The sequence below is a fragment of the Aquarana catesbeiana genome, linkage group LG01 (assembly GCF_042186555.1).
Source record: "Aquarana catesbeiana isolate 2022-GZ linkage group LG01, ASM4218655v1, whole genome shotgun sequence".
Classification (NCBI taxonomy): domain Eukaryota; kingdom Metazoa; phylum Chordata; class Amphibia; order Anura; family Ranidae; genus Aquarana; species Aquarana catesbeiana.
In genome coordinates, this window is record NC_133324.1 from 851,455,561 (window position 1) to 851,527,649 (window position 72,089).

Genomic DNA, 72,089 nt, shown 5'->3' on the forward strand with positions numbered 1-72,089 from the left:
ATGCATATAAAAGCAAAGGAGAAGGCCTTCAAAAAATACAAGGTTGAGGGATCATCCTCAGCATTCAGACTTTATGAAGAATGCAACAAGAAATGTAAGGGTGCATTTCGGAGGAGAGCAAAAAAAATCCCAAGAAATTCTTTAAGTATGTAAACAGTAAAAAAGGGAGGACAGACCATATTGGCCCCATAAAAGAATGAGGAAGGACATCTGGTTACAAAGGATGGGGAGATGGTGAAGGTATTGAATTTATTCTTCTCCTCAGTCTTCACAAGGGAATCAGGGGGGGCTTCAGTAATCAAAACTGCAGTGTTTATCTTCATGATACATCACAGGAAGCACCTCCATGGTTAACAGAGGACAGAATTAAAATTAGACTTGGGAAACTTAACATTAATAAATCACCGGGATCAGATGGCTTGCACCCAAGGGTACTTAGGGAACTCAGTCAAGTAATTGCCAGACCATTGTTCCAAATTTTTACTGACAGTCTACTAACTGGAATGGTACCAGCTGATTGGAGAAAAGCCAATATTTAAAAAGGGCCCAAAATACATCCCTGGGAATTACAGACCAGTTAGCCTAACATCAATAGTATGTAAACTCTTGGAGGGGATGATAAGGGACTATATACAAGATTTTAGTAATGAGAACAGTATCATTAGCAGTAATCAGCATGGATTTATGAAGAATCGTTCTTGCCAAACCAATCTATTAACCTTCTATGAGGAGGTGAGTTGCCATCTAGATAAAGGAAGGCCCGTAGACGTGGTGTATCTGGATTTTGCAAAAGCGTTTGACACAGTTCCCTATAAACCTTTACTGTACAAAATAAGGTCCATTGGCATGGACCATAGGGTGAGTACATGGATTGAACACTGGCTACAAGGGTGAGTTCAGAGGGTGGAGATAAATGGGGAGTATTCGGAATGGTCAGGGGTGGGTAGTGGGGTTCTGTGCTGGGACCAATCCTCTTTAATTTGTTCATAAACAACCTGGAGGATGGGGTAAACAGTTCAATCTCTGTATTTGTGGATGATACTAAGCTAAGCAGGGCAATAACTTCTCCGCAGGATGTGGAAACCTTGCAAAAACATCTGAACAAATTAATGGGGTGGGTAACTACATGGCAAATGAGGTTCAATGTAGAAAAATGTAAAATAATGCATTTGGGTGGCAAAAATATGAATGCAATCTATACACTGGTGGGAGAACCTCTGGGGGAATCTAGGATGGAAAAGGACCTGGGGGTCCTAGTAGATGATAGGCTCAGCAATGGCTCAATGCCAAGGTGCTGCTAACAAAGCAAACAGAATATTGGCATGCATTAAAAAAAAGGATGTACTGCATATGGAGCGAGTACAAAGAAGGGAAACAAAGCTAATAAAGGGTCTGGAGGATATTAGTTATGAGGAAAGGTTGCGAGCACTGAACTTATTCTCTCTGGAGAAGAGACACTTGAGAGGGAATATGATTTCAATATACAAATACCATACTGGTGTTTAGAATTCTTTACTGTAATGCCGCGTACACACGGTCGGACTTTCTATCCTACTTGGTCCGGCACACTTTCCGACGGACTTTGTCCACCAGGTGCGCCGGACTTTAAAACGGACGGACTTGCCCACACACGCCCGGACTTTCCGGCGGGCTAAGTCCGCCCGTCTTTCCGACGGACTTTCGCCGGAATTCCGGCGGACTTTCAGAATGAACGGACTTGCCCACACACGGACAAGTCCGTTCATTTTGAACGTGACTCAGGTGCGACGGGACTAGAAAAGGATGTCAATCTTGCCGCTTTTATCGGCGAGATTGACACCTTGCGAGCCCCGTCGCGGGGCATACCAGGCCCTTAGGTCTGATATGGATTATAAAGGGAACCCCCTACGCCTAAAAAACGGCGTGGGGTCCCCCCTAAAATCCATACCAGACCCCGATCCGAGCACGCAGCCTGGCCGGTCAGGAAAGGGGGTGGGGACGAGCGAGCACCCCCCCTCCTGAACCGTACCAGGCCACATGCCCTCAACATGGGGGGTGGGTGCTTTGGGGGAGGGGGGCCGCCCTGCGGGCCCCCCCCACCCCAAAGCACCTTGTCCCCATGTTGATGAGGACAAGGGCCTCTTCCCGACAACCCTGGCCGTTGGTTGTCGGGGTCTGCGGGCGGGGGCTTATCGGAATCTGGGAGCCCCTTTAATAAGGGGACCCCCAGATCCCAGCCCCCCACCCTATGTGAATGAGTATGGGGTACATGGTACCCCTACCCATTCACCTAGGGAAAAAGTGTAAGTAATAAAACACACTACACAGGTTTTTAAAATATTTTATTAAACAGCTCCGGGGGGGATCTTCCTCCAGCTTTGGGGGTCTTCTTCCGGCTTCGGGGGTCCCTCCGCTTCATCTTCTCCCGGCGTCCGGTTGGTTCTTCTCCGCTCTCTTCTCTCCAGTTCTTCGGCCGGCTCCTCTGCTGTCTTCAGGTAGCTCTCTTGCCAGCAGAGGTCTGGACTTCTTGTCTTCTTCTCTTCTCCAGATGTTGACACGACGCTCTCTCCGGCTGGACTGCTCTCCGAGGGCTGCGTTGTGACTTATATAGGCGGAGACCCCGCCCCCTTTTGATGTCACAGTCCCTGGGCATGCTGGGACTGTGACGTTTTAGGGGGCGTGGTCACTGGGTGATGTTGACCACGCCCCCTAAAACATCACAGTCCCAGCATGCCCAGGGACTGTGACATCAAAAGGGGGCGGGGTCTCCGCCTATATAAGTCACAACGCAGCCCTCGGAGAGCAGTCCAGCCGGAGAGAGCGTCGTGTCAACATCTGGAGAAGAGAAGAAGACAAGAAGTCCGGACCTCTGCTGGCAAGAGAGCTACCTGAAGACAGCAGAGGAGCCGGCCGAAAAACTGGAGAGAAGAGAGCGGAGAAGAACCAACCGGACGCCGGGAGAAGATAAAGCGGAGGGACCCCCGAAGCCGGAAGAAGACCCCCAAAGCCGGAGGAAGATCCCCCCCGGAGCTGTTTAATAAAATATTTTAAAAACCTGTGTAGTGTGTTTTATTACTTACACTTTTTCCCTAGGTGAATGGGTAGGGGTACCATGTACCCCATACTCATTCACATAGGGTGGGGGGCCGGGATCTGGGGGTCCCCTTATTAAAGGGGCTCCCAGATTCCAATAAGCCCCCGCCCGCAGACCCCGACAACCAATGGCCAGGGTTGTCGGGAAGAGGCCCTTGTCCTCATCAACATGGGGACAAGGTGCTTTGGGGTGGGGGGGGCCCGCAGGGCGGCCCCCCTCCCCCAAAGCACCCACCCCCCATGTTGAGGGCATGTGGCCTGGTACGGTTCAGGGGGGGGGGGCGCTCGCTCGTCCCCACCCCCTTTCCTGACCGGCCAGGCTGCGTGCTCGGATCGGGGTCTGGTATGGATTTTAGGGGGGACCCCACGCCGTTTTTTCGGCGTAGGGGGTTCCCTTTATAATCCATACCAGACCTAAGGGCCTAGTATGCCCCGCGCTCGCCGCAATAGGAAAATTTGTTTTTCCTATTGCAGCGAGCGCGAGATGCAATACCCTGCCCTCGTGTCGCATCTGGTCCGTCGGACCAGCATACACACGAGCGGGCTTTCCGTCGGACCAGCACACACACGAGCGGACTTTCCGCCCGAAACTGAGTCCGGTGGAAAGATTTAAAACTTTCTTCAAATCTAGGTCCGGCGGGCTTTTGGGAAAAAGTCCGCCGGAAAAGTCCGCCGGCGCCCACACACGGGCGGATTGTCCGGCACACTCTGGTCCGCCGGACCAAGTATGCCGGAAAGTCCGACCGTGTGTACGCGGCATAAGAGCGGCAATAATGGGGAATTCCCTTCCACAGGTGGTGGTATCAGCGGGGAGCATCGATAGTTTCAAGTAGACATGTGCATTCGTTTTCGTCCGCATGCATTTTCGTCCGAATTTCAGGTATTTTCGTTATCGTTTTAACAAACGATAACGAAAGTGCAGAGTCCGAAAAACGAAAGATCCGACATAAACAAATGCTTTATTTTAGTTTTCGTTGCTACAACAGTTCGATATAGATAGGAGATTCGACATGATGATGACAATAACAATCTGTGTCCATCAAACCTGTGGCCGAATGTGCCTAACCTTAGCTCTGTTAGTCCAAGATTATTCTACATAGAGAGAAAAGATTCGACGTAGAGAGAAAAGATTCGAAGTAGGGGAGGAAAGATTCGACGTAGGGGAGGAAAGATAAATAAAAATAATGATGATGATGAATGTTATTGGCTGATTGTAACCAAAGAGGTGGAGCAGTAAAATAGCTAGAACTAAGTACACACGTACTTTGGCTTATGGTGTCTGTTGAAAGTTCTAAGAAGATTCGACGGAGCAGGTAAACTATACAGCATTGTACAGTTTAGCTGCTCCGTCGAATCTTCTTTGAACATTCGACAGACACCATAAGCCTTCATGACAGATTCGACCTTAATTTGGATTTTTGGACGAATGCAATTTTTAACGAAAAACGAAATAAATAAAAACTAATTTCGGGAGTAACTAAATAAATTTATTTTTCAGACGAAAACGAAATTCCAAAACGAAATATTTCATGTGCACATGTCTAGTTTCAAGAAACTATTAGATAAGCACCTGAACAACCGCAACATACTGGGATATACAATGTAATACTGACATATAATCACACACATAGGTTGGACTTGATGGACTTGTGTCTTTTTTCAACCTCACCTATTATGTAACTATGTAACTATGTTCTGAAAATGCTAGGTGCATACAAGTCCAACTGATTCTTTGTCTTCCATAGTTTATGATTCATTGACCCAGAATAAGAATTCAGCATGTGAATTCAGCATGAAACCAAATTTCCCTACTTGTTCTGGGTCAGTGAAATGACACTGTGTCATAAACTAACTCATGACATGGCCCTGTAACTTGCCCAAACTTTAATAGCATCATATGACAGTTCTTATGGTTATCACATTTAGATAACTGTCATCTGGACTAGGTACTTTTTCAGTTATAATTAGGGATGAGCCGAACACCCCCTGGTTCGGTTTGCAGCAGAACATGCGAACAGGTAAAAAATTTGTGTGAACACCATTAAAGTCTATGGGATACGAGAGTGAAAAATCAAAAGTGCTTATTTTAAAGGCTTATATGCAAGTTATTGTCATAAAAAGTGTTTGGGGACCCGGGTCCTGCCCCAGGGGAAAAAAAAAAGTTTTATAAAACTGACGTTTTTTCGGGAGCAGTGATTTTAATAGTGCTTAAAGTGAAACAATAACAATGAAATATTCCTTTAACCACTTCAGAAAACACAAGTGATGGCAGCCCTACTTTTTGGAATGTAGAAACCTCGAGCTATTTGCTGAGAGGCATGTTGAGTATTTAGTAGATCTCGCTTTTTGTCACAAAGTTTTGAAAATTGAAAAAGAAAAAAAACATTTTTCTTTTCTTTCTTCATTTTCAAAAATAAATGAGAGCTACATAATACTCAACTGCCTCTTAGAAAATACCTTGGGGTGTCTACTTTCCAAAATGGGGTCATTTAGGGGGGGGGGTGTGCTATCTGGACATTTCAGGGCCTCCGTAACTATGATAGGTAGTGAGGAAGTGAAATCACCATTTTTTGCGCTTAGAAAGCCTAAAGGCGGTGATTGGATTTCGGGGTCCTGCACACGGCTAGGCTTCCAAAAAGTCTCACACATGTGGTATCCCCATACTCAGGAAAAGCAGCAGAATGTATTTTGGGGTGTAATTCCACATATGCCCATGGCATGTTTGAACAATTTATCAATTAGTGGCAACTTTGTGCAAAAAATAAAAAATAAAAAAAGTTTGTCATTTTCCTGAAACTTGTGGCAAAATATAAAATATTCCATGGACTCAACATGCCTATCAGCAAATAGCTTGGGGTGTCTACTTTCCAAAAAGGGTTCATTTGGGGGGGGTTTGAACTGTTTTGGCATTTTATGCACAACATTTAGAAGCTTATGTCACATATCACCCACTCTTCTAACCACTTGAAGACAAAGCCCTTTCTGACACTTTTTGTTCACATAAAATTTTTTTTATTTTTTTTTGCTAGAAAATTGCTTTGACCCCCCAAACATCATATATTTTTTAAAGCAAAGGCCCTACAGATTAAAATGGTGGGTGTTGCAACTTTTTTTTTCTCACAGTATTTGCGCAGGTATTTTTCAAACACTTTTTTAAATTTTAATGCACTAAAACACACTATATTGCCCAAATGTTCGATGAAATAAAAAAGATGATCTTATGCCAAGTACAAACACGACATGCTTTAAAATTGCGCACAAACATGCAGCGGCGACAAACTACATGCATTTTTAAGAGCCTTTAAAAACCTTTACAGGTTACCACTTTAGATTTACAGAGGAGGTCTACTGCTAAAATTACTGCCCTCGATCTGACCTTTGCGGTGATACCTCACATGCATGGTGCAATTGCTGTTGACATATGACACCAGACCGATGCTTGAGTTCGCCTTTGCACGTGAGCACGGGAGGACAGGGGTGCTTTTTTTTTAATCATCATTTATGTTGCTTTTTTGTTTTATTTTCAAACTGTTCCTTTCATTTTTTTATCATTTTTATTGTTGACTCAGGGAATGTAAATATCCCCTATGATAGCAATAGGTAGTGGCAGGTACTCTTTTTTGAAAAATATGGGGTCTATTAGAACCTAGATCTCTCCGCTGCCCTCAAAGCATCTGATCAAACCAAGATCAGTGTGATTAAATGCTTTCCCAATTTCCCAATGGCGCTGTTTATATTGTGAAATGATCGTAGCTTCCGGGTTTCTTAGGCCATAGAGCTGATCGGAGCCGTTCTGGTCTCCGATCAGCTCTATGGTCAGCTGGCGGAACCACCGGCTGCATTCTCGGGTTCCCTGTTGGGACAGGAGAGCCTGAAAAAACCATGGAAGACGGTGGGGGGGGTTGTCCCTTCCCACTGCTTGTAAAAGCAGTCTAAAGGCTAATTAGCCACTACGATTGCATTTAAGCCGACCACTGGCTTAAAAGAATGATACCAAGATGATCATTCTGGCATAACCACTCAAAGTCCAGCAACATTCCACTACGTTGCTGATCCTTGTTGGGCATATATTGTAATGTTCTTTTTTTCATGCAGCCTGTGGGCTGAACAAAAATAAGAGATTGATCGGTGGTTATGCCCACCATTAGAATACCACCCTTCATCCACCCACTTCTAATGATGGGCATACATGCACCATTTTCTTTTAACGGTGGTGGTGAAATCACCTCCTACAGCACTGGAGTCGCTGATTTACGTATTGTGGGAGCAAACGCTGTTGCTGTCAAGATAAATAAATCAGTGCTGCAGCTGAATGGCGTACCTGCTAAGCAAATGATGTTTAACAATAAAACAAAGTAACATTACAGTATAACAGTAATGCCCTGTACACACGGTCAGATTTTCAGATGGAAAATGTGTGATAGGACCTTGTTGTCGGAAATTCCGATTGTGTGTGGGCTCCATCACACATTTTCCATCAGAATTTCCGACACACAAAGTTTGAGAGCTTGCTATAAAATTTTACGACAACAAAATCCGTTGTCGGAAATTTCGATCATGTGTACACAAATCCGACGCACAAAGTGCCACGTCACCGCATTTAGAACGATCGGATTTTCCGACAACTTTGTGTGACTGTGTGTATGCAGACAAGTTTGAGCCAACATCCGTCTGAAAAAATCCATGGATTTTGTTGTCGGATTGTCCGATCAATGTCCGACCGTGTGTACAGGGCATAAGACTTACCATACCTGCAAAGCAAATACAATAAAACATAGTCAAAATTAAAAAAAATTAACGCAATCTGTGCCTAAAAAATATATGCTGAAGCATGGGGGCAATCCGCCCCTAATGTTAGGAGCAAATTGCTCCTCCACCCCTGCCCCCATGCTTCAGCATATATGCTCTTTTTTTAACTGTGGTGGTGAAATCACCTCCGACAGCTCTGGAGTCACGGCTTTATGCATCGTGGGAGCAAACGCTGTTGCTGTCAGAACAAATAAACCCGTGCTGTAGCTGAATAGTGTACCTGCTAAGCAAATTATGGTTAACAATAACAGTAGAACAGTAAGACTTACCATACCTGTAAAGCAAATACAATAAAACATAGTAAAAATAAAACATTACAGTTATAAAATAAAAGAGAGAGAACAATAGAGCAGACAATAGAGAGCGAACGTAAGAGAGATAACAGAGAAGAAAAATAAAACCACAACTATTTTGGCTTTTTTTGTGTTTTTGAGTGTTTTTTATTTATTTAATTTTTTTTGCACTTATATGCCATGTACACACGAGTGGACTTTTCGACCGGACTGGTCCGACGGACCGATTCTGCAGACAATTCGACCGTGTGTGGGGTTCATCGGACCTGCAGAGGACTTTTTCGGTCGAAAATCTGACAGACTTTCGATTTGGAACATGTTTCAAATCTTTCTGACGGACTCGAGTCCGGTCGAAAAGTCCACTCGTCTGTATGCTAGTCCGATGGACGAAAAGCTGATGCTAGGGCAGCTTTTGGCTACTGGCTATCAACTTCCTTATTTTAGTCCGGTCGTACGTCATCACATATGAATCCGTTGGACTTTAGTGTGATCGTGTGTAGGCAAGTCCGTTTGTTCGGAAAGTCCGTCAGAATTCTGCTGAAAATTCTGTGGTAAGTGGTCTGGAGGTGTCCATAAACATATATTTGCCATTAGCGATGATATCATTGCTAATGGCAAATATATGTTTATGGACACCTCCAGACCACTTACCACATTAGCTCCTGCAGTCCTTGCCGTGCTTCCTGGTCTATCCTGCAGCGGTTGTTGGTTGCCACTCCCCCTCAGCCCCCGTACCGGCATTGCTCATTGCCGCCATCTTGAGACCTGATTTTTTGGTGACCTTATCCAGTCAAGTGACATACAAATTACGCATCAGCCCCTGATGAGCGAGAGGAGACTCGCGAAACGCGTAGGGCACTATCAATGCCACATGCACGCCCATTTTGTTGGGTACTTGAAGTTGGTCATCATATGGTCACATACTGCTGCTATCCATGCATGTGTATTATGTATTTTACTAATTCAGATGATGTATGTGTATTTTTAGCTTTCTAGCGATTCACTATGTATAATACCTCTTATGGATGTATAAATCAAGTGTAATGAATTGTATTTGTTTTTTACTTATGCTTTAAACTAGGCCACTATGCCGGGTAACGCACACTTATTGCTGATCCCATTTATGTATTTAGCACTTTGTGATCAATAAAACATTTTTTGCACTGATTGTGGAAGTGTTCCGAATCTCTCCCACCTCACTCAAAGTCCCAAGGCCGTCCTCCCCTTCTTTTTGCTGTATTTAGGGATGGAGGTGGCAGAGCGGTTTCTTCAGACCACAATTCTCCCTTCTCGCAATGCATTATGGGGCATTACGCGGCGCTCAAATTTTCCCGCAAATGCCCCATAATGTTCGCTGTTCAGCGAATGGGCGAACACCCAATGTTCGAGTCGAACTTATGTTTGACCCGAACAACAAGCTCATTTCTACTTATAATCTTGTTCAAATGTACATTATCAGGTAACGTGCTTGATATTTTATGGCTTACATGATTATTTATCCCAAATTTACTAGCAGTTTTCTTCTTTTGCCTAAAAAAACAAAATGAACATCTGAAACTGCGTTTTATGTTCTGCAGTTGCCTAACTTGCAAACTTACAGTCTAGTGACCCATTGTAGTCTTGTTTTAGGTCACTGCTTTCTTTTGAACTTTTCAATTATTTAACAGTTTAGGAGATTTAATCTCAGCTCTAAAGCAGGATTCTCTAACTTGTTAAATATACAGTTTAAAAAGCATAATCAGCAGCACTTTGTGAATAGTTAATAAACTTTAATTGCAGAGATAAGATTAGTAGAGAAAGATAAAGTGATGCATGAGTTGTTGAATCTATTGGGTATTAATCAATTGAGAACCCGAAACATTCTGCAAAATGTCAAATAAGCCAAACTACAGTATATGTGTAGGTCACCCTCTACAATGCACACTCTTGTACATATTCCTGCCAGGATGGGCTGTCATTTTGACGGTGGAATCATAAAAGAAAAAAAATTGCGCTGAACTAAATATATAAGCAAGCAGCCAGCAAAGTTCATTGATAACAAACAAAAAGTCACTTAAAAATTATATTGCGGCGCTAAAAAACAGTCTCAATCTTTGAAGGACATCCATATTCTTCTACCATCAGTTGTCCCTGTCCCAGCGCACATAAGAAAATGAATCCCAGCACTGCAATTCAAAGAACTCAAGCATTGATTAAATTCCAGGGAGCTGGATTTGCTGGATGCTATTGAGAAATATCTGTACATGCTTGATCCGTATTACCTTCTGGTAAGCAGACTACATTATCACATGGTGACGAGTGCCCTTTTTACATCTACACTGTATCTGGTGGTTTGACTTCTCCCATTCTTCAGACCTTTTTGGACTGTTTTTTAGCGCCGCAATATAATTTTTATCTGTCGTTTTGACAGCCAAATTCTTGGTCTACAAATATGTATCCATAAAAGTAGCTCATACTTCATTAATTACTGTAAATAATTACTCAATGCAACTTTGTAAAATGGTTCAGCTTTACTGCAAAGGATCATTTGATAGTTGTACAAAATGGAGCTTTATTAAAGATCTTTCCTATTTAAAGTACATCTTAAAGTGGTAGCAAACTTAATAAATAAATGTCCTCCTGCAGATTAATGCATATGCATTAAGATAAAAAGCCTTCTGTGTGCAGCAGCCTGCCTCAGCCTCCCTAACACTTACCTGAGGTCCCTCTCTGTCCAGTGATGTCCACGAGTGTCTCAGCAGCCCAAGATTCTACCTCCTAATTTGCTGAGACACTTCAGCGGCACCATTGGCTCCCGCTGCTGTCAATCAAATTCAGATAGCCAATCAGGATAGAGAAGCAGTGGGGCTGGGTCAGGGCTTCGTGTCTGAATGGACACAGGAAGCTATGACTCGGCTTGGGTGCCCCCATAGCAAGCTGCACTTGACAGTAGGGAGGGGCCAGGATCACAGAAGAGGGACCCAAGCAGAGAAGGATCTGGGCTGCTCTGTGCAAATTCACTGCAACAGGGCAGGTAAGTATACCATGTTTATTATTTTTATAGGAAAAAAACAAGACTTTACAATCACTTTAATGGTTTTTCTCAACTTCTACATTTGCAGGATCACCAGATGAAAATAAAAGAAAGAAAGAATATTATAATTATTATTATCATTATACAGGATTTATATAGCACAAACACAGCACTTTGCAATATATACAATATAGGGAAACAATACAGAAACAATACAATTCAATACAAGAGGGTTAGGAGGGCCCTGCTCCTGTGAGCTTACAGTCTAATAGGGAGGGGCTGGTGTAACAAAAGGTAGTAACTGTGAGGGAAGAACTGAGCACAGAAGAAGATTTGGTATTTAGCTGAAGGCAGGATAGACCTCCCTGAAGAGATGGGTTTTCAGGGATCGCCTAAAAGTGCAAAGTGTAGGAAATAACTGGAAATGTTGTGGTAGAGCGTTCCAGGGGATGGGAGAGGCTCTGGAGAATTCCTGGAGACGAGCACGGGCGGAGAAGACAAGGGAGCTAGAGAGCAAGAGGTCTTAGGAGGAGTGTAGAGAACAGTTTGCGGGATATTTGGAGATAAGATTGGTAAAGTAGCTCAGGGCAGAGTCATAAATGGCTTTGTATGTTATTGTTATTGTTTTAAATTGTATTCATTGGGCAATGGGAAGCCAGTGAAGGGATTTGTAGAGAGGGGTGGTGGACACTGAACAGTTAGTAAGGTGGATGAGCCTGGCAGCAGCATTTATGATAGACTGAAGAATAGGGATGGGCCAAACACCCCCCTGGTCAGTTTGCACCAGAACATGCGAACAGGCAAAAAATTTGTGCGAACATGCAAACCCTATTAAAGTCTAAGGGACACGAACATGAAAAATCAAAAGTGCTAATTTTAAAGGCTTATATGCAAGTTATTGCCATTAAAAGTGTATGGGGACCCGAGTACTGCCCCAGAGGACCAGTATCAATTCAATAAAAAGTTTTTAAAACCGTTTTTTCAGGAGCAGTGATTTTAATAATGCTTAAAATGAAACAATAAAAATGAAATATTCCTTTAAATACCGTGCCTGGGGGTCCCCTTAGTCTGCCTGTAAAGTGACGCATCTGTGTGATGTATATTACAGTGCCGCAGCAAAATGACATTTCTAAAGGAAAAAAATTAATTTTAAAAATTGCTCGCGGCTGTAATGTATTGCCAGCTTCCGGCAATATAGATTAAAGAATCAAGCAAAAAATCATTGTGGGTTCCCCCCCTGTCCATACCAGGCCCTTCGGTCTGGTATGGGTTTTAAGGGGAACGTTATGCCAAAATTAAAAAAAAATTGGCATGGAGCCTCCCTAAAAACCATACCAGACCCTTATCTGAGCATGCAGCCTGGAGGACAGGATGGGGGGGCGAGCGAGCGCCCCCCCTCCTGAACCATACCAGGATACATGCCCTCAACATGGGGAGGGTACTTTGGGGTCCCCAAAAGCACCATATGTCCATATTGATGGGGACAAGGGCCTTGTCCCAACAACCCTGGCTATTGGTTGTTGGGGTCTGCGGGTGGGGGGCTTATCGGAATAAGGAAGCCCCCTTTAACAAGGGGGACCCCAGGTCCCAGCCCCCCCTTATGTGAATGGGTATCAGGTACATTTTACCCCTACTCATTCACAAAAAAAGTGTGAAAAAGTAAAAACCACAAAAGACAGTTTTTGACAATTCCCTTATTAAAAAAGAAAAAAAGTGTCAAGTGATGATGTACATCCATCGTTAATCATGCCGCCCAACGGACCCGAAAAATAGAAAAAATAAAAAAGGAAAATACTACGCCTCTATGGGAGGGTACCCGCCGACTGCTGTTTGTTCGCTGTGACAGCTGTTGCATGGGCAAGGGTGGGCCACCCGCTGATGTATCCGGATGACCCCACCCCCCTGATGTCAGTTGACATCAACTTGGTTACATTACCGGGTGGCCCCACCCTTGCCTATATAATAAGGAGCACCTTTTTTAATCTATTTTTCAGGTCCATCAGGCGGCGTGATTGAAGATGGATTTACATCGCGGGATACTTTTTTTTTCTTTTTTAATAAAGGAATTGTCAAAAACTGTCTTTTGTGGTTTTTACTTTTTGACACTTTTTTGGTGAATGGGTAGGAGCACAATGTAACCAATACCATTTACATAGGGGGAGGGATCTGGGGGCCCCCTTGTTAAAGGGGGCTTCAAGATTCTGATAAGCCCCCCCGCCCACAGACCCCAACAACCAAAGGCCAAGGTTGTAGGGACGAGTTCAGGAGGGGGGCACTTGCTTGTCCTCCCCTTACCTGGCCTGCCAGGCTGTTTGCTTGAATAAGGGTCTGGTATGGATTTTTGGGGGACCCCATGCCAATTTTTTGTGGAGTTCCCCTTAAAATCTTTGCCACACAAAAAGGGCCTGGTATGGATTTTGGGGGGGACCCCAAGCTGTTTTTTTTTTAATTTTGCCGTGGACTTCCCCTAAAAATCTATAGATATCTATATATACTAAACTGCCTGCACACCACTAACTAACCTGCCTCTAGCTAATGTTCTCTCAATCATAACACTATATATGGCTGCCATGTAAGCAGCCTTATATAGTGTGGGGCATGGACTTAGCCCCCTGAGCCATGATTGGCTAAAGGCACCCTGCCTTTGGCCAGTCATGGCTCTCACAGCAGAGTGCACTGTGATTGGCCAAAGCATGCAGGTCAGGTGCATGCTTTGGCAACTCAGCATTAATGCATTACGATCTCACGGTGCATTATGGGACGCTCTGCAGCGCTCTAATTTTCCGCGAACGCCCCATATGTTTGGTTTGTTTGCGAACAAACACCCGATGTTCGAATCGAACTTATGTTCGACTTGACCATCTGGACCATCCCTACAGAAGAGGGCATAGCTTGCGAAGAGGTAGGCCAATGAGGAGGAAGTTACAATAGTCAAGGTGAGAGATACCAAGGGAGTTAAAATGCTGCTTAGTGGTTTCAACGGTTAAAAAGGGGCATATTTTGTAGATGTTACAGAGGTGCTGATCAGCATGATGTCAGTTGATCAGCTGATCAGCATGATGTCAGTTAATAAGTTAGTAATGCAAGAGGAGACTAAAGGAGTGAGCTGAGGAGTAGATAGATAGATTTGTGTCTCATCAGCATAGAGGTGGCATTGGAAGCCATGGGAGTACCTTGGGTTACCCCTACAGAAAGAGGAAGTAGAGAGGAAGGAACAGAGTTGTAAGTAACACTGAAGGAATGCTGTGATAGGTAGGAGGAGAACCAGGAGAGAGCAGAGTCTTGAAGGCCAAGAGTGATGTTTTTTTTTGAGGAGGCGGACAATCCGATCATGTGTGGGCTTCACCGGACCTTCAGCGGACTTTTCCAGTCGCAAATCTGACGGACTTTAGATTTGGAACATGCTTCAAATATTTACGTCGTAACTCCACCAGACCCAGAAATCCGCTCGTCTGTATGCTAGTCCGACTGACAAAAACCCACGCTAGGGCCGCTATTGGCTACTGGCTATCAACTTCCTTATTTTAGTCCAGTGTACGTCATCACGTACGAATCCGTCGAACTTTTGTGTGATCGTGTGTAGGCAAGTCCGGTCGTTAGAAAGTCTGTTGAAAGTCCGCCAAAAGTCCGTCGAAAGTCTGTTGAAAGTCCGTCGGACGGGCTGTCGGACTTTTGTAGCTGAAAAGTCCGACTGTGTGTACACGGCATAAGGGGTCAAGAAGGTTGTTGTCAGTGAGGTAGGAGCTCAGACGGTTGTAGACTAAGCTTTCTAAAAGTTTTGATGCAAACTGGAGCAAGGAGATGGATCCAGCGAGGGCTTTTTATGTATGGGAGTAATTAGTGCATGTTTTAGAGGGGTGGGTGCCAGTTCAGAGGAAGAGATTGAAGATGTGAGTGAGGGAGCATAGGATAGAAGAAGAGGGTGGCCATAGTAGTTATGAGGGAGCAGAATCGAGGAGAGAGGTGGTAAGGCAGGCTTCTGAGAAAACCTTAGCAACTTCTTTGGTAATAGCAAGGTCAAAAGAGGAGAGTGTTGAGAGTGGTTTTGTACAGGGTATTTTAAGTGTGGGATAGATGTCTGTGCAGTAAAGATGCACCCGCAAATTGCATCAGTCTTGTTTTTGACGTGATTGGCAATCTCATGAGCAGTGAGCGAGTTATTGGATGGAGATGATGGTGGAGAAAGTAGAGAGTTAAAAGTAGAGAAGAGACGATGAGGACTAGAGGACAGAGTATTAGTAAGCATGATCAAGGAGGCTTGTTTGGCAGCATGGAGGGAGTAATTTTATTTTAAAAAGGCAGATTTATATAGGGCGAATACATGCTGGGATTTGGTTTTACACCACAAACACTTCCGTGCACAGCTATATCTCTTAAGATTTCTGGTGTTGTCAGTCTGCCAAGGTTTTAATGGCCGGGGCCTGATACTTCATGTAGTGAGAAGAGCAAGAAAATCCAGTGTGGATGAAAGTGAACTGCTGTAGACTGACATGGTCAGGTCAGGGCAAGACAGGGGTGAGATTTTGTCAGGGAGGGGGTCAGTTGACAAGAGAAGGATTAAAGTGGTGAAGGTTTCTGCAGGAAAATAGTTTTCTACAGGGAGGGACAGGTGGTTGGAGACAAGGACATTGTGAAAGTGATGAGGTTGTGAGCAGAGAGAGGAAAGGGGGTGTTGGTGGCATTGTAGGGAGTGCAAAGATGGGAGAAAACAAGGTCAAGGGTATTACCATCAGAGTGGGTTGGGGAACTCGGTCCATTGTGTTAGGTCAAAGGATGAGGTTAAGTTGAAAATTTGAGAGGTAGCTGGGCTAGTAAAATTAGTGGGAATGTTAAAGTCACCAAGAATGATGGTGGTTATAGAAGAGAGAAAGTAGGGTAGCCAGGCAGAGAAGTCATCTACAGTGCCTTGAAAAATTATTCATACCCCTTGAAATGTTCTACATTTTGTCATGTTACAATCAAAAAAGTAAATGTATTTTATTGGGATTTTATGTGATAGACCAACACAAAGTGGCACATAATTGTGAAGAGGAAGGAAAATGATAAATGGTTTTCAACACTTTTTATAACAAAATATGTGAAAAGTGTGGCTTGCATTTGTGTTCTACTTTGTAGAACCACCTTTCGCTGCAATTACAGCTGTAAGTCTTTTTGGGGCTATCTCTACCAGCTTTGCATATCTAGATAGTGAACTGTATGCCCATTCTTCTTTGCAAAATAGCTCAAGCTCTGTCAGATTGAATGGAAAGCATCTGTGAATAGCAATTTTCAAGTTTTGCCACAGATTTTCAATTGGATTTATGCCTGGACTTTGACTGGGTCATTCTAACACATGAATATGCTTTGATCTAATCCATTCCATTGTAGCTCTGGTTGTATGTTTAGGGTCTTTGTCCTGCTGAAAGGTGAACCTCCGCCCCAGTGTCAAGTCTTTTGCAGACTCTAACAGGTTTTCTTCTAAGGTTGCCCTGTATTTGGCTCCATCCATATTCCTATCAACTCTGACCAGCTTCCCTTCTCCCTGCTGAAGAAAAGCATTACCACAATATGATGCTGCCCCTACCATGTTTCACGGTGGGGATGGTGTGTTCAGGGTGATGTGCAGTGTTAGTTTTCTGCCACACATAGAGTTTTGCTTTTAGGCCAAAAAGTTAAATTTTTGTCTCATCTGACCAGAACACCTTCTTCCACATGTTGCTGTGTCCCCCACGTGGCTTCTCACAAACTGCAATTGGAACTTCTTATGGCTTTCTTTCAACAATGTTTTTTTCTTGCCACTCTTGCCATAAAGGCCAGATTTGTGGAGGCCACAACTAATAGTTGTCCTGTGGACATATTCTCCCACCTGATATGTGGATCTCTGCAGTAGGGATGAGCTCCAGCGTGTTTGCACACTCCATATGCCGAGCCCGCCAGGAAGTCGGGCCCGCCAGCAGTGAGACATTTTCCCTATGTGCGGATGCAGAGATCGGGAAATGTCTCACTGCCTGTGATTAGCGCAGCGACTTGCCGACTTCCTGGCAGGCTCAGCATGCAGAGTGTGCAAACACGCTGGAGCTCGTCCTAATGCCCCATACACACGGTCGGATTTTCTGATGGAAATGTCCTATCGGAGCGTGTTGTCGGAAATTCCGACCATGTGTGGGCTCCATCGGACATTTTCCATTGGATTTTCCGACACACAAAGTTTGAGAGCAGGCTATAAAATTTTCTGACAACAAAATCCGATCGCGTCAATTCCGACCGTGTGTGCCCAGTTCCGACGCACAAAGTGCCACGCATGCTCAGAAGAAATTCCGAGACGGAACAGCTCGGTCTGGTAAAATTAGCGTTCGGAATGGATACAGCACTTTCGTCACGCTGCAATGTCAAAAATTGTTTAATACAGCGCACTCTCTTCTTCTTTATAATGTGAAAAGAATGAAGTAGTTTTGCTGCTCATATTCACACAGACTTCTCACAAACTTATTTCTTTATTATTTATTGGGAGTCCCTCAATATATTTAGATTTGTCACATCTGACCAAATTAGTTTTTGATTGTTTGTAATTTTTTTTTGTTTTCTTCCTGGCTGGTTTTGTCTTTTTGGGGGTTTGTTTTGTTTTTCAAGGCTGTGTTTTTATTGTTGTTTTTGTTGTGTTTTACTCTATAATATTTTTGTGTGTGTTTTGTGTGTCAAGTTACCACAACACCATTGATATCTTGTATTATTTATAATCTGTAGGAGATTGCTTGGTGTTGGTGTCCCTTGTTAATTTCACATTGTATTTTGAAATGTACCTGCCTCCTCACAAACAAACTGTCCTTTTTGAATGCAAACACACATAGGAGAGTATAACTGAACAAAAATTTCATTTATTAAGGGCTCACAACTAAACAAAGAGGGAGGCAACACTGGAGAAACAGCAGACATGGGTGAAGCCTCTGGCCCCCAGGGCACACATCAACTATTTTCAAGCAAAATTGGTGGCCTGAGGAGTCCATATCTAAGGGAGTGCAGTCTGGTCCAGAAGTCCCAGAGATCCGGAAAGCAGCAGATGACATCTGTGTCCCCAGGCTGTGGTCATACAAGAGACTGCATCTTTTGTCAGACCAGACTGAACCCAGGGCCATCACTCTCTGGTCTTCCTTCCACGCTTCCTTCCACGCTGTGGCTCTGGTGGTGGAGTTGGGGCAGGAGGAGGAGGGGCCAACTCACTCAGGTGGGTATTGGGTGTCAGTTCACCACTCCCCCTTACTTAGGACTTTATAAAGAAGGTCCTCACATAGTTTACGTTGACCCTCCTGCATGCCCTGCAGTTTTGTGACAGCCATGCAGGCAAAGGCCTCTTCAGGAGTGGGTAAGGCTCTGAGGGATGCAGAAGCCTTCTGAATGAGCCTGAGCACTGAATCCTGCATGTGAGTTGCCTTCCTCGCTCTTTTGTATGGAAGGCGGAGGGGAGGAACCTGCGATTCGGTCAGGCTTCGACTTGTCCCAGGCTTCTCCTGGCTGACACTTAGCCCCACCTCCTCCTGGCTGCAACTTAGCCTCGCCTCCTCCTGGCTGCCACATTCCACAGCCTCCTCCTGGCTGAGGTCTTCCTGTGTATGAAAAAGGGACATAGTTTTAGTTTTTAATTCATCAATCACACACAATTTTCATCCCCTGACTGTTGCAAATTGAATGTTTACAAATATAACAGACTATCCTTCTGAGCCCAGCATTTTTCATTCTTGTCCCAATTTTTGTGCCCACTATTGATATGTAAAACACTTTTTTCAATCAGCAATTAGTGATCAATAATAACATCTAGTAAACATAATTTCTTTATTGACCAGAAATCTGTAGAAGAATGCTATATCTGGCTCAAGCTGGGCTCCTCCATTTCTTCCTGGCTGGAAGGCCCAGGTTGGACATCGGAAGCCTCAGCTGGGGTGGAAGGAAGAGTGGAAGGAAGAGTATAGAGGGATTCCCTGACTTCAGTGTGGTCTGACAGAAATCGCAGTCTCTCATAGTACCACAGCCTGGGGACATAAACGTCATCTGCTCCAGCTCCTGATCTCCGGGAATCCGTGACCTTCTTGCGCTCCCTAAGATAAGTGCTCCTCAGGCCACCAATTTTGGTTTTTAAATAGAGGATGGTTGCCGTGGGGACCACCGGCTTCACCAACTCCAGCAGTTTGTCCAGCGCTGCCTGCCTCTTTTGTTTATTGTTTTAATGGGCGTGTCTCACCTGCCACAGAGAGGGCAGCTCCCTGTATTTGTCTATGAACAGGGGGAGGAAATTGTGGTCATTGAAGCCATCCATTTTCTCTGCAAGACACAACACAAGACAAACCCTAATGTCAGGCCAAACTCTCCTAATCTTGTTACAATATAGGCTTCAATTTAGAAGCAGTATAGGCCCAAGTTTAGATCTTACCTTCCTTCTCACGATCGGCGCCTCCAATGCTCCTTCCTCCGCTCACAGATCGTACGTACTACGCACGCGTGTTACGCTTTATACACACTGCGCATGCATGTAACTCCGCCCACCACTGACGTTCTTTCTAGTCTATTCCCCGCCCCTTTTTGTTCAGCGCAGTGGGGGGAGAGCACATGGCGGAGACACAGCAGTTGTGTGCTAATTATAGCAACGAGGAGGAGGAGGAAAGCCCGGATCCAGAAACGTCCCGATCCAGAAGGAGACGATTTAAGGCCTCAAATATGTCCTTTGGGGAGATGTTGGAGATGGTCGACATCCTGAAGAAGGCCGACTATGATGGGAAGTATGGACCTTACCCCAACCCCAATGTCCGAAAGGCCAAGATCATGGTGAAAGTGGTGAAAAGTCTGCACCAGAATTTCGGGGTACGTCGATCGAAAGATCAGCTCAGGAAGCGGTGGTCGGACCTGAAATTACGAGAACATGAGCAGTACAGAAAGATCCGGAGAGTGCTGCAAAAAAAGTAAGTAGTTGTGCTGTGTTCCTATTCTTTTTGTCTTTATTACGTTCATGCTGCTCCATGTGCTTTTCTTAAGTGTTGTACAGTTTAAAATGGCAACTTTCATGTTCATGGGTACATTATTCGTTCGTATCAAACATTTTTCTTTCGGCCTATAAAACACCATTGTTTTGCCCATATGCATTTGCCCACATTTTTTAGGGCCTACTTGTATGAAAATAATTTGGTTGTGTAGATGGGTTTGTTACTAGAATGAAATGCAAACTAGATTCTGTGTAAGGAGAGGACACTCAGCAGCTGTTTTCACATCTGGACGCTGGAGCACTAGTTACATAGTTACATAGTAGGTGAGGTTGAAAAAAGACACAAGTCCATCAAGTCCAACCTATGTGTGTGATTATGTGTCAGTATTACATTACATATCCCTGTATATTGCGGTCATTCAGGTGATTATCTAATAGTTTCTTGAAGCTATCAATGCTCCCCGCTGAGACCACCGCCTGTGGAAGGGAATTCCACATCCTTGCCGCTCTTACAGTAAAGAACCCTCTACATAGTTTAAGGTTAAACCTCTTTTCTTCTAATTGTAATGAGTGGCCACGAGTCTTATTAAACTCTCTTCTGCGAAAAAGTTTTATCCCTATTGTGGGGTCACCAGTACAGTATTTGTAAATTGAAATCATATCCCCTCTCAAGCGTCTCTTCTCCAGAGAGAATAAGTTCAGTGCTCGCAACCTTTCCTCATAACTAAGATCCTCCAGACCCTTTATTAGCTTTGTTGCCCTTCTTTGTACTCGCTCCATTTCCAGTACGTCCCTCCTGAGGACTGGTGCCCAGAACTGGAGAGCATACTCCAGGTGCGGCCGGACCAGAGTCTTGTAGAGCAGGAGAATTATCGTTTTATCTCTGCATTTGATCCCCCTTTTAATGCATGCCAATATTCTGTTTGCTTTATTAGCAGCAGCTTGGCATTGCATGCCATTGCTGAGCCTATCATCTACTAGGACCCCCAGGTCCTTTTCCATCCTAGATTCCCCCAGAGGTTCTCCCCCCAGTGTATAGATTGCATTCATATTTTTGCCACCCAAATGCATTATTTTACATTTTTCTACATTGAACCTCATTTGCCATGTAGTCGCCCACCCCATTAATTTGTTCAGGTCTTTTTGCAAGATTTCCACATCCTGCGGAGAAGTTATTGCCCTGCTTAGCTTAGTATCGTCTGCAAATACAGAGATTGAACTGTTTATCCCATCCTCCAGGTCGTTTATGAACAAATTAAATAGGATTGGTCCCAGCACAGAACCCTGGGGAGCCCCACTACCCACCCCTGACCATTCTGAGTACTCCCCATTTATCACCACCCTCTGAACACACCCTTGTAGCCAGTTTTCAATCCATGTACTCACCCTATGGTCCATGCCAACGCACCTTATTTTGTACAGTAAACGTTTATGGGGAACTGTGTCAAATGCCTTTGCAAAATCCAGATACACCACGTCTATGGGCCATCCTTTATCTAGATGGCAACTCACCTCCTCATAGAAGGTTAATAGATTGGTTTGGCAAGAACGATTCTTCATGAATCCATGCTGATTACTGCTAATGATATCATTCTTATTATTAAAATCTTGTATATAGTCCCTTATCATCCCCTCCAAGAGTTTACATACTATTGATGTTAGGCTAACTGGTCTGTAATTCCCAGGGATGTTTTTTGGGCCCTTTTTAAATATTGGTGCTACATTGGCTTTTCTCCAATCAGCTGGTACCATTCCAGTCAATAGACTGTCTGTAAAAATTAGGAACAACGGTCTGGCAATCACCTAAGTACCCTCGGATGCAAGCCATCTGGTCCCGGTGATTTATTAATGTTAAGTTTCTCAAGTCTAATTTTAATTCCGTCCTCTGTTAACCATGTAGGTGCTTCCTGTGTTGTGTCATGAGGATAAACACTGCAGTTTTGGTTACTGAAGCCCCCTGATTCACTCGTGAAGACTGAGGAGAAGAATAAATTCAATACCTTTGCCATCTCCCCATCCTTTGTAACCAGATGTCCTTCCTCATTCTTTATGGGGCCAATATGGTCTGTCCTCCCTTTTTTACTGTTTACATACTTAAAGAATTTCTTGGGATTTTTTTTGCTCTCCTCCGCTATGTGTCTTTCATGTTCTATCTTAGCCATCCTAATTGCACCCTTACATTTCTTATTGCATTCTTTATAAATTCTGAATGCTGAGGATGATCCCTCAACCTTGTATTTTTTGAAGGCTTTCTCCTTTGCTTTTATATGCATTTTTACATTGGAGTTAAGCCATCCAGGATGTTTGTTCGCTCTTTTAAATTTATTACCCAATGGGATACATTGGCTAATGCCCTTATTTAATATGCTCTTAAAGCAAACCCATCTCTCCTCTGTATTCTTTGTTCCTAATATTTTATCCCAATTTATGCCTTTTAGCAAGGTTTGTAGTTTAGGGAAGTTGGCTCTTTTGAAATTCAGTGTCTTTGTGTTCCCTTCATGTTTCCTATTTGTGTGATTTATACTGAAACTAATTGACCTGTGATCGCTGCTACCTAAATTGCCCCGTATTTCCACATCTGTTATCAGGTCTGTATTGTTGGTAATCAGTAGATCTAGTAATGTTTTATTTCTAGTTGGTGCGTCTACCATCTGACCCATAAAATTGTCCTGCAAGACACTAAGGAACTGGCGAGCCTTAAATGAATGCGCGGTTCCCTCCGCCCAGTCTATGTCTGGATAATTAAAATCCCCCATTATGATAACACTTCCCATCCTTGCTGCTAATCCAATTTGTGATAGGAGATCTGTCTCCACTTCCTCCCTCAGGTTAGGGGGCCTATAGCATACTCCCAGTATTATTTTCCCCTTAGCTTCATCCCTTTGGATGTGTGGGACACAAGAACACCCTTTTTATTAGGGGGCCCACACAGGTGCTCCAGTGTATTCTATAGGGGTGTCTCCATCTGTGAAGCTTGTACAAAACAGGTAAAGTATTGAAGCTTGACAAAGGACACTCAAAATTCTACATCTTGGAACTCTGGCAAAACAGACAATTGTACCCCACTTCCAAGCAATGTTTCATATTTATAGTTCTGCCATCAAATATCTGTGTGCTAAGTATACCATTTTTGTTTTACATAGGGGAGAAAAGACTCGGAGGACACCCCTCATCAGAGGAGACCAGAGACCCCCCACCTCTGGAAGAAGGGGAAATACCCCCAACACAAGAAGAGTAGGAGGAAGAAGACGTGGTGGAACTAGTCACCACAACAGGTGAGTGTCTGCGACTACAGGCTCAGGTAAGAGATGGATGCCGGCATATTTATAATACCTGTTTTTTTTTTGGTTATTCTCTTTTTAGGTGATCGTGATGTTGTGGATCCAGGGCATTTCACCTCGGAAAGTGCACAGATCCTGATCGGGGAGATCATGGGGTGTAATTTAGCATTGGAAAACCTCAAGAAAAACATCAATGATGTTATTCAAAAAAATAAGAACATCATTGATGTTTTGGGGAGAGTTTAAAACCCCTCTAAATCCCTTTGTTTTTTGTGTGCTACAATGTTAAAAATGTTTTAGCGATTTTTAGAAAAGCCAAATTTTGAGGATGCACACAGTGTGTCAACATGTGCTATCTGCCATCATGGGAGATCAATGTAGGCGTTTTGGGGGTGCAACCCTTTCCTCAATAATAAAGTAGCTGAGAGGAAGGGGTTGCTCCCCCAAAACACGTCCCTTGATCCCCCGTGATGGCAGATAGCACATGTTGACATTCGTAAATTGGTGTGCTTCTTCAAAATTTGGCTTTTCCTGGGGTGACTTCACCCCATCTGAACGCAATATCAAACACAGTTCCTAAATACTCATGTCAGATATTGCCTTCAAGTTCTACCAAATGTGAACTTTGTAAGTTCAAGATTTGTGTCTTTCTTGTTGTTTTGAAACATGCCTGTTTTATCTTAAATGGACATTTCTATTTTTGATAATGCCACCCCAAAAATTGTTATACAACAAACATGTTGGTTTGTTTTAAAAACCTTTTCTAAATGCACATGTGATTGTGCAGGTATTAAAAAGATTGTTAATCAAGAATGTATGGATTATTGTCTCAACGCTACAACACTTTTGTGGTGATCTAATTGCTGCTTTCTGTGACAATGGGTGTTATTTCCTAAGGGCAAATCCACTTTGCACTACAAGTGCTGTTCCAGTGCATTCTCAAGTGCACTTGTAGTGCAAAGTGTCTTTGCCTTTAGTAAATAACACCCAACAGTGCTTTGTAAGGTTACTCAATCACGACATTTTCAGGACTCACATTTCGGTCAGGGTCAGCTAAAAAAAAACACAAGCAGTAAATGTCACCAAAGATTTGCTTAATTTTTTTAATTAAATCAAGGTTTCACAAATTGTCTGGCATATTGGTGGCCCCCCTACCCACAAAGAACTCAAGGTATCTTAGCCGGACATCACGGGCACTCAGGGAGGGCAAGCCAGGACGGCCACTTTCAAGCACCGCCAAGGTTGTTTCATTTATAATTCCGGCCTCAGGCCCAACTGAGCCAGCATAGTTGGCAGAATGTTGGCATAAAAAGTTATGTAGAACACAGCACGCCAGGATTATATGATTCAGTTTATACTCCGCCATATGGATGGGTGTAAGAAATAGGCGGAACCGGCTAGCCATGATTCCAAATGTGTTCTCCACCACTCTTCTGGCTCTGGCCAGCCGGTAATTAAAAACCCTCTGGTCTGGGGTGAGGGTCCTCATCGGGAATGGCCACATAAGGTGGTCCCCCAGCGCAAAGGCTTCATCCGCAACGAAGATGAATGGGAGTGCTTCCACATTGTCTTCTGGAGGTGGCAAGTCCAAGCTGCCATTCTGGAGATGCCTGTAAAACTCCGTCTGGGCGATGACTCCACCATCAGACATCCGGCCATTCTTCCCCACATCCACATACAGGAACTCATAATTAGCCGACACCACCGCCAACATCACAATACTATTGAACCCTTTATAATTATAATAGTATGACCCCAAGTTGGGTGGTGGGATGATGTGGACGTGTTTCCCATCAATTGCCCCTCCGCAGTTAGGAAAGTCCCACCGCTGGGCAAAGTGGGAGGCCACAGTCTGCCATTCCTGTGGCGTGGAAGGAAACTGTGGAGGAAAACAAAAAAAATTAGTCTTTTTGCACATTAAAACATGGAAAGCAGATTAGACACAAACATTCTCGGCCAACATCAAGATAACATTTATTAATGGGAATTTTTAAACACCAAAGTATAAGGTACACCTATCAGATTCCCCCTCCCCCACCCCTCTCCTGGGCCATTTCTAACATTATAGGGGTGGGCTCTTGGACAGGTAACCCTCTCCACTTCATTGAAAGATGAATGCCTAAATAATGGGTATTACTTTGAACAGCCCCTCCTTAGTTACATTATTGGCAGCCCACTGGACAGGTAAGAAGTGTCATAATACAAAGATATAAATACACATTTCAGCACATTTGGAAATTCTGCTATTACCTATCAAGATAATAATAGGATACAAAAACTTTAAACAGTACCATTTGAAAGTATACAGGCAGGCCCTTGCACTACATGCTTTGGGGAATTCATCCATAAATCTGACCACAAAAGAGATGGGTATAGTGTGTGTGGGTTTGGCAAAGTCAGCAGATAGATGATTGAGGATAGATAGAGAATTGGTATCAGCTGACTTAGCAGTTGGGGGGAGGGAGGGTTAAAAATGATTTGGGGACACCCCAACAAAAAAGCCTCTGGCATTCTGCCCGAATTTAAAGCACCAATCACATTTTAAAACATTTTAGGGGGTGTTTGGGGTAAAATACTACTATGGAGCTGACAAAATACATTGTTAAGTGACTACATGAGGTGAATATAGGGCCTGTAGACCATGCTGGGGAGGTAAGTGAAGGCAAATATGTATCAAGGAGCAAAATAATAATTACATAAAAATCCAGCATGCATGAGGACAAAGGGGACATTCACAGCATATTCCAATCATGGTAATTAGGGAATGAGGAAAGAAATACAATATATTATCAAACAATAAATACAATAAAATGTGATATTAAAGGATAAAAATCTTACCTTAATATACTCCTTCTGCAGGACCTGAATGATGGCAGAACAGGTTTCTTGGATAATGATCCCCAGAGCCTGGGGGGAGATACCTGTTGAGAACTTCAAGGGTAGTGACAAGCCTCTGCTCCGGAGTGATGGCTTGCCTCATGCAGGTATCCTGCCTGCTGATATAGGGGGTCAGCAAAGCCAACAAACAGTGAAATACGGGGTCCGTCATCCGGAGAAAGTACCTGAAATCATCAGGATTATTCTCATGGATCTCACGGAGCAAAGGCATGTGACAGAACTGGTCACGCTGAAGAAACCAATTCTTGATCCATGAACTCCTCCCCACCCTGTTCATTGACTGGACTTGTGTCAAGGTCAGGACCCCAACACCAAGCCCCCGCACAGCACGAACTGTACGAGGAGTACATATACGCAACATGGCTAGAAAACGGTCGGCTGCTCAGAACGAAGTAACAGAACGCACTGAAGAACAGCAAGGCCTGTGAAGAGTGACCTGAAAAACAGTAACGAAGAACAAGAACACAATGACTCAAATAAGTCACATGTAGCTTGCTGCACGCACTGAAGAGCAGATACAAACCCACAAGCACAAACTGAACAGCAGAAAACGATCTGAAAACCACGAGTCTGAAAAAGCGCGAATCGTCTCTCACCAAACTTTTACTGGGTGCCGCGCTTGGTTCTGAACTGGCCTTTTCTAGTCTCGTCGTACGTGGTTTACGTCACCGCATTCTTGGAGATCAGAAATTCCGACAACTTTGTGCGACCATGTGTACGCAAAACAAGTTTGAGCCAAGGATTTTGTTGTCAGAATGTCCGATCAATGTCCGACAGTGTGCACGGGGCATAACTCTGCAGCTCCTCCAGAGTTACCATGGGCCTCTTGGCTACTTCTCTGATTAATGCTCTCCTTGCCTGGCCTGTCAGTTTAGGCTGACGGCCATGTCTTCATAGGTTTGCAGTTGTGCCATATTCTTTCCATTTTTGGATGATGGATTGAACAGTGCTCCATGAAATGTTCAAAGCTTGGGATAATTTTTTTATAATCTAACCCTGCTTTAAACTTCTCTACAACTACATCCCCGACCTGGCTGGTGTGTTCCTTGTTCTTCGTGATGCTGTTTGTTTACTAAGGTTCTCTAACAAACTTCTGAGGGTTTCACAGAACAGCTGTTTTTATAGATCTGAGATTAAATTGCACACAGGTGGACTCTATTTACTAATTAGATGACTTCTGAAGGCAACTGGTTCCATTAGTTTTTAGTTAGGGGTATCAGAGTAAAGGGGGCTGAATACAAATGCACGCCACACTTTTCAGATATTTATTTGTAACAAATTTTGAAAACCAATTATAATTTTTCTTCTACTTCACAATTATGTGCCACCTTGTGTTGATTTATTACATAAAATCTGAATAAAATACATTTATTTTTGGTTGTAACATGACAAAATTTGGAAATATTCAAGGGGTATGAATACTTTTTAAGGCACTGTAGGAAGCATGACACCAGTCCAGATTAAAAGGAAACTATAACAGTCATCACATCAAAGAATTAGTGAGCTGCACTACATTAAATGTTTGCTTTTGGGTTTAAAGAATGTGCACATACAGTAAATACTGTTTACTTGAATATTTTTTAAAAAGTGACATGCTTAACAATTGCTCAATAAGCAATCAAGGTAGTCTGTTAAAAAGTCACATGCACAGTGCAAGCAGTACAAAAAACATAGCATATGTACATGTAATTATGATGAGGATTTCTATTCCAAGCAGCAGCATGTTAAACCATGTGAGTGACATCCTCACAGCTGTATATTCTTGCATGTGCACTATAGCTTTTTACCTTTACCTACTAAATAATTCAACTGCAAATAAGTTCCTGACATACTTTAGTTTCAGATAAAACATTTTCTTTGCATTTGACACAAGCTTTTTTTGTAATTATCTCATATCATTTGGAGGTAGCATTAGTCTTGAACTGGACATTTTATTTATAAATATTTGGACCATGCTCACCCAATTTGCTTCAACCCAGGCACTATTTGCACAGGAGTTTTGCCATACTGTGGCTGGGATTGACAGTTGTGTGCATATTGCAGCGGCCGAGTTGTGTGCATATTGCAGCGGCCGCTTAGCCCATATACTGCAATAACTGGCTGTCAGTGACTGCTATTCATGCCTGTTCATAAAGCCAGAAATCACCGCATGCAGCTGTCAATCCCAGCTGTAGGAATCAGTAATTTCCTGCTGCTGGGATCTGCAGCTTGGCAAAATGTGCTAATGGTGTCTAATGGCTCGCACACATGATCCAAAAATCGGACATAAAATATAGCTTTCAACATGATCGTACGATAATCGGATCATTAGTACAGAGTTTCGAGAGCCGTTCACGACAGTTCAACCGATATTATCCGATGGGAAATGCACGAAAATTTTTGCTCATATGATACCAGATCGGACGATTTTGTTTAATCAGTACAGTAGCCATCCAAAAATATAATAGAAATATACTACAAAACATGACATCACTTCCAATTTTTTATTCTGTCGTACAAGAATTTTCGTAACTTTAGTAAACTGTCCATTTTTAACCACTTCAGCCCCGGAAGGATTTACCCCCTTCCTGACCAGAGCACTTTTTACAATTTGGCACTGCGTCGCTTTAACTGCTAATTGCGCGGTCATGCAATGCTGTACCCAAACGAAATTTGCGTCCTTTTCTTCCCACAAATAGAGCTTTCTTTTGATGGTATTTGATCACCTCTGCCATTTTTATTTTTTGCGCTATAAATGGAAAAAGACCGAAAATTTTGAAAAAAAATTATATTTTCTACTTTTTGTTATAAAAAAATCCAATAAACTCAATTTTAGTCATACATTTAGGCCAAAATGTATTTGGCCACATGTCTTTGGTAAAAAAATGTCAATAAGTGTATATTTATTGGTTTGCGCAAAAGTTATAGCGTCTACAAGCTAGGGTACATTTTCTGGAATTTACACAGCTTTTAATTTATGACTGCCTATGTCATTTCTTGAGGTGCTAAAATGGCAGGGCAGTACAACCCCCCCCCCCAAATGACCCCATTTTGGAAAGTAGACACCCCAAGGAAATTGCTGAGAGGCATGTTGAGCTCATTGAATATTATTTTTTTTGTCCCAAGTGATTGAATAATGACAAAAAAATATTACAAAAAGTTGTCACTAAATGATATATTGCTCACACAGGCCATGGGCATATGTGGAATTGCACCCCAAAATACATTCAGCTGCTTCTCCTGAGTACGGGGATACCACATGTGTGGGACTTTTTGGGAGCCTAGCCGTGTACGGGGCCCCGAAAACCAATCATCGCCTTCAGGATTTCTAAGGGCGTAAATTTTTGATTTCACTCTTCACTGCCTATCACAGTTTTGAAGGCCATAAAATGCCCAGATGGCACAACCCCCCCAAATGACCCCATTTTGGAAAGTAGACACCCCAAGCTATTTGCTGAGAGGCATGTTGAGTCCATGGAATATTTTATATTTTGACACAAGTTGCGGGAAAGTGACAAATTTTTTTTTTTTTTTTGCACAAAGTTGTCACTAAATTATATATTGCTCACACAGGCCATGGGCATATGTGGAATTGCACCCCAAAATACATTTAGCTGCTTCTCCTGAGTACGGGGATACCACATGTGTGGGACTTTTTGGGAGCCTAGCTGCGTACGGGGCCCCAAAAACCAATCTCTGCCTTTAGGATTTCTAAGGGTGTAAATTTTTGATTTCACTCTTCACTGCCTATCACAGTTTTGGAGGCCATGGAATGCCCAGGTGGCACAACCCCCCCAAATGACCCCATTTTGGAAAGTAGACACCCCAAGCTATTTGCTGAGAGGCATGGTGAGTATTTTGCAGCTCTCATTTGTTTTTGAAAATGAAGAAAGACAAGAAAAAACTTTTTTTTTCTTTTTTCAATTTTCAAAACTTTGTGACAAAAAGTGAGGTTCGCAAAATATTCACTATACCTCTCAGCAAATAGCTTGGGGTGTCTACTTTTCAAAATAGGGTAATTTGCGGGGGGGTTTGTGCCACCTGGGCATTCCATTGCCTCCGAAACTGTGATAGGCAGTGAAGAGTGAAATCAAAAATTTACGCCCTTAGAAAGCCTGAAGGCGGTGCTTGGTTTTCGGGGGTCCCGTATGCGGCTAGGCTCCCAAAAAGTCTCACACATGTGGTATCCCCATACTCAGGAGAAGCAACAGAATGTATTTTGGAGTGTAATTTCACATATTCCCATGGCATGTTTGAGCAATATATCATTTAGTGACAACTTTGTGCAAAAAAAAAAAAAAAAAATTGTCACTTTCCCGCAACTTGTGTCAAAATGCAAAGACCAGGATTGTCAGGACAGGAGGGACAATAATAGTGGGTGTCACGTCTATATCCGCGCTTGCTGCAGACACAACATCTTTTTTGGGGGGGTTCGTTGGGTAGGGGTACTCGGGAGGACATAAAGAAAATTCCTCTCATGCAGCCGACTGCATTTGGTTGGGGATGTGAATGGGGGAAGTATGGGTGCTGCAGAAGTGGTGGGTTCCCAATTAGGATTGGCGAATGCTGCAGGAATGGTACTATGGGCACGACGGGCCTGTGTTTGTCTTCTTCTTGGTGGCAGCGGGACACTACTTGTGCTTGCCACCTCACCAGCTTGAACTGCACTTATGGGACTCGCCACGTCACCAAGTGTTACTGCAGTGCTGGTTTGACTACGACAGGGGTGTACTAGGCCGCTGGTGCTTGCCAGTTCACCAAAACGCTACCAAAAAATCTGTTAACGATCGCAGGGATCAGGCCTGACTCTGCGAACGCTGCAGTTATGTGTTTAGTGTTTTGTAAGTGACAGTGATCGATCGATACTGCACTTGGGTGGGCTGGGCCAGGCAGAGGGGCAAAATGCAGGTGCTAGCAGGTATCTGGTCTGATCCCGCTAACACTGCATTTTTAGGAACCCTAAACTGCTGGGGACGCTAGTATAGATCTGATCGGATCAGATATTGATCCGTTCAGATACTACACCACTAAGGGAGGTGTACGGTGCGTGCATGGGTGTTAGCGGTACTGGCACTAACCTGACGCTGCCTGGGGCTGGTGCTTGCCAGTTCACCAAAACGCTACCAAAAAAACTGTTAGCGATCGCAGGGATCAGGCCTGACTCTGCGAACGCTGCAGTTATGCATTTAGTGTTTTGTAAGTGACAGTGATCGATCGATACTGCACTTGGGTGGGCTGGGCCGGGCGGAGGGGCAAAACGCAGGTGCTAGCAGGTAACTGGGCTAATCCCGCTAACACTGCATTTTTGGGAACCCTAAACTGCTGGGGATGCTAGTACAGATCTGATCGGATCAGATATTGATCCGATCAGATACTATACCACTAAGGGAGGTGTATGCTGCGTGCGTGGGTGTTAGCGGTACTGGCGCTAATCTGATGCTGCCTGGGGCGACGCATATCACCGCCGGGCGATCAGGGGGCTAAACCTTTATTCGGTAATAAACGGCGGGTGCCCTGACACTATAAAAAATAAACGAACTAACCAGCGTCACCCGTAACAGTTATACGGTGATCAGTGGTGAAAGGGTTAACTAGGGGGCAATCAAGGGGTTAAAACATTTATTAGGTAGTATATGGGGGTCCCTGACGCTATAAAACACTGACGGCGAACTTAAATATTTACCTCCCTAACTAGCGTCACCAGCGACACTAATACAGCGATCAGAAAAATGATCGCTTAGCGACACTGGCAATGGGGGGTGATCAAGGGGTTAAAACTTTATTGGGGGGTAGGGGGGTATCCTAGACCTAAAGGGGGCTAACCCTAACTGCCCTACCACACTAATGCCCTGTACACACGGTCGGACTTTGTTCGGACATTCCGACAACAAACTCCTAGGATTTTTTCCGACGGATGTTGGCTCAAACTTGTCTTGCATACACACGGTCACACAAAGTTGTCGGAAAATCCGATCGTTCTAAACGCAGTGACGTAAAACATGTATATAGGGACTATAAACGGGGCAGTGGCCAATAGCTTTCATCTCTTTATTTATTCTGAGCATGGTGGCACTTTGTCCGTTGGATTTGTGTACACACAATCGGAATTTCCGACAACGGATTTTGTTGTCGGAAAATTTTATATCCTGCTTTAAAACTTTGTGTGTCGGAAAATCCAATGGAAAATTTTGATGGAGCCTACACACGGTCGGAATTTCCGACAACAAGGTCCTATCACACATTTTCCGTCGGAAAATCCGACCGTGTGTACGGGCCATAACTGTCACAAACTGACACCATGCAGAAATCAGAAAAAAAAAAAAAACTGCTTGGTGTCAGTGTGACAGGGGTGATCGGGGGGTGATCGGGGGGGATCGGGGGGATCGGGGGTGTAATGTATGCCTGGCATGTTCTACTGTGTGTGTGTGTTGTGCACTCACATTACAGTCTTCTCTCCTCGGCGCCGGAACGGAAAATGCCGAGCCGAGGAGAGATGACATCATTTCCTCTGCCTCTGTGTACAATACAGAGGCAGGGAAATGATCCCATTGGTCAGGAGCGATCGCGAGGGGGGGGGCCACAAATGGATGGCCTCCCCCTCACCACCGATCGCCGGGGAGGATTTGCCGACCGCCGCAGGCACCAGGGGGGGTCCGATTGGACCCCCCACCCGCGGGCAGGCAAGGACGTACCTGTAAGTCCTTTTGCCTACCCGTGCCATTCTGCCGACGTACACCGTCGTGCGGCGGTCGGCAACTGGTTAAAATGCAGCATGCAAAAAAAAATAGACGATCTCTTGTCCGATTTTCAGATCATGTATACTGGCCATAATGCTGGGTATAACACTGAGAAAATCAGGAGAAAAATTCCATACGAGGCACAATTATTCGTTTTTCATATAGTGTGTGCACACATTTCGACATCTGATTCAGAGTTTGCAAACTCACTTTGCAAATTCCAAAAGGGACAAGCTCCCAAATTTTTCTCCTACTTTTTTAAATATAAAGTGGGCTTTCATTTGGTAGTACATGGTAATGGATATCTCCCTATTTTTTTTCTCATTATTATCAAAGGAAAACTGGCCCAAAATCGAATTTAGCTGTTTATTTCTTGTTACTAGCATAACCTATCACCAAAGAACAACCCAAAATAAATTCTCCTGCTCCCAATGATAGCAGTGATACCACATATGTGTATGTTATTTGTTTTTTGTTCCCATAGTAGGACCCAGAAACAATAATGCACATCTTGTTTTCTTTATCCCACTTAAAACACACTGGCACTAACTGACATTGATACTAACTAAAAAAATAAAAAATCCTGCCCAAGATATACTGACATAATCTTTGACCCTGACCTTGACCTTTGACTCTTACTTGACCCAAACACTAATCCTGGCACTGACCTAGATGAACCTTTGCTCTAGGTATTTTTTATTTATTGTTATTATTTTTTATTTTTTTTTACACACAGTTGTTTATTTATCTCTCTGCAAGGAGAGAGAGAGAGAGAAACATTGTATTTTTCCTCTCCATTGTCAGGGAGAGAAACACAGGGGCTGATCACTGTGATAGCCAATCAGAGGCTAAAGCAGCAATCGGGTGACCAGGATCTGGGTCCCTATCATTAATATAGGACCTTCCAGCATAAAGACAGATAAGCATATATTTGCCCCACTGAAAAAAAGCATGGGGCTGCATATATGTATACTGTCGGTGGGAAGGGGTTTAGCCTTGAATAGCTCTAGGGCACATTGTCTGAATTGTTAGAGACTAACAATGAGTTGCTGCTGGAAGCCGGAAATTGTCTTTTGTCGTATTTATATATGCAGCTTATTCTCAGTTATTTTATGATATTTTTAGTAAATGAGTCATACTGCAATTCCAATTCCTTTTTATGGCTTAAAATAATGCAAATATTTGAATATGTAATCTCAATTACAAGAGATTATATGAATACAAAACATGTTGATGGTCTGCGGCAAAAATATTTTAAAAAATGGTGTGAAAATGGTGTGAAAATGCACTACATGATGTCAGATACTCACACAACCAGGGAATAATATTCCCTTCTAGATTGTAAGCTCTAACGAGCAGGGCCCTCTGATCACTCCTGTATTGAATTGTATTGTAACTGTCAGTGGTGTATTTAGGTTTTGTGCTGCCCTACGCCTGACTTAACTCATGCACCCCCTAATTTAAATATGACCCACCCATTCCTGTCAAGGCCACACCCCTTCCTATTTAAGACACGCCCCATCATCTGTAAACCACACCCCTTTCTCTTTTAGCTGATGGGCACAGTGGCCGCCACTGATGGGCACAGTGGCTGCGTTTGTAGGCACAGTGGCTGCGTTTGATGGGAACAGTGGTGGCAATTGATAGGCACAGTGGCTGCGTTTGATGGTACAGTGGCTGCGTTTGATGGTACAGTGGCTGCAATTGATGGGCACAGTGGCTGCGTTTGATGGGCACAGTGGCTGCATTTGATGGCACAGTGGCTGCAATTGATGGGCACAGTGGCTGCATTTAATGGCACAGTGGCTGCAATTGATGGGCACAGTAGCTGCATTTGATGGCACAGTGGTGGCAATTGATGGGCACAGTGGCTGCGTTTGATGGGCACAGTGGCTGCATTTGATGGGCACAGTGGCTGCGTTTGATGGGCACAGTGGCTGCGTTTGATGGCACAGTGGCTGTAATTGATGGGCACAGTGGCTGCGTTTGATGAGCACAGTGGCTGCGTTTGTTGGCACAGTGGCGACAATTGATGGGCACAGTCGCAGCGTTTGTAGGCACAGTGGCAGCGTTTGATGGGAACAGTGGTGGCAATTGATGGGCACAGTGCCTGCGTTTGATGGTACAGTGGCTGCAATTGATGGGCACAGTAACTGCATTTGATGGGCACAGTGGCTGTGTTTGATGGCACAGTGGTGGCAATTGATGGGCACAGTGGTAGCATTTGTTGGCACAGTGGCTGCATTTGATGGCACAGTGGCAGCAATTGATGGGCACAGTGGCGGCATTTGATGGGCACAGTGGCAGCGTTTGTTGGCACAGTGGTGGCAATTGATGGGCACAGTGGCAGCGTTTGTTGGTACAGTGGCTGCGTTTGATGGCACAGTGGCGGCAATTGATGGGCACAGTGGCAGCATTTGATGGGCACAGTGGCTGCATTTGGCACAGTGGCTGCAATTGATGGGCACAGTGGCAGCGTTTGTTGGCACAGTAGCTGCATTTGATGGTACAGTGGCTGCAATTGATGGGCACAGTAACTGCATTTGATGGGCACAGTGGCTGTGTTTGATTACACAGTGGTGGCAATTGATGGGCACAGTGGTAGCATTTGTTGGCACAGTGGCTGCATTTGATGGCACAGTGGCAGCAATTGATGGGCACAGTGGTGGCAATTGATGGGCACAGTGGCAGCGTTTGTTGGCACAGTGGTGGCAATTGATGGGCACAGTGGCAGCGTTTGTTGGCACAGTGGCTGCGTTTGATGGCACAGTGGCGGCAATTGATGGGCACAGTGGCAGCATTTGATGGGCACAGTGGCTGCATTTGGCACAGTGGCTGCAATTGATGGGCACAGTGGCAGCGTTTGTTGGCACAGTGGTGGCAATTGATGGGCACAGTGGCAGCGTTTGTTGGCACAGTGGCGGCAATTAATAGGCACAGTGGCAGCGTTTGTTGGCACAGTGGCTGCATTTGATGGCACAGTGGCAGCAATTTATGGGCACAGTGGTGGCAATTGATGGGCACAGTGGCAGTGTTTGTTGGCACAGTGTTTAATGGGAACAATGGCTGTTTGTTGGCACAGTGGCTGCATTACTAAAGCTGCCTGGGTAAAAAAGTTTTTAAATTGGTCCTGACTCCTGGCTTGCTGTTTCAATAAATATCTATTCACTCGCTCTCATCAATTTGTGTACCTGTTCCCACAGCCGTCGTCCTCCTCTCTCTCGTTCCTCCTCCTCTGGTCAGAGAGACCCGTCCAGACTCCCCACCCCAAGCTGGAGAGCATGCAATGATGTCGCGTGGAGGTGGGTAGGCGGAGCTTCAGGCTCCGTCTCCGCCCCCACCAGTGCTATGTGTGTGCACCACCGTATAGCCATTGGCCAATGATACTGACACTGAGTCATGGTCCGTTTTATGGGGGCGGCAGTCGCTCCCCCCCCGGCCAAGTATGAGTGAATGCGTGCCCATGATGACACATAGCAAGGCAAGCCGCCGGAGGCTGTAGCTGAGAGGGAGCCGGGCTTGGGAGGCTGTATATGAGCGGAACGTGGGGAGGACGGATGGGGGGGTTGGCAAAAATGCCGCCGCCCCCCGGCAAAGTGCCGCCCTAGGCCTAGGCCTTCTCGGCCTAGGCCAAGACACAGCCCTGGTAACTGTACTGTCTGCCCTCATGTTGTAAAGTGCTGCGCAAACTGTTGGCACTATATAAATCCTGTATGATAATAATAATACTGGTTGTACTTTACCTGAGAGCCAGCCCAATTCATTAATATTTTGATTAGGAATCAGTGAAGTGGTTTTAGCTGTTACATTATTATATTGCATTGACCAATATTTTGGTTAAATTTGCTTTTAAATGCACCATATTTTCTGCATGGGTGCAATTTAAGTTTGTTCTGTTGCTATTTTTTCAAAACCTTTTTTAATATACAGATCTCAGTTTATTGATTAAAAACCTGCAAAAAAGGAGAGATTGACATAATTACATTACCCAAGCTGTGGTTCCTACTTGCACATGCTGCACCACACCTCCACCCATGGTCTACTGTTAGATTTCCCCACACTTACACAAAATTACAGACTGCAGATTTTCTCTGCTGTTGTCATCTCTTTCTGTGCCTTTCTTTGCAATGGCCCATGAGTGTTGGTCAACATATAAAAACAGTTGTCATAAATGTTTGGCTGGGTGCACAGTGTTGAAAGGCATGACATCCTTTATAATTCTCATCTCTGGCAAGAAGACCAGCATTCCTACATTGCGGCCCATTAGACTGTGCCCTTGTATTGTGGTTGTATTGTGCACAAATTCATGACAAGTTAAAGGTACATGGAATTCTGTCATGGTGTTTTTTTATTTATTTGCATAATGGGCTATATTTGTAAAACAATGAAGACAGCATTCATCCAAAATTCAATGCAAGTGAAGCATTAACTGTAATTTAATGCACAAGGAAAATATGCCTGCAGTAAATATTTGGTGAATGTTAAATTTATTTCTGTACAAATATACAGTACTCTCATTCATCCTATTAACCATTTTGGTCTGATTTTGTTTTAGTTTTAATAGATACAATATTGTTTTACACTGTTTCAACGAAAAGGTAGCAATATCATACTTAAAATAAAAATGATAATAGTTTTATCATACAACTGCTTTGTATGTGTCCATAAAACCACTGAGAGTTACAACTGGCTTAGCATTTCCTATCATTACAATCTTGCTTTCCTAGCGTGCCACGGATTTTAGCTCAGCTATCTTTCTGAGATGTAATTTTATGGGAAAAAAAATATTTAAACAGTTTGCAGGCACCCGTACAAATCTCTTGTATTGATTCAAACTCTGAGTAATCATAATAGAATTTCATATTTTACACATAGCTGAAATGTTGTTTGGAATATGAAACAGAGAATGATGTTTCAAAAAATGATAGATATGTTTTGTACGACAAGGAACCATACCATGTGTTATTTTAGGGCTTTCCATCTCCTTCAATACCCCAACACTTGCATTCCTTTGTGGTTTTTGGAATTTACAGCAACTTTGATTTCACCAAAACAATGCTTGTTAGTTGGTGCACACGTTTTTTTTTTTTTTTTTACTCTTGTCTGAGGCACAGCCAAAGCTTTTTTTAGGGATCTTTCACACTAGCATTTAAAATAGGCAGTTGGATTGCATTTTTAATGCTTCCTGAACATCCATCAATGCCACTTAAAATTGTTACAATGGGGAGCAGGAGGAGGTATATTCACACTGCAGCGTTAGTGTTGATTCGTGTCGCGGAGAGGCAAAAATAACACTGTCTACAGAGTTTATCAAGTGTTGACGCTTTGCAACTGCCTCTATTCACTTCTTTTCAAATGCACCACAACAGCAATCTTAAACGCACTGTACAAGCACCTATGGCGCTTACAGTGCCGTTGCAAATCGTCAAAAGTGATCATTTCCCATTTTAGCATGAATGCCTATACAACACTTTCTAAATGCTCATTAAAACTATAATGCAATTTTAGAGCACTTAGAGTATGGAAGGGTTAGAACCTACAGTATGTTGGTTTTTATTATTGTCTGCCTCTCCCATTATGGAGATTTTGACTCACTGACTTTGTTCCACTGGAATTAAAAGAACAGGGAATGCTGGCACAATAGAAACAGGGACAAGTTAGAAGACCAAGAAAATCACTAGTACCTGTAAATTGTTTATTGCTCTTTGTCTTCCTATCCCAGTGCTTTCTTTTTTTTTTTTTTAATTGTATTTTTATTAAATTATAAAAGAAGATATACAATCTTGTTTCACATTGTACATTACACTAGTAATGGCAGCGCAATGTTAACAAACATATTAAAATAAAAGAAAAAATGGAAGATAATTACAGACAAATGATGTCCATGGATACAGGGCACAGGGGTGGACTGTATCGCTTCTTAACAGTATATAAAACAGACAACTCATAGGTAGATATTAAGATTCAAAAGTAGTCATGAAGACATAGGATTTTTATGAAGGATATAACATAAGCATTAGAGAGACCAATAAGGCATCAGTTGGTATATATAGAGAAGGGGAAGGAAGAAGGGTATATAAACAAGAATAGTGTGAGTTTAATACGACTTAAGGCGTGTTGGTTGGCAGAGGAACACAAACGCATCAGCGCCTTGAGGCAATTCAGTTCGCATTTGCAGCGCTTTACAAATCATTAATTCATTCATTCATTTAGAGGTGTCCCAAAATCCGATAGATCCCAAGGTTTCCAAACTTTATTAAATTGGAAGATGGAATCGTCCACGGAGGCCGTTAAAAACGCCATCCTTCGAATTTCAGCCACCAGATGTAAGAATCTGGACCACGGAGAAGGAGCGTTGGACAGCCAGCACAATGGAATAAGCCTTCTGGTGGCTAATAAAATATAGGAGATTAGCCTATAGGAATAAAATATAGGAGATTAGCGTTGTGTCACCTGACACATGACTTGAAAAAGTCATGTCGGGTGATGTAACGCGTAGGAGGAGTCAGTGACGTGAAGTATTGAGGCCAGCCAGCAGCTTGTTACGAGTGGTGTGAGGACTCACTGCGCCCCAAGCATCTGATTGTTTTCTTCATCCAGGCATTTACTATCCAGGCTTATGTGAGTGTATCCAGTGAAGTGTTACTATCTCAAAGCAATTGCTTACTGCGCAATTATATCCTTTCTGTTTATTTCACATATTTGCAATACCTGAGAATATCCATCTGGAGGCCCTCAGAATACATAGAAAATTTGGGAGATTTTTGTGAATAGATCTATTTTCTGCCCAATTATAAAGCATACTATCTATATTGAGAACGGCTTTCATCATATAATTTCAACTTGGAATTTCCTAACCATATGAGATTACTATATGAGACTATTTTTTATTAATAACGGATGTTATGTATTTATTTATTTATTTATATGTGTACATACCCGATATCACAGGCGGATGCTTGTGATTTATTCTGTGGAGTACAAGATCACTGCTTATTGGTGTAGTGTTTTGACCTGACCAGACCCTTATATATTTGGATTTATTCTATTTTTATTTTTAATGTGGAGGGATTGTTTTATTTATTAACTATGCACAGACTGACTGGGAGGTTAATATCAGCGCAACTATTATTTTAATGAATTACTTGGTATAGGTGTCTGAGCACTTTTTAAAGTTTGCAGCTTTTATTATTTATTTTTTCCAGTCACATTTTAAATATATTTCACAGGATTTATTTTCACTATATCCATTTCAGCGCTTTAGTAATTTTTTGTATTTGCACTCCCTTTTCAATGGCAGTCCATTGATTTGATGCATGTAAAGAGAACCACAAGGTGATAGCCCTCAAGTGTGTGGCATAGTAATATTTAGTAATGTCTGGGGCTCCCAGACCTCCCTGGATCTCAGAGAAAATACTACCGAACCTGCAATACGGTGGGCTTTATTGTTCCATATGATTTTTAAAAAATTCCTCTGGAGTGCTTTTAGTTGAGAGGAGGGTAAGGCAACTGGTAATGTTTCAAAGTGGTAAAGCAACCTGGGTAAAATAGACATTTTGAGGACATTGATCCTACCTACCAGGGTTAAAGGGTATCTTGTCCAGGTCAACAGAGATTTATTAATGTCTAAAATCAGAGGACGAAAATTTGCAGAGTAAAGGGATGAGTAGGAGGGGGTAAGGAAGACACCTAAATATTTGAGAGAGGTAGTGCACCACTTATAAGGGTATGAGTCTTTAAGCTGAGATAGTAGGGGTGGAGAAATATGTATGGGAAGGGCTTCAGTTTTGGAGGTGTTAACTTTATAGCCGGAGATGGCACTAAAGGAGGCCAATAGTTTATGTAGAGAAGGGAGAGATATCAACGGGTTGGTATTAGTTAGCAAAATGTCGTCTGCAAAGAGTGATAATTTATATTCTCCCTGTGGCATCACCACCCCACAAATATCCGGATAAGTACAGATGGACTCGGCCAGGGGTTCCAAACACAAGATAAAAAGTAAGGGTGATAAAGGACATCCCTGCCGAGTCCCGTTAGTCATGGGGAAACCAGGCGACAGGAGGGACGACATCTGTACTTGAGCTGTGACAGTTGAGTAGAGGGCCTCTAAAGCTTTTAAGAAAGGGCCATTAAAACCATATGTTTTTAAGGTGGCAAACATATAAGGCCAACTCAACCTATCAAAGGCCTTCTGTGGGTCTAAACTTAAGATCAGTGCCGAGCGGGAAGACCTCTCTAGAAGATCTATCAGGTCTATTGTATGGCGGGTGTTGTCCCCCGCATGTCTGCCCGGCACAAAGCCCACTTGGTCCCTATGGATCAGTTTGGGGATAAGCTTGGATAATCTGGCTGTCAGGATTTTGGTAAATATTTTATCATCCGAATTTAGAAGGGCTATGGGTCTGTAGTTATCTGGGATAGAGGGGTCCTTACCAGGCTTTGGAATAACTGAGATGAATGAATGAGAGAAATGCGGAAGTGGGGACGTACCTTTAAGCAGGGAGTCATACAGAGTTAACATGTGTGGGGAGAGAACGTCAAAGAAGGTTTTGTAATAAGAATAAGGCAGACCATCAGGACCAGGTGTCTTATGTAATGGAAGATTCTTAACCACATAATCAAAGAAAAAAAGAGAAGAAAAACAAAAGGGGATTCTTAACTGCTCCTAAATACCGATCCGATAATCCTAGGATTTAGTAGTCCTCTGTGTTATAATTAAATCCAAAAGAAAAACGTGACAAGCACAAAGGAACTCTTCTATGAGAACAATTCAGTGATATAGGTACAAATCTTTATTAAAGACTATCCAAAAGTAAAATTCCATATATAAATGACTATTAAACTACAACCCTATTCCCAGTACACATTAAAAGACCTAAAGTCTGGAGGAGGAAAAGGTGGCCACCATTTTCTAAATAACCTCATACAACTCTCATTCTCTCACACACACATACACCAATAGATATTGATTGGTCATACAATCTGTTTGAATTGAAGGTAAAGTCATCAGGTGATCAATAGAAATTAGTCAATCATGATAACTGGCATAGTCTTATAGTGACAGACATATCCGATCACCAATAGTTTAACCACAGATGTAACAATCTTATAAATATTGTAAAGTGCAGGTGTGGTGTAGCATTTCCATTTCTTTTTAGTAGTACCAGCTTGTAACAATTGCAACCTCCGTTTCACACTGTGAATATTGTCTATTCAGAATAATTCAGTAGTAAATAGCACAGTCACTGAAGCATGACAGCTAGACGATACAAGATGAAATTGAAACTGACTTTACCATATGCTGGAGCCGAGCGGCAAGCAGTGTGTCATGAAAAGCAGCGGGGGAATCCGAGTACAGGAACCGGCTTTCAGAAGAGGTCTGTACGATCTGTTAGTAGCTTCTTAACCACAGCCAGGAGTTCCTAGACCGTTATGGTCATGTTCAAACTATCTAGATCTGCTGCAGACAATGTCGGTAGCTTTATATTAGAAAAGAAGGATTCAAAATTTTCCTGGGTGAAATTTAAATTATTCTCCAGAGTCAAGCAGTTATACAATTTGCTATAGAATTCATCAAACATCTTGGACATCTCACGGGGGCAATATGTTCTAGATCCGTCCGCCTGCTGGAGAAAGTCAGAAAACGAATGAAATGGTCATGGGCACAGTTTATTGACTAACATCCTATGGGGTTTATTAGAGTATTCATAAAATTTCTGTTTCGTCCACAATAAGGACCTAGCTGCTTTTTCTGAGGGAGGTGATTGCGTAATTTCATCACTGTGGGTGCACACAACAGCCTACGCTCTGCAGCTATCAGGGCGGATGTCAAGGACTGTATAAGTCCATCTCTATCTCTCTTTAACCGAGAGCTTTCAGCTATGCAAGCACCATGAAACACAGCCTTGTGTGCCTCCCACAGCATAGAAAACTTAGACACTGACCCTGTGTTAAGTTGAAAAAAATCTCTCAGACTTTTTACTAGAATAAAATGGGAAACCTCAGACTTTAAGAGATGATCATTTAGGCGCCAATGACAGGATTTGGTATAGGCCTTGGAGAGCATGAGATCCAAGATAATGGGTGCATGGTCCGACCATGTAATGGGGGATATGTCAGACTCGACCACATAGGGGATAAGTGGGGCTGAAATGAAAAAGTGATTGAGGCGTGAGTACTTCTTATGAGCCGGAGAATAGAACGTGAACTGTTTAGCAGAGGGATGTTTTATGCTCCATGAGTCGAAAAGCCGAAGTGATCTAATACATCTTCGGAATGCAGCGGCTTGGGATGTAATCTTTTTGGATGGTACAGTACTGAGGAGAGTTTGTCTATCTCTAGTGGGTGACATAACTAGATTAAAATCCCCACCAATGATCATAAAAAGTTGCAAGCAATATTGAGGGGTGTCAAAAAGTTTGTTAAGGAAATCGATCTGACCTGTATTAGGGGTGTATAGATTGACCAGGATAAATGGAGAGGACATATATTCACATATTCATTTCTAAAATAAGGAATCTTCCATGGGGATCAATGTTATTAATATTGCCACTCCTGCCTTGCCCGTAGAATCAGAGGCAAGGAAGGAGGTGGGAAAAAACTTTGAGGCAAATTTAACCTCCTGCCCAGAAATGTGTTTCCTGTATCATTACCACGTCTGCGCCAGAAGCCCTGAAGTCCTTCAGAGCCATCCAGCGCTTGCTGATGGAACCTAAACCCTTCACATTGTATGACATGATCCTCAAAGCCATGGATGTGGTCTATTCAGATAGGCTAGTGTGAGGATAGTGAAAGAGAGAAAGAGTATAATATTGGCTACATTAAAATAAACATAGTACTGTTTATGAGTGCTACTAGTGCTACTAGTAATCATTATTTCTCTGTATCTGGGTACGAGCATACATATCCTGTGGTGGGACTGCTCTTGAGTAAAGGAATGAGGATAATGCAATTTCAACCTATAGAACAAATCTATAAGCATGGACATAGAAAAAAAGAAAACCAACAGACAGAACACCAAAAAAAGAGAAAAAAAAAGTTTAAATTGTTGAAAACCTGAGAGCTGAATACATCTCAAGAAGCCCTGGATATAATCCAGGGCCCGGTAGGGACATGCACGGACTTCCATCAGGAGACTCTAGGTGGAGTAAAGGGAAGGGCCAGCTGCTCACCTTATGAACTTGGTAACATGCAATATAAGTCTGACATTGAAAAACCTGTTAACAATGAAAAGAAAATGTCAGCAAATAAACAGGAGCAATTTGTCTAAGGTTTTAAAACCTCTAATGGAAGAACCCCATGGGATGGAAAAAATTTCTACTCCAAACAGGCAACAGAGTAGGCACAACACTTTGCGAATCAGAACAGCAACTTCGTTTCATCTAAAACATTAGGAAACGGAACCGCAAAAGGCAATGAAGTATGGATCCAAAAAAAAAAAAAAATACAATAAAACAACAGGAGGTTGTTTGGAGGAACGTAGACGTTTAGGTGTAGAGAGGTGCTTCTTGGATTTGCCCCTAACAGGGGTCCAGATGCGGCTAGGAGTGTTTGGAGGCAGACGAACCTGGATGGCAGGAGGTATCAGATCTTCTTCCGGAAGTGGAGGTAGACCGAGATTTTTAAGGAAGGCGTCAGCTTCCTGAAGTTCATCCCAGTGCTTTCTATCATCCTCATTTCCTTTTTCTGGAGATCACTGAAAAGTTAAGATGTATATGTTTATTCACTTTTATTTTACAATTGGTGATCTAAGTTTAAATTTATCAGATCAGAGGTTTAACTCCCCTTTTTTACCTATGTGTTAGGTGGCCAGCCTGGTTTTTACTATCTTTACATCTGTTTTTTCATTATTTATACACCTCTATCCAGCTTCACTGTTGAGTAGGATTGGTGTTTATGCTATATCCTAATTATTTGTATTAGGATTTCTTTAATTTTTTGCACCTTTGTGTTAAGTATTCAGCTGGGTGTTTATTTGTTTTTTTGCTGCTCAGGTGTTTGCATTTAATTGTTTACTTATTTATTAATTTGCCTACTAATACTAGCAGTGCAAAACAATATTTTCTGTCTTGTGTTTTTTTGCTGCAATTTTTGCCATGGTTTTACCAATTTTGCAAAGGGCAAAAGGTCACCAATGTAAAAGAATGAAAAACGCCTGTAATCTGCCAAAAAAGAAGGTCCTGTACTGTACTTTTTAGAGTGACGGGCGTTTCACTCAGATGTGAACAGGGGCCATTGAAATGAATGGGATTTGTCTTGTTGGGCATTTTTAGAGGTGAGGCTTAGAGCAGAAAAACGCCCAAAATGCCTTCCAACGCACTGTGATGTCCGTCGGCCACCCACGATCGTTCCCCGCAATGACAGAATGGGGATCTGCCTGTGTAAACAAGGAAAATCTCTGTTCTGACAGGGGACAGTTAACCCTTTAATCGCCCCTGATGTTAACCCCTTCCCTGCCAGTGTCATTATTATTATTATTATTATTATTATAATACAGGATTTATATAGCACCGACAGTTTACGCAGTGCTTTACAACATTAGGGCAGACAGTACAATTGCAATACAATTCAATACAGGAGGAATCAGAGAGCCCTGCTTGTTAGAGCTTACAATCTAGGAGGGAGGGTTAAGTTATACAAAAGGGTAATAGCTGTGGGGGATGAGCTAATGGATAAAATAGTGCAGTTGTTAGATGGAGGCAGGATAGGCTTCTCTGAAGAGGAAAGTTTTCAGGGATCGCCTAAAAGGGGATACATTTGGAGAAAATTAGTACAATATATGCATTTTTTTAGCACTGATTACTGTAGTAATGTCACTGGTTCCCAAAAAAGTGTCAAAAATGTCCGTTAGGTGTCCAATCTGTCCGCTGCAATGTCGCAGTCCCGCTAAAAATCGCAGATCACCGCCATTACTAGTAAAAAATAAATAAATAATAAAAATGCCATAAATCTATTCCCTATTTTGTAGACGCAGTAACTTTTGCGCAAACCAATCAATATACACTTATTGTTATTTTTTTTTTACCAAACATATGTAGCAGAATACAAATTGGCCTAAATTGATGAATACATTTTTTTTTACACTTTTTGGGGGGGAATGTTTTTTAGCAGAAAGTAAAAAAATGTGTTTGTTTTTTCAAAATTGTCGCTCTTTAACCACTAGCTGCCCACCCACTGTCATATGACAGTGGGCCGAGGCAGCTCTCATTCTGGGCGGACATCATATGATGTGATCGCCTTCCTGAGCCACTGAGCCTTCCGCGTCACTGAGGACCCAATGCGCGTGCCCGGCGGCCGTGATGTCCGCCCGCGTGCCCGGCAGCCGCAATGTCCGCTGGGCACCTGCGATTGCCCAGTAACTTAGCAGGACTGTGGATCTGTGTGTGTAAACACACAGATCCACGTCCTGTCAGAGGAGAGGAGACCGATGGTGTGTCCCTTGTACATAGGGACACCGATCGGTCACCTCCCCCAGTCAGTCCCCTCCTCTGACAGTTAGAATCACCTCCCTAGGACACACATTTAACCCCTCAATCGCCCCCTAGTGTTAACTCCTTCCCTGCCAGTCACATTTACACAGTAATCAATGCATTTTTATAGCACGGATTGCTGTATAAATGTGAATGGTCCCAAAAATGTGTCAAAAGTGTCTGATATGTCCACCTCAATATCGCAGTCACAATAAAAATTGAAGATCACCGCCATGACTAGTAAAAAAAATAATAATAAAAATGCTATAAATCTATCCCCTATTTTGTAGATGCTATAACTTTTGCGCAAACCAATCAATATACGCTTTTGAGATTTTTTTTACCAAAAATATGTAGAAGAATACATATAAGCCTAAACTGAGGAAAAAATTTGTTTAACCGGTTCAATACCGGGCAATTTCACCCCCTTCCTTCCCAGGCCAATTTTTAGTTTTCAGCGCTGTCGCACTTTAAACGTCAATTGCGCGGTCGTGCGATGTTGTACCAAAAAAAAAATTGACATCCTTTTTTCACCACAAATAGAGCTTTTTTTTGGTGGTATTTGATCGCCTCTGCGGTTTTTATTTTTTGCGCTATAAACAAAAGAAGAGCGACAATTTTGAAAAAAACACAATATTTTTTACTTTTTGCTATAATAAATATCCCAATTTTTTTTTAAAAAACAAATTTTTTCCTCAGTTTTGGCCGATACATATTCTTCTACATATTTTTGGTAAAAAAAATCGCAATAAGCGTATATTGATTGGTTTGCGCAAAAGTTATAACGTCTACAAAATACGGGATAGATTTATGGCATTTTTAAAAAAAAAATATTTTTTTATTTTTTTAGCGGCGATCGCAATTTTTTTTGGTGACTGCGACATTATGGCGGACACATCGGACACTTTTGACACATTTTTGGGACCAATCACATTTATACAGCGATCAATGCTATAAAATTGCATTGATTACTGTGTAAATGTGACAGGCAGTGAAGGGGTTAACCACTAGGGGGCGGGGAGGGGTTAAGTATGTTTCCTAGGGAATGATTCTAACTGTAGGGGAAGGGGACGCACTAGGGAAGGAGACCGACCAGTGTTCCTCCGTTCTGGGAACACAGATCGCTCTCCTCAGAGCTGACAGGCTGTGGATCTGTGTGTTTACACACACAGATCCACATGCCGGCCCGGTTAACGGGCAATCGCGGGTGCCCGGCAGACATCGCGGCTGCCGGGCACACGCACCGGGTCCCGAGGAACGTGGCGGGCGCGCGCGCCCCCTAGATGGCCGGGAATCCCAGGATGTCATATGACGTCCACCCAGGATGGGAGATCCCATCTGTGGACATCATATGACTATGGGCGGGTAGGGAAGTGGTTAAAGAAAAAAAATGGATATTTATTATAGCAAAAAGTAAAAAATATTGCGTTTTTTCAAATGTGTCCCTCTTCTTTTGTTTATAGCACAATAAATAAAAAACGCAGAGGTGATCAAATACCACCAAAAGAAAGCTCTATTTGTGGGGAAACAATGATAAAAATTTCATTAGGGTGAAGTGTTGCATAACCGCGCAATTGTCATTCAAAATGCGACAGTGCTGAAAGCTGAAAAATGGCTTGGGCAGGAAGGAGGTGAAATTGCCCTGTATTGAGGTGGTTAAAAACCACAGAGGTGATCAAATACCACTAAAAGAAAGCTCTATTTGTGGTAAAAAAAAGGACAGTAATTTTGTTTGGGTAAAAAGTAAATGGTGTAGCGCTAAAAAAAGTTAATTAATAATATAAATTTGCTGTAGTATCCACAACAAAGTCCATCAGAATTGCTTCCAATAGGCAAAAGAGGAAAGACCACCACCAGCACCCAATATCACTGACTCTTACCGCCAGCACATTAGATATGCGCAATGAATTGTATGCAAGATTGGTCGAATCCTCAGTTCCTCCTCAAATGGCACACCGGATTGCAGCAAGGAGTCCTTCCTCCACTAACCCACCAAAGGCTTGGCTATATAGTATACTTTTGCAGCATGGTGGGCATTTAAATTAAATCATCATAGCTGTCATCAGCTACTTACTCGGTAGAGAAGTCTGTATGTAGATGACTCCCAGAGAAGATAGCGTCCGCACACAGGATGCCCGCACACAGGATGCTCTCCTGCTTCTACTGATCGCCCATATGCTGCTGATGCTGCTGACACATTTTTGACACACTTTGACAAATTTTGTTTGGGTACAGTGGCGCATGACTGCACAGTTGTCAGTTAAAGCAACGCAGTGCCATATCGCAAAAAATGGCCTGGTTATTAAGGGGATAAATTCTTCCAGGGCTGAAATGGTTAAGCTGTTCAGAATATGCAACAATATTCAGTTAACCTCTTACAGGTGGCTAGAGTTAACATTTTGCCCACTTGTGCAGGCATTAAAGAGATTGTAAACCCATTCTGTAAACTTGTACCTACAGGTAAGCCAATAATAAGGCTTAGCTGTAGGTACTATGAATATCTCCTAAACCTGCACGGTTTAGGATATATTAACACTTCATGCAGCTGGTGATGTCACAAGCGCATGTGTTCTGAAGGGACAGTATACCCGTGCCATCCCTTCAGAGCTCCATGCCGCAGTCCATGACGTGCGCACGGGCGGGAGTGACGTCATCACGATGTGGCAATCAGACAGCCGGAGGACACGAACCCGGAAGGAAAACCGGGTGAAAATGGAAGCGTCTCTCAGAGCTCACAGCATGGCGGTGCAGGGCTTCTTTCTAAGGTAAGTATTTGATAATGTGCTAGTATGTGATGCATACTACCACATTATGCCTATTCCTTGCAGGGTTTAAAAAAAAAAAAAATTGACACAGTTTACTTCCTCTTTAAGCTGCAAGTTGCTTGTGCTGCCTAATGCTGCAAATAAATAAATATTTCAATGTTGCAAGTTTATTAGTTGATGCTATTTTGCACCAAAGATGTGCAAAATTCAGACTATTCTGTTCCTAAAATGTCAAAATCAGGAGATTTACTTTTTAAGTGTTGTTGTTTTGTCAAAATACATAACAGTCATAGAAGGCATGATTAAAGTGTAAATATATAAACTTGTTTTGTTTTAGTTTTGGATTAAACAGATTATTAAAAATAAATTATTATAATGAATCTCCTGTCAGCTTTTTTTTTCCTGACAGTTTCTATTTGGAGTGTCCTGAAATGCAACAAAAAGTGAGAGGAAGGTTCAATAATCTCCCTAGAATTCAGTCTAGTGCATAAGGCATACAGGTTAATATCCTCATGGGACTGCTCAACCCCACAAACAGCCACCCTGATTCCACCCTACCATCACCATCTTATCAGTCATGATAGCAAAGAAAACCACGAAACTGAACTATGGAAAATTATGGCTGCTGCCTCTATATTTGGGTTTTAAAACAAATATGATAACCTTTAAGCTTTGTTGTGCCATACCTTTATCATTAAACACACAGACCAAGATTACCAACAAAACTTTAACAAAACCACCTGCTCAGTACTAGCAGGTACTACCATAAACACTGTCCAACCACACCCACGGGGCGACATTACACCGCTCAGTCTTTTAGGACTCGAGCACCAAGTAACTGTAACTATAAACTGTGTCTACCCACACCTATGGGGCAACATTTATCCAATAAAGTTGGAGCTGCAACAAAGAGAGGGAGGGAGGGAAATGACAGTTTGATTGAAGATCCAAACTGTTGTACCAGACCACAGATGTTATCACCTATAAGGGAAAACAGTTCATCCCAACTGTTTGCTTGATTGGCATTCAAACTTAGTTTCTAAGTATTTTTTTTTTCTGTTTCTTAACCACTTTAATACCGGGCACTTTCCACCCTTCCTGCCCAAGCCAATTTTCAGCTTTCAGCACTGTCACTTTTTAAATGACAATTGCGCGGTCATGTTACACTGTACCCAAACAAAATTGTTATCATTTTGTTCCCACAAACAGAGCTTTCTTTTGGTGAAATTTGATCAACTCTGCATTTTTTGTTTTTTTTGTAAACAAATAAAAAAGACCAAAAATGTTTTAAAAAAAGTTTTTCTTTGTTTCTTTTATAAAATTTTGTGAATAAGTACGTTTTCTCCTTCACTTACAGGCGCTGATGAGGCTGCACTGATGGGCACTGATGAGGTGGCACCAATGAGGTGGCACTGATGGGCATGGATGATGGGCACTGATAGGCAGCACTGATGGGCACTGATAGGCATCACCGATGGGCACTGATATGCAGCACAGTTGATAGGTGGCACTGATGGACACTCATAGGTGGCACTGATGGGCACTGATAGGCGACACTGATGGACACCAGGGATGCTTAGTGAATTGTCCTGTGTTGCAGGCACCACTGGATGGTGCTCGGCTGACTGCTGCAGAGTCTTGTTTCAACACGAGACTTGGAAGGCAGGGAAGTGTCTAGGGGGTGTGACGTCACCATACTGTGAAGCGCTTCACGAGCATGCAGGCTGTCGATGATGTGAATGGCCACGCTCCTTTTTCAAGCTAAAGGACATTGGCTGTGCCAGGTTAAAGTATATAGGGGCGGAAGAGGGGGAGTGGTTAAAAACGATGCGCCATGATTGGGTAGCGCATCGGAGAGGAAGTATGGTGAAAATGCTGATGGGCGGAGGGGAGGGACAAACGGAGATTGTTCTGCCCTCACAATGTGTTCAAAGTACAAGGCTTGGCAGACAGCCAACAGCTTCCCAATAAAGACTCAGGAGGAAGGGCTAATAGTTGTAATCTTTACTGAGAATAAGTTTTTTGTAAAACTGCAAAACACAAATTATAAAAATGTGGCCTAGCTGAGTAAACTTCCTGACAGAAACATCCTACCAAACAAACAGATGAAATGTAGTTGAATTAGTAGAACATATACTAATTAATTGAAAACTAATGACAGCCTACTTACAGACTTATGCTTCCAAGGCTAGTATTAAGAAATAGTGGAGGTCTTTAACATGCTTCCTTCACTGTAAAAAGATTATCTGATAATGTCTGCTGGGCAGGAAGTGGGTGTAATATACTACACTTCCTGTTAATAACGGATGCCAATTTAAAGCAACAGTACGATCAGTAAATATATACCTTATAATGATCATAACACTCCCCACCTGGCATAGTGAACATTATACCACTATGTTTCCTTTTTAAGAAGTAAAACAACTTCAGAGATAGGTCTAAAGTACACCTTAGGGGTGCCCTGTCTCATGACTTTAACTTTGACCTTTCTAACCTTACTATCATTATTAGGTACAGTCTCGACAATTAGTCCAACTGGCCAGTTTCTGTGGACCTGAACGTCTTTTAGTAGGGCAACATCTCCGACTTGTAGGTTAGGCTTGTCAACATGCCATTTTCTGTGTGACTGTGTTTGGAGATCTCTTCTCCTTTAAGAAGGCACTTGATGTCTTCTTTGAAAACTTCTTGCTGAACACATCTAATGATGATGATTTTGGCTTGCATAAGATGATTGCTATTACACTTGTAAGTGTTTGTAGCTCTACAGAAGGATTTGGCTAGGTGAATAAGATTTCTTATAGCTTGAGTGAGTGACTTCAAGCTGGAGAATCTTTCAAACCTGTGTGCGCCAAGGTTACCTTTAGTAGTTATGGTACTAAACGCTGTTACTTGTGCAAGTACTTCTTTGTCATTATCTGGTTCTACAAGTCCAAATGTCTCAAACTGAGTGGTGTCTTCAATTTCTGATCTAGTCAAAAAAGATGGTCCTGAAAACCAGTTAGTGTGCTTAAGGGCAGCCGCTAGAACCGGTCTAATCCTATGATTGGCTGGATTTTTATCCGTATTGCTGAAGTGCCACTGTTCTGGCCGTGTGGACTTTCTGATGCGTATCACTCTGTTTGACACGTACATGTAGAATCTTCTCGAAGCATTGTGAATATATCCTAACACAATCTTGCTGTCTGTGTAAAACTTCACTGCATGAATTTCAATGTCAAGTTCAGCAACTATCAAGTCTGCCATCTCCACTGCTAAGACAGCAGCACAAAGCTCCAAACGTGGAACAGTGTGAGCAGGATGTGGAGCTAGTTTGGACTTTCCCATGATAAACCCAACATAACTTTGTCCTTCAAAGTCCATTAATCTAAGGTAAGCTACAGCTGATATAGCCATAGTGGATGCGTCTGAGAATACACACAATTCTCTTTGCTTCGTGGCAGACAAAGAAACAGGGACATATGACCTTTGGATGATAAGTTGTTCAAGCTCTATTAATGAGTCCTTCCACAACTTCCACTGCATTTCTTTCTCCTTAGGTAGAGGCGTATCCCATTCATTTTGTTCATGTTCAGTAGCAATTTCTCTCATAAGAGCCTTGCCTTGCATGGTTAGGGGGGCTACAAAATCTGAATCAATTCTGGTGAGCTAATAAACCACAGGCATCTGAATAGTCACACCACCTCCTCCATGCTAATACATCAGACTGCTGGTTGGAAGCTAAACAGTGGGGACCTTGAGTGGAGAGTGTGAACAAGTTTTGCTTTTTGACTGCTGGTGATTGCTGGCTTGCATTTTTAGATTCTTTTGGGGGCTTTTCCTTATAGCTTTTTAACACCCTTTTCTGTCACTTTTTAAACAGCTTTTTTTTTCTTTGCTTCCTTTAGCCTACTAATTAAGGGGAGTGGTTAATTGGTCGCAGGTACTGGGGGCCTATATAACCTTCTGTAGAACTCATTGTGAGACTGATCATCTTTGAGCTTGCTGGAACTTAGACCAAGTGGAACTGGACTAAGTGGTGAGTTAAAAAACCAGAGTTAGTGCAACTGGACAAAGTAGTGAGTTAAAAAAACAGAGTTAGTGGAACTGGAAAAAATGGTGAGTTAAAAAAAAAGAGTTGAAAACAAGAGGTTGTAATGGGGGTCAAGTACCTGTGTAGGGTGAGTGTGTACCTGTGTAATGTAAGTACATGAGTGCTGTGAGTGCACGTGGGCTGTATTGAGTATTAATGTCAGGTAGTACCTGTGTATTGTGAGTACCTGAGTGTTGGCTGAGTAGCGTGTATGGATCGTTAGTACTAGTACTGTGTATTGTGTGTGTGTGCATGTGGGTCAGCGAGTGCACGTGGGTCAGCGAGTGCACGTAGGTCAGCGAGTGCACGTTGGTCTGCGAGTGCTCGTTGGTCAGTGAGTGCATGTTGGTCTGCGAATGCACGTTGGTCGGCGAGTGCACGTTGGTCAGCAAATTCATGTTGGTCTGCGAGTACACGTTGGTCAATGAGTGCACGTTGGTCAGCGAGTACCTGTGTATTGTCTTGTTGAGTACCTCTGTATTGTCTTGTTGAATACCTATGTATTGTCTGGTTGAGTACCTGTGTATTGTCTGGTTGAGTACCTGTGTATTGTCTTGTTGAGTATTAGTGTCAGGAAGCTAGTTGTTAGGTAATTTGGACAGGGTATAATCCCCAATCCTCATTAAATTAGTAGGTATGATGCCCGGTGGGTGTGAAGACTCGGTGTACATCTTGCGGCATGTATGCGTTCCTTGATCTTCCGATTGAGGGCGAATACTGTTGTGCAAAATGTAAGCACATTGTTTCCCTGGAAGCCCAAGTTCTGAATCTGGGGAAGCAACTGTCAGCACTGAGAAGTCCCTCCATACTAAAGGAGAGCCAGGAATGTACACGGCAGGTGCCGGTAGGGGCCAGCACAGAGGCAGGTGGAGACAAAGAGGTGCAGGATCTAGGAAAGAGTAGATGGGTGACAGTCAGGAAGGTAGAGAGGGGGAAGTGCCAGGGAGGCCGATCCAGGGCTGGAGCATCCCAATAAGTACTCTCCATTGAGTGACATTGGTGAAACAATTCAGGGACCAGCACTGCTGGAGCTGAGGGACTCTCCTAGCTGCTGGGGGAAGAACTCCTTCAGTGAAAGTGGGGGGGATGGAAGAGAAAGGAAAGACAGATTCTGGTGGTAGGGGACTCAATTCTTAGAAGGACAGAGAGGGCAATCTATAACAAAGACCTGAAGCGCGGAACTGTATGTTGTCTACTGGGTGCTCGGGTTCAGCACATCATGGATCTTGTGGACAGATTACTAGGAGGGGCTGGGGAAGACCCGGCTGTCATGGTGCACGTTGGCACCAATGACAAAGTCAGAGACAGATGGAGTGTCCTAAAGAACGATTTTAGGGACTTGGGAGCTAAATTGAGGAAAAAGACCTCCAAGGTAGTATTCTCAGGAATACTACCAGTATATCGAGTCACACCAGAAAGGCAAAAAGAGGGAGAAGAGGCACCTCTGGGTGCAGATTTTTAACAAGTTTAATGTACAATAGCAATTTCATATAATGCACTCACATTTCTGTAGCTTAAAAAAGGCAAGGAATGGTGTCCCAAAACCTTGGGGTTGTCCTTGGTGTAGTTGATCCCTTTTAGCCCATCTGTGTGCGTCCCATGGTGTTGCAACGTCTGCAGCTAGATGTTGTTCAGCCGGCTGTGGTGGAGTCTTTTAGCTGGGTGAATTGTCCTGTGTTGCAGGCACCGCTGAATGGGGCTCGGCTGACCGCTGCAGATTCTTGTTTCAACACGAGGCTTGGAACGCAGGGAAGTGTCTAGGGGTGTGACGTCACCATACTGCGATGCGCTTCACGAGCGTGCGGGCTGTCGATGACGTGAACGGCCACGCTCCTTTCTCAAGCTAAAGGACATTGGCTGTGCCAGGTTAAAGTATATAGGGGCGGAGGAGGGGGAGTGGTTAAAAATGATGCACCATGATTGGGTAGCGCATTGGAGTGGGAGTATGGTGAAAATGCTGATGGGCGGAGGGGAGGGACATACGGAGATTGTTCTGCCCTCACAATGTGGTCAAAGTACAAGGCTTGGCAGACAGCTAACAGCTTCCCAATAAAGACTCAGGAGGAAGGGCTAATAGTTGTAATCTTTACTGAGAATAAGTTTTTTGTAAAACTGCAAAACACAAATTATAAAAATATGCATTAGCATTTAACATTACATCACAAATGCAAATAGTAACAGGCATGCTACAATACTGTTAAGGCACTAGCTAGCAAAAATGTGGCCTAGCTGAATGAACTTCCTGACAGAAACATCCTACCAAACAAAAAGATGAAATGTAGTTGAATTAGTAGAACATATACTAATTAATTGAAAACTAATGACAGCCTACTTACAGACTTATGCTTCCAAGGCCAGTATTAAGAAATAGTGGAGGTCTTTAACATGCTTCCTTCACTGTAAAAAGATTATCTGATAATGTCTGCTGGGCAGAAAGTGGGTGTAATATACTACACTTCCTGTTAATAATGGATGCCAATTTAAAGCAACAGTACGATCAGTAAATATATACCTTAAAATGATCAGAACAGAGATGATATTTGTAATGTACATGAATATAAACATGAATGTAGACTATATAAAAACTATGTGAGAAAATATATATAAAGATATGAAAAATGTTTAAAATAATTAGAAGCAGTTGGTCACAGGTTATCGCAAAGAGGAACATAAAAATATATAAGAATATATGGATAGAACAGATGGGGAGGACTGTGTACAAATTTATATCTATATGTGGGTTAGCTGAGATAATATGTGCATAAATTACTGTAAATAGAAATGATAATAAGGTTAAAAGAATCTTACGTTAGATAAACATGAATTGGAGCATGGATATCAGAGGGAGGGGTAAGAAATACTTATGGGTACCCGCCACCCCCATGTGATGAAAAAAAAATGATGTGGATGAGAAGGCCCAAAAAAAACAAAAAAACAATGTGGATGAGAAGGCCAAAATAAATGTAATAGGTAAATACGGAAATAATAAGGAACCTCTATAGGAATATTGGATGGATAGAGGTAATCAAAGAATGGTGGCTATTTCTATGCATTCGTTGATGCCTCCTGGTCAGAGGACATCAAGACTGTAGATCCAATAGGTTTCTCTAGCTCACAACTTTTTGAATCATCCAGCTGTTGGAAGGGATCTGGGAATTTGTTCTATTACCCAGACTTTTATACCTGTGGTGTATCCTTGGTGGGCCATGGCGAAGTGTTTGGGAACACTATGTGGGTCCGTACCACCTTCGATAAACCTTCTGTGTTCTCCAAAATGTTGTGTCAGGGGTCTGATAGTTCGGCCCACCTAGATTAAGTTGCATGGGCAGGTAAGGCCATACACAACATATTCAAAAGAACAGTTGTAGAATTCTTTTAACAGATAGTTCTTTCCTTTGGTACAGAAGGTTTTTTTGGCCATGCTCTACAAATTTGCAAGTCTTACAAAGAGCTTTCCGGCACCGATACATCCCAACTATAGGTATCAGGATAGGTACTGGAGGTGGAACATCAGGGGATTTTATTTTGCTGGGGGCAATTTTGTTCTTGAGATTGGGGGCCCTTCGGTATGTAACTTTCTGATGTTGGGGGAGGATAGTTTTAAAGTGAGGGTCTTGTAAAATATTCCAGTGCCCGGACAATATCTTTAACAATTTCTTGTACTGTGAGTGAAAAGTAGTAATGAACCTACTGGAACAGTCTTTTTCAGATCGGTTGATTTTGGAGGGTTTTCCGTGGAGCTATAGGTAGCTTCATCTACCAAGCTCTCAGGGTATTGTTTGAGTTCAACATAGTCCGAATCTCTGGTGCAGTTTTGTCTAAGGCGGCAAAATTAAAGAAATAGGATTACTTTTGTGTGTGAAAGATAGGCCGTAGGTATTGTTATTGCAGTGCTTGACAAACGAGGTGATGAGTTCAGGGGTGCCATCCCAAATGATGATAAGGTCATCAATGTACCTTCAAAAAAATACAATGTTGGCAGAAAAAGGGTTATTGTTCTAGAAATACTGGTTCTCCAAAAAGCCCATAGCCAGATTGGCATAGGAAGGGGCAAAATTGGTCCCCATGGCTGTGCCCTGTTGCTGTAGGTAGAAGTCTCTGATGAAAGTGAAATAATTGTGTTAGACAAAATGTGATTGCTTCCACGATAAAGGTTGCTTGACAAGGGTTGATGAGGGGGTCTCTAGCCAGGAAATGCTCTAGTGTCATTATGCCAAATGTGTGAGGAATGGAGGTATACAACGAGCTGACATCCAATGATAGCCAGATGTATGTTTATTCCCATAGATAGGGTGACAAGAGTTCCATTAGATGTGTGCTGTCGCGGATGTAGGATTGGAGATGGAGGACTATGGGCTGTAGAAATTGATCTACATATAGGCTGAGACCAGATGTGATGCTATCCATAGAGGCCACAATCAGTCTGCTGGGGGGATGTTGGGGGTCTTTATGGATCTTGGGCAAATGGTAAAAGTAAGGTATGGAGTAAAAGGATTTTCGTAGAAATGAACTCTCTGTTTTAGTGATGATACTGTCTGATAGGGAGGTTGAGATCAAAATTTCTGCTTCCTTGGCAAATTCAGTGGTGGGATCACTTTTCAGCTTGGTGTATGTAGCTTGGTCAGACAAAAGTCTGTCCGCCTCTCTGATGTAATATGATTCATTTTGGAGTACAATTCCACCTGCTTTATCTGCGGTCTTGATCATGAGGTCTTCAGCATGCATAAGTTCATCAAGTGCTCTAATTTCTTGAGGTGAGAGGTTATTGGATTTTGACGCAGATGTGGAGTTACACAGTTTTACTAAATTTGCAAACACCACTCTGTAGAACACTTCTAGATATGGACCCTTAGAATGTGTTGGAAAAAATATGGATTTGGGTTTGAGAGATGAGTTAACAATAGGAGGAGACGTGGCTAGATGTTGAGTGAGCAATCTCATGGTATCATCATCAGTGAAGCATATGTCTGGATTATTGCAATCAAAGACTTCTAGAGTAGAATTTGATTCATTGGGTGAAGAGGGAGAGGGGCTGATTGTGGGTTCAGTGGTGGTATTGTTTTGTTCTTTTTCTTGTTTCATTTGGAAGTGCCTCTTAAGGGTAAGGTTTCTTATATAACTGTTAAGATCTTTAAACAGAAGAAAAGGATTTGGTTTATTGACTGGGGCAAAGTTGGGTCCGTGACTAAGCAAGGAGATCTCAGCAGAAGATAGAGTGTGCACGGACAGGTTGAAGATCTTTACCGTTTTTGCACTTTTGGAGCATTTTGTTTGTTGTTTGTTTCATCCTACTCTGCCTCTACTGTGAGCTTTCTTTTTCTGGATACTATGGCTGGAGGAGAACTGGGCACTGAAAAAGCAACTGGGCTGTTGATGGGGGTGATGCTTGGTTGATGGAAATACTTGGTCATGGGTCGCTGGAAGGTGGCTCATGCTGATCTGTACAAAAGGCCAGTGATGTATTAGCCGTAGTAATGCTTTTGGTAGCATTAAGTTGGTCGGAAGTGTTGCGGCTATCTGACGAGACTATGGTCATGATAGTGGTAGTAGGAAAAACTTGAGTGCTTGTGTCCATGGATGAGGTATTTTCTGAGCAACTCACAACTGAAGGTTTGGAATCTGTGGCAGATATGAGACTCAATCTATTATAAAATGTATTGAGGGCAATGATCAATTCTCCATTTTTATCACCATTATGTATATTCCGTTTCTTATCTTTGTAGTACGATGAGGGGTATGGGATGAGTGGTGAACCTGAAGTGGTAGAAAGTTCCTTTGGTATCTGTTAGATATTACGGTGCTGAATGGTCGTAGACTCATTAAGGGGCGCGGGGGAGCAGGTGTTCTTTGATTCTGAAGGGAGTGGATGGTTGCTGAAGGTATAGGTGGTTGAGCAGTAGAATTGTAAAGATGTTTTTTATTCCATGTAAAAACTCTATTGGAGTTGTAGTGCAAATCTCGTTTGAATTTTCCAATCTTCATTGTTATGAGGTTATTCTCATCTCTTTTGGTATTTTTCTTTAATACCTCTAGCCATGTTTGTAGAATGGGTGTGGAGTAGTCGATGATGTCATTAATGAGGATTTTAGTTTGTTCATTTAGTTTAGTAAAACGAGTATTCCCATCCATTTTGCCATGCAAAATTCAGAAAGGTTGGTCCATTCTTTGGTATTGTCATCATCTAAGAAGATTGGGCATTCTTTCATGATTCTTAGGCCTCTTGGTGATATCTGGGTGCTCATGTATTGTTGTAAGAAGAATTTGTCCCACCACTGCTGATTAGTGGTGTGGACTAATCTTTCAAGTTGTTTAAATTTTCCACAGAGGCTAAATCTTGTTTTGCCTGTGAGTTTGGCGTCTCGGGAGAAGGTGACAGGTGCAAGTCACGAATATAGTTTTTCCAAGACCACATATCTTTGATTGTCTATACTGGAGATGAATTCCAAAATAAAGAAAAGTGGGATGAGATAGGGGCCAAATGATTTTTTATTTTTGTTTATATTATATTTTATATCTTTTGGTGTGTAAAAAAAAAATAGCACACATCTAATGGAACTCTTGTCACCCTATCTATGGGAATCAACATACATCTGGCTATCATTGGATGTCGGCTCGTTGTATACCTCCATTCCTCACACATTTGGCATAATGGCACTAGAGCATTTCCTGGCTAGAGACCTCCTCATCAACCCTCATCAAGCAACCTTTATCGTAGAGGCATTCAAATTTTGTCTAACACACAATTATTTCACTTTCAATGGAGACTTCAACCTACAGCAACAGGGCACAGCCATGGGCACCAATTTTGCCCCTTCCTATGCCAATCTGGCTATGGGCTTTTGGGAGAACCAGTATATCTACAACAATAACCCTTTTTCTGCCAACATTGTATTTTTTGGAAGGTGCACTGATGACCTTATCATCATTTGTGATGGCACCCCTGATGGCACCCCTGAACCTCGTTTGTCAAGCACTGCAATAATAATACCTACGGCCTATCTTTCACACACGAAAGTAATCCTATTTCTTTAACCTTCATAGACCTTAAACTGGGTCATGAGGGACAAAAAATCTATGCCACAAACTACACGAAACCATCGGCCGGCAATTCATATCTACACTTCAAGAGCTGCCACCACCCAAAATGGATCACAAACATTCCTAAAGGGCAATTTTTCCGCCTTAGACAAAACTGCACCAGAGATTCGGACTATGTTGAACTCAGCGCCTCTCTAAAAAACAAATTTCTGGAAAAACAATATCCCGAGAGCTTGGTAGATGAAGCATACCACCTATATCTCCACGGAAAATCCTCCAAAATCAACCAATCTGAAAAAGACTGTTCCAGTAGGTTCATTACTACTTTTCACTCACAGTACAAGAAAATGGAAAAGATATTATCCGGGCACTGGAATATTTTACAACAAGACCCTCACTTAAAAGCTATCCTCCCCCAACATCCAAAAGTTACATACCGAAGGGCCCCCAATTTCAAGAACAAACAGGGAGGTGGAAATGTGGGGGCAGTTGCCAAGGCTAGCCAATACACATAAACACCCGGAAGGATTAAATGGACTTTCTCTGTACTGATAAAATAACAAGATTGATCTGATAAAATACAAATTTTTATTCTATAACAAAATACAAAAAATGTTTTAAAATGGATATGTGACAACATATACACCACACATAACTAACTGACAACAGGTTCCCCCGTAAAGTTTCTGTTAGGGTGGGGTATAGAAAATTCCTCAAAAATTCCTCTACCGGTTTCGCTGTATAAACCGCTTCTTCAGGAGAATAGGAGGTCTAAAAGAAAGCAATGCATCAAAAGATTACATACAAAGAAAATACAATAATTGCAAGGCATAATAAGTGTTACAATCAATGTTCCTACAAAAAAGTCTGCTCACCCGGATGGACTGAAAACCAGCTAACAACAGGATCCCAAAGTATCCCCCCATGGTGGACAAGGGGGATTGTAGATGACCATCTCTAATAGGGGTAATAATGATCAAAATCAAGATTGATCCTAAGTATATGAATACTAAAGATAATAAAGTCCAATGGTGAAAGAACCAGAGTGGTATCCATGTGTGTAGGGAAAGGACAGGAGAAGGAAGATGGGGAGGGGGGTTGAGGGGGGGGGGGTGGGGGAAAGAAGAAGGAAAGAAGGACAGAGGAAAATGGGAAGGAGAAGAAAGAAGGGGGGAAAGGGTGAATGAGGAAATGGGGAAAGGGATACAGAAAGAAGGAAAGAAAAAGGAAAGAACGGGGGGGGGAAAGGGGGAGGGGTGTGGGAAAGGGGGTGAAAGAGGGGAGAAGAAAAAGGAGGAAAAGGGAAGGAGGGGAGAGGGGGAAGAACCAAGGGAACAATTGGAGTGGAAAGAGGACCAGGGGGGTGTGAGGTGGTGGAGTGGGGGGGTGGAGGGAAAAGGAAGGGGGGGAGGAGGAAGGGGGGGATGAACAAGAAGGGGGGCAGGGGGGCAAGGGGAGAACCAGGGAAGGTGGGGAAAAATCCAATAAAGTAGGAACATTGCACCACACAGAATGATTAATATTCAGTAAAAAGCTTACCATACTAAGGATATGCTGATGTAACACATTGCTAAGGCTGAATATGCTAGGGACTTAAATTGGTAGAATACATATGCCGTTATGGGTGGCTTGCAGAGTTGCAGGAGCCACTGGAGTGTTGTGGACACAGATGGCTGGTCAGTATATATGTCCCTTAAGGGAAAATCTTAACTGTAAAGAAAGACAACAGGTGTGACACGGGGGTCAGGACGGTCCAGTGGTAGGCAGGGTAGGGGAAAGGCAGGGGGGGAGGGGATGAGACATCGAGGGGGGACCGAGAGACACTGGGGGAGGAGGTAACAACCCCCACCCATTCACAAAAATGAAGCTTACCTTGGAAGTTTTACGCCCATATAACAGCCCCGCATGGACAGTCCCTGCTACTCGTTTTGGCGGTCCGTAGGACCGCTACTTGAGCTCCCAAACTCTGCAGATGTTGACGCACGCCACTAAGGGCGGCGTCTGATGTCACAGGATCAGTTTACCCACACTAAGCAGGTGCACGGGTGCCGTGCTACTGCGCAAGTGCGTCCTGACTGAGCCCATAGGCTCGAAGGCCAGGTGAATCAGGGCAAGCTAAGGTGGCTGGTTACGCCCACCTGCCAAGGTAAATACAAGTCCACCGAGGGGAAGAAACAAGGAAAGCGTGCCACCGGATTGGCCACCAGAGGGAGCAATCTTTTGTACAATGGAATGGAAAATAACAAATCTAAACAATTAAACAATATACAACAAAAATAAAAAAAAAATGATAATAAGGCCCTGGGATGATAAAGAACCAGGGTATCGCCCAAAGTTTATACAGACAGGGAAAGAGGGTCATCCCCATGGATCTGAAAATTGAGGGTATTATCGGCATCATGGGGCACAAATCAGGCACACTAGTGGATCCTATCTGCATATAATATATGCCACGTCATAAAAAAATAAAGGTGGCATGCTGAACAATTGTGTGTTTGGTTGGGGGGAGAGGGGGGGAAGTTAGGAAAGGATAGAGGGGAGAAAAAAAAAGGGAAATAGGAGGCCAGACAAAAGGGGGAGAGAATGGAGGGGAAAGGAAGGGGGGAGTTTGAAGAAAGGGAGGCCAAAGCAAAATCTGCATCACAGAAAAGGTTTATAGGAAATCATTTCGTTCAAACCCGGGGGGCGAGTGGAATTAAGTAGTTTGATCCATAATGTTTCTCTCTGTAGGATCGTTTGGTCGCAGTTGCCGCCCCTGAGGTTTTGTGGAACCACTTCCAAAACCAGAAATTGAACCACCAAAACATAGTAACGGTGATAAAGTCCAATGTGTCTGCCTATGGCAGTAAGTTTACCACTGTCAGAGTAATAAAGATGGTCTCCTATCCTTTGCCGAAGTTGTCGGATCGTCTTACCGGCGTAAAAGGCCTTGTATCTACATACCATCAGATAAATGACCCCCTTTGTAGCACAATCAGCAAACATACCTGAAGATAAAATTTCACCATTAGGTAGAATAAACTGCTTTCCCTCTAAGACCCAAGGACAGCGGGGACAGTTACCACATCTAAAGGTGTCGGTAGGTCCTAATCTCGGGGGATTTGAAGACACATAGTGGCTGGAGGTCAAACAATGGCATAGAGAATGAGCCCTACGGAACACTAGTTCGGGGGCCTATCATACATATTTGCCTAAAATGTGATGCTCAGCAAGTAGGTGCCAATGATTTGATAAGATTGTTTTCAGTATTTTATGATGGGCTGAGTATGTGGTTATAAATCTGACAGAGTCATTGGAAGATAGTGGTTTGGAGAACCAGGGTATCGCCCAAAGTTTATACAAACAGGGAAAGAGGGTCATCCCCATGGATCTGAAAATTGAGGGCATTATCGGCATCATGGGGCACAAAGCAGGCACACTAGTGGATCCTATCTGCATATAATATATGCCACGTCATAAAAAATAAAGGTGGCATGCTGAACAATTGTGTGTTTGGTTTGGGGGAGAGGGGGGGAAGTTAGGAAAGGATAGAGGGGAGAAAAAAAAGGGAAATAGGAGGCCAGACAAAAGGGGGAGAGAATGGGGGGGAAAGGAAGGGGGGAGTTTGAAGAAAGGAAGGCCAAAGCAAAATCTGCATCACAGAAAAGGTTTATAGGAAATCATTTCTTTCAAACCCGGGGGGCGAGTGGCATTAAGTCGTTTGATCCATAATGTTTCTCACTGTAGGATCCTTTGGTCCGAGTTGCCACCCCTGGGGTTTTGTGGAACCACTTCCAAAACCAGAAATTGAACCACCAAAACATTGTAATGGTGATAAAGTCCAATGTGTCTACCTATGGTAGTAAGTTTGCCACTGTCAGAGTAATAAAGATGGTCTCCTATCCTTTGCTGAAGTTGTCGGATCGTCTTACCGATGTAAAAGGCCTTGCATCTACATACCATAAGATAAATGACCCCCTTTGTAGCGCAATCAGCAAACATACCTGAAGATAAAATTTCACCATTAGGTAGAATAAACTGCTTTCCCTCTAAGACCCAAGGACAGCAGGGACAATTACCACATCTAAAGGTGCCGGTAGGTCCTAATCTCGGGGGATTTGAAGACACATAGTGGCTGGAGGTGAAACAATGGCATACAGAACGAGCCCTACGGAACACTAGCTGGGGGGCCTGTCTTATATATCTGCCTAAAATGTGATGCTCAGCAAGTAGGTGCCAATGATTTGATAAGATCATTTTCAGTATTTTATGATGGGCTGAGTATGTGGTTATAAATCTGACAGAGTCATTGGAAGATAGTGGTTTGGAGCGCTTGTAAAGTAAAGAATTTCTGGGGCGTGAAAGGGCTTTATTAAAACCCTTTCTGAGATTAGTACGTGAGTACCCCCTCAGCAGTAACCTTTCACGTAGGGCATTGGCTTGAGTCCTAAAGTCACTTTCGAATGTACAATTCCTTCTAAGCCGAAGATATTGCGCAAAGGGTATGCTGCGCACAAGTGGTTTGGGATGAGCACTGGTTGCATATAACAACGTATTTCCAGCAGTGGGCTTGTGGGCTTGCGATATAAATCCATGCCCAACGTGCCATCTGCTTGTTGGATAATGGACAGATCCAAGAATGGGATCTGGCCATTATCAAAACTGAAGGTAAATTTAAGGTTGAAGTCAAAAACAGATCATCTATAAATCTGTACCACAAAAGTACATCTTCAAGAAATTCCGTAAATTTTTCATCCGAATGGATATATCTCTCCCATCCCCCTAAATAGAGATTTGCGTAAGACGGGGCACACGACGTCCCCATTGCAACTCCTTGGGTCTGTAAAAATAACTGATCATTGAAGATAAAATAATTTTTAGTCAAAATGAAATACAAAAGTTTAAGGGCAAAATTATTGAGAGGCCAGGTAGTTGTATCTTGTTCTCCAAGAAAGGATCCAGCCATCCGGACACCCTGCTCGTGGGGGATACTCGAGTACAAGGCCTCAATATCGATAGCCACGAGCAGGGCGTCTGGAGGGATCTGGATCCCCTCAAGGTGTTGTAAGAGGTCTGTGGTGTCTCTAATGTAAGAGGGAAGACTCTGCACATGGGACATCCCCTGCCTACCACTGGACCATCCTGACACCCGTGTCACACCTGTTTTCTTTCTTTACAGTTAAGTTTTCCCCTTGAGGGACATATATACTGACCAGCCATCTGTGTCCACAACACTCCAGTGGCTCCTGCAACTCTGCAAGCAACCCATAACGGCATATGTATTCTACCGATTCAAGTCCCTAGCATATTCAGCCTTAGCAATGTGTTACATCAGCATATCCTTAGTATGGTAAGCTTTTTACTAAATATTAATCACTCGGTGTGGTGCAATGTTCCTACTTTTATGGATTTTTCCCCACCTTCCCTGGTTCTCCCCTTGCCCCCCTGCCTCTGCCCCCCCCTGTTCATCCCCCCCCTCCCCCACTCCGCCACGTCACACCCCTAGGTCCTCTTTCCACTCCAATTGTTCCCTTGGTTCTTCCCCCTCTCCTCTCCCCCCTTCCCTTTTCCTCCATTTTCTTCTCCCCTCCTTCACCCCCTTTCCCACACCCCCCCTTTCTTCCCCTTTTCTTTCCTTCTCCCTGTTCTATATCCCTTTCCCCATTTCCTCATTCACCCCTTCCCCCCTTGTTTCTTCTCCTTCCCATTTCCCTCCCCCTCTTCCCCCCCTTCTTTTTTCTGTCCTTCTTTCCTTTTTCCTTCTTTTCTTTCCCTCCCCCTTTTCCTCCCCCCCACCCTCCCCTTCCCCATCTTTCCTCTCCTGTCCTTTCCCTACACACATGGATACCACTCTGGTTCTTTCACCATTGGACTCTATTATCTTTAGCATTCATATACTTAGGATCAATCTTGATTTTGATCATTATTACCCCTATTAGAGATGGTCATCTACAATCCCCCTTGTCCACCATGGGGGGATACTTTGGGATCCTGTTGTTAGCTGGTTTTCAGTCCATCTGGGTGAGCAGACTTTTTTGTATGAACATTGATTGTAACACTTATTATTCCTTGCAATTATTGTATTTTCTTTGTATGTACTCTTTTAATGCATTGCTTTCTTTTAGACCTCCTATCCTCCTGAAGAAGCGGTTTATACCACAAAACCGGTAGAGGAATTTTTTGAGGAATTTTCTATACCCCACCCTAACAGAAACGTTATGGGGGAACCTGTTGTCAGTTAGTTATGTGTGGTGTATATGTTGTCACATAACCATTTTAAAACATTTTTTGTATTTTAGAAAGTGTATGGCCTCACAAAGCAGAATTAAAGTATGTCTCAATATAAATGTACCATCATCCAGATAGGTTGAGAAGAATTATTTGAGAGTGTGGGCCCCACCCCAGACTCACCAAGGACAAAGAAGGCAAGTGGACTATTGCGGTACATATGAAGTGAGTATGACCATAAAGTACAAATCATTGATAAAATTCCACAATGTTTATTTATACAAAAATAGCAAAAAGACAACAAGGAACATGTACATTAAAAAGATTTTTTTGGTTCTCAGATGACATATTTAATTTCAACATGTTTCGCGGATTTACCGCTTCATCAGGAAAATACATCTGTAAACATGAATAAGAGTATACAATTAGAAGCCAAATAAAGAGTTTAAACAAAATTGTGAACCGGGGAGAGTAAAATGAGGTATTAGAACTCCTTACCCGAGCCTCAGGAAGTGTGTAGCGGAAGGGCCACCCGGCCAAGCCTCCCCCGGTGATTGGGAAGGGAATATGTGACACCGGCTAAAATAGTTATAGAAATAAATCAGGTGATCAGCATAAATGTCAGTAATATTATAGGAAAACACCACAGCAATGTTGGGCGAGAAAATCACACCCAGGTGAGAAGGGGATAGGAAGTGGAGGGAATGAGAAAGTGAGAGAGAAGAAAGAAAGAAGATGAGATGTGGATAGGGGAAGATTAACAGACTAGGGTGAAGCAAAAACCAAGCCACAAGGGCTGTGGAAAGTAAGGAATGAAGGATAGGGAAGGGAGAAGGGAAGGGAAGTGAGGAAAAATGATAAGTGAAGCGAGTGACCAAAACCAAGCAACTAACATGTGCACATGTAACTAGTGGAAACAAACACCGTGAAATGTGAAGAAAATCACTTATGAAAATTGCACGTGTGAATTGGAACAAGTGAGCGACTAAACCCCCAACAAGTGAATAAAATGATAATAAGGGCAAGAGATAGATTAAAGAAAAACTGACAGTTACCTAAGTCATAGAGATATTAATATATGGAGCCCAGAAGTCTATGGCCATAGGGATATATGTACATCACAGGTATTGAATGAGCCTAAGGTAACTGCATCAGAAATGCTTAGCAGCAAGCAAAAGAACCTTGGGAGCAATATCCAAGATCTGAGGAAGTATATGTATGAGAAGAAGAAAGGAGAAACAACATTGGTAACCACCTATATATTAAGGGTAACAAAATATATTGCAGCCGCCAAGATATAGCCCAGGGCAAGTGTTCAATTGTAACAGCCTGTAGACGGACTCACCAGTGATGTGGTATTCCAAGGCAAGTCTGGGTCTCCTGCTAGCCTGTGTTTATGGCGGAATACTGCCGCCATAAATAGTCCCTTCAACCCCGCGGCGTGAATCGGCGCCATGTACGGCATCCAATGATGTCACGGGGTCAAGGCTCCCGCAGGTCACACGCACGAGGAGACCACGCACGCGCCTGCACACTAGCCTCTATGCTGCTGGACAGGGGATGATGCACACAGAAGTGCGCGCGCATCCCTGAGTCACTAAACGGCACCCAAGCAGGGCGAGCGTGCGTCTGCACAATGGGACGGATACCTCCCCGGCCGCTTGCACCCGCCTCAACTGGGACCTCGGTCCCATCCCATTGTGCAGGCGCACGCGCGCCCTGCTTGGGTGCCGTTTAGTTACTCAGGGATGCGCACGCACTTCTGTGTGCGTCATCCCCTGTCCAGCGGCATAGAGGCTAGTGCGCAGGCATGTGCGCGGTCTCCGCGCGTGTGACCTGCGGGACCCTTGACCCCGTAACATCATTGGATGCCGTTCATGGCGCTGATTCACGCTGCGGGGTTGAAGGGACTATTTATGGCGGCAGTATTCCGCCATAAACACAGGCTAGCAGGAGACCCAGACGTGCCTTGGAATACCACATCACTTGTGAGTCCGTCTACATTGCTGTGGTGTTTTCCTATAATATTACTGACATTTATGCTGATCAGTTGATTTATTTCTTTAACTATTTTACTTAGAGTCTAGCCGGTGTCACATATTCCCTTCCCAATCGCCGGGGGGAGGCTTGGCCGGGTGGCTCTTCCGCTACACACTCCCTGAGGCTCAGGTAAGGAGTTCCATTACCTCATTTTACTCTCCCCGGTTCACAACTATGCTTAAACTCTTTATTTGGTTTCTAATTGTATACTCTTATTCATGTTTACAGATGTATTGTCCTGATGAAGCGGTAAATCCACAAAACATGTTGAAATTAAATATGTCATCTGAGAGCCAAAAAAATCTTTTTAATGTACATATTTCTTGTTGTCTTTTTGCTATTTTTTTATAAATAAACATGGAATTTTATCAATGATTTGTACTTTATGGTCATACTCACTTTATATGTACCGCAATAGTCCACTTGCCTTCTTTGTCCTTGGTGAGTCTGAGGTGGGGGCCCACACTCCCAAATAATTCTTCTCATTTTTTGTATTTTGTTATAGAATAAAAATTTGTATTTCATCAGATCAATCTTGTTATTGTATCAGTACCGAGAAAGTCCATTTAATTCTTCCAGGTGTTTATGTGTATTGACCAGCCTCGGCAACTGCCTCCACATTTCCACCTCCCTGTTTGTTTATATGCCAATCTGGTTTATGGTACCCTTATATAGACATGTGCATTCGTTTTCGTCCGAATGCATTTTCGTCCGAATTTCAGGTATTTTCGTTATCGTTTTAACAAACGATAATGAAAGCTCAGTTCCGGAAAAACGAAAGATCCGACATAAACAAATGCTTTATTTTCATTTTTTCAACAGTTCGATATAGATAGGAGATTCGACATGACGCTAACAATAACAATTTGTGTCCTGTGGTCGAATGTGCCTAACCTTAACTCTATAGTCTATCCACCATAGTAGTCCAAGATTATTCGAAAAGATTCGAAAAGATTCGACATAGAGAGAAAAGATTCGACATAGAGGGAAAAGATTCGACGTAGAGAGAAAAATTAAGTAAAATAAAAATAATGATGATGATGGTTATTGGCCAAATGTAACCAAAGAGGAGGGGCAGTAAAATAGCTAGAACCGCATGTACAGCCAACTTAGTTTCACTTATGATTTGCTAGCAGAGAGAGACAGATACGCTGATTCATTTCAGAACAGTCAATCTTAGCTGGTCCGTTTGAATTGTCACTTTGTCAGAGAACCTGAACTATTTCATTTGAGCATAAGCTAAGCACAGCAGCAGAACAGTAGTGAAGCAAGCTACATCTGTTTTGTGAACTTGATAGATAGACTAGTGATACTAGTGTTGCTGCTAGTGTTGTGATAGCCTCAGAGGCTGCCCGTGTTGTGGTGGGGGTGATTTATAGATTGATATTCTATATACCCTATCTCCACTCCAGTCCAGACAAAAGTTCAGAAATGTACCGTTCTAACGTAAAAGTGAAGGCTGGTAGAGGTCGTGGTCGCGGTGGACGCCTTACTAAAAAAAGTGGCAAGGTCTCTGCTACTAGTCCTTCTGACACTTCTGCCACCACCAACATGCCGTCCACAGCAGTGGGTGTCACCGCCAGTGCCACCAGCAAAGCTAGTTCCACCACCCCTAGTTCTTCTAATATTACTTTTCCTGCCAGAGCACCAACATCTGCTGCCACTTCCACTGCCAGTGCAGCACCTCCTTCCACTTCTACAGGTGTCATGGCTGCATATTTTTTATGGAATAGGCAAGAAACCTAGTAAAGTGGAGTTGCCTTTACAGTCATCACCACCAATCACACTACCAGTGCCACTGCCCAGCTCCCCAAAGAAGCAATTGAGGGAGACAGCAGCAGAGACAGAGTGTGAAACTTTTTTTTCATTGGCCCAAGAAGATGATTTAGAATGTGATGCTCCTCTTTCCCCAAACACTGCGGATGTTTTATACAATCTTATAGCCCACAGGACTTACAGCTTGACCTGGAGAAAGTGCAAGAGGGATATTCTGTGAGGAGTAGGACAGGTAGCAGTCCACTTTTTTCATCTGCTGCTAACTCCCCTTCTCCCTCTGTTATTATGGAAGAATCCTGTGATGATATCACTGACCTCCCAGTCCCCAGCACCCCTGCCTTTAGCAGCACTAGTTCTAGTTAACCAAGTGTAACTGTAGTGGCAATAGCTTCCACCACTGGTGTGCTACCTGCTGCAGCTATATCAGCCCTAAATAGATATCAACAGGGTCAAGGGGCTGCATCCCGCCGCAGCAACGTTTGGAAATACTTTCAAACATTGGAAGGCAGGATCTTTGCCAAGTGTAAATTGTGTGGGAAGCAAGTAGGTAGGGGTAAAAAGTTAGGTCATTTAACCAATGCTGGTATGAACCTACACCTTAAAAATTACCACCACTCTACTTTACTGTGGGCAGAGGCAGAAAAAGAATATGGTAGTGCAGGAAGCAGCATAACGGACTCTGACTGTACTGGTGGTACCTCCTCAAGCACACCACTTACTCAGAGCACAGGAGGCAATAGAGAGGGTTCAATTAATACAACCCGTCCACATGCAGTAGTTCCACTGCAGACCCAATCAGGCTTCTCATCCTCCCAAGGACATCATCAGCCTACCCTCAAAAGTTTTGTTGGCTTTAGTTCCAAGGGCATGTCAAAACAGCAGGCCAACAAGATCACCCGCCTCATTGGCCAATTCATTGCTGTTGGAGGAGCCTCTTTTCGCATGATTGAAGGGGAGCCGTTTAAACAGCTCATGCATGCCCTTGCTCCACAATACATTGTTCCTGCACGAACAACTTTCAGCAGAAAGATAATTCCAGCACTATACCACTCGTGCGTTGGATTATTGAAGGAAAAAATGGCCAAAGCCGAGGGTCAGACAATTCATTTGACAACTGATTTGTGGACAGCTCCCAGCGGTCAACAGGCTTTCCTGTCTTTGACTGCACACTGGTGGCAGGCCACTGTGCCTGTTGGTGGTGGCACTGGTGTAAGAGTTCAAACTCCATCAGGAAGCAGGTCTGCAGCGCAAGACCAGCAGGGTTATCAAGCTTTCCTGCTCCACACAGAAGTCCGTGATGAAAAACACAGCTCTGCCAACATATTGCAGGCAATTAGATCTATGTTGGCCAATTGGTTTGGAGAGCGGGCAGTCACCAATGTCTCTGTTGGGTTCATTGTGACAGATGGAGGTTCAAACATGGTTAAAGCTCTCCAAGATGGATCTTTTGTCGGTGTGCGCTGTTCTGCACACATACTGCATTTAGTGGTCAAGGGTGCAATCCCAGTGGAGAAAAACAACAAGATTGCTCAAATTTTGGACCTTTGCAGAAAGATTGCGGGGCATTTCCACCGCAGTGTAGGGGCTAGTCAACTGTTGAGGGAGGAGCAAGAACAATCAGGGCTCCCCATGCATCGCCTGAAACAAGATGTCAGCACCCGGTGGAGCTATACCCTGGAAATGCTGGAACGCATTT